Source organism: Pelophylax lessonae (genome assembly GCF_965119305.1).
Source record: "Pelophylax lessonae genome assembly, chromosome: 6".
Taxonomy (NCBI): Eukaryota; Metazoa; Chordata; class Amphibia; order Anura; family Ranidae; genus Pelophylax; species Pelophylax lessonae.
This window is the reverse complement of record NC_138773.1, coordinates 11,443,767-11,507,979: the sequence shown is the minus strand read 5'-3', so window position 1 is coordinate 11,507,979 and position 64,213 is coordinate 11,443,767. Positions and strand designations below refer to the sequence as shown.

Here is a 64,213-nt window from a genome sequence, read left to right as displayed (position 1 = left end):
AAAAAATCGCAAAAAGCGTATTTTGATTGGTTTGCGCAAAAGTTATCGCGTTTACTAACAAAGAGAAAGATTTTTGTCATTTTTGGTGTTTTTTTTTTTAACGCGTAATGGCGGCGATCTGCGATTTTTTTTTCGGTACTGCGACATTGCGGCGGACAGATCGGACCCTTGACTGACATTTTTGACACTTTTGGGGTTACCAGTGACATTACTGCAGTAATCAGTGCTATACATATGCACTGTTACTGCAAAAATGACACTGGCAGGGAAGGGGTTAACTTTATTGGGAAGGGAGGGGTTAAGTGTGTCCTAGGGGCGTGCTTTCTACTGTGTAGGGACATTGCTATTGGTGTAAAAGCAAAGATCAACCGTTCTACATAGTAGAACGGTCAGATCTTTACTTTTACACAGGGAGAACTGACAGGCAGCTTGTTTACACAAGCTGCTCTGTCTTTCTCCCTTCACAGGAGCGATCGTAGTGTGGCCGGCGGACATCGAGTCCGCCGGTCACACGCACTGACTTGCCTGTGAACGAGCCGCGGCGGGCGCGCGCCTCGGCGGGCGCGCGCCCGCTCGCTATAGGCTCGCAAGTCAGTGACAGGCGAGTGACGTACCGATACGTCACTCTGCCTGGCCGGGGCTGACCGCCGCAGTATATAGTCGTGCGGCGGTCGGCAACCGGTTAAGGAGGGAAAATCTTTCGGTCCTTAACCGCCTCCGGACCGCCCGCCGCAGTTATACTGCGGCAGGCAGCCCCTCCTGCGTGAACCAACGTAGGTATATGGCCTGGTCATTAAGGGGGCAAATCCTTCCGGTTCAGAAGTGGTTAAAGTGGTTGAACCCACTCTTATACCTTTTACCTTTCATAAGACTTACCTATAGGTACTGTAAATATCTCCTAAACTTGCACAGTTTAGGAGATATTTACATTTCATGCAGCCGATGATGTCATCTGCGCTCTAAAGAAAAGGCTGCCCATGAGCTCTGGGTCCCTCCAACCCGGGAGCCGGTGCCATGACCGGCAGTTCCCACGGTTCCCGGCCAGTAGCATAGCCGGAGTCCGCAGACCAGGAAGGAAGATGGCTGAAGATGGATGCGGCCTCCAGCGGGGACGACGAGGGCTTCGTTTGGAGGTAAGTGTCACAGAATGTGCTAGTAGCACATTATGCATTTACTTTGCATGGAACGAAAAAATCCCCTTTAAAACGACTTTTACCAATGGAAACTTTTTTTTTTTTTGCTAGTAAATATCTTATTTTCTTGTTTATTCCTCCTCTCCTCACTTCCGGGTCCAATCGGCAATGACGTAATTCGGCGATTCGCAGGGGGTGCTGGGATGTATTCCATGGCATGAAATCTCGCAGTATTACACAGGAGCTGAGCTATACTGTGTGTATTGAGGCTGTGACCTGCCCCGCCTCCTCTCAGTGAGCTGTACTGTATGTATTGTATTCAGGCCGTGCTCTGCCCCGCCTCCTCTCAGTGAGTTGTACTGTATGCATTGTATTCAGGCCGTGCTCTGCCCCGCCTCCTCTCAGTGAGCTCAGTGAGGATATAATGCTTTCAGTCCTCGCTCACTGAGAGGAGGCGGGGCAGAGCACGGCCTGAATACAATGCATACAGTACAACTCACTGAGAGGAGGCGGGGCAGAGCACGGCCTGAATACAATGCATGCAGTACAACTCACTGAGAGGAGGCGGGGCAGAGCACGGCCTGAATACAATGCATACAGTACAACTCACTGAGAGGAGGCGGGGCAGAGCATGGCCTGAATACAATGCATACAGTACAACTCACTGAGAGGAGGCGGGGCAGAGCACGGCCTGAATACAATGCATACAGTACAACTCACTGAGAGGAGGCGGGGCAGAGCACGGCCTGAATACAATGCATGCAGTACAACTCACTGAGAGGAGGCGGGGCAGAGCACGGCCTGAATACAATACATACAGTACAGCTCGCTGAGAGGAGGCGGGGCAGAGCACGGCCTGAATACAATGCATACAGTACAGCTCGCTGAGAGGAGGCGGGGCAGAGCACGGCCTGAATACAATACATACAGTACAGCTCGCTGAGAGGAGGCGGGGCAGAGCACGGCCTGAATACAATGCATACAGTACAACTCACTGAGAGGAGGCGGGGCAGAGCACGGCCTGAATACAATGCATGCAGTACAACTCACTGAGAGGAGGCGGGGCAGAGCACGGCCTGAATACAATGCATGCAGTACAACTCACTGAGAGGAGGCGGGGCAGGTCACGGCCTCAATACACACAGTACAGCTCAGCTCCAGTGTAATAATGCGAGATTTCTGGAATGGAATACATCCCAGCACCCCCTGCGAATCGCCAAATGACGTCTACGCCGATCAGACGCGGAAGTGAGGAGAGGAGGAATAAAAAAGAAAATAAGGTATTTACTAGCAAAAAAAAAAAGTTTCCATTGGTAAAAGTAGTTTTAAAGGGGATTACATACATCTAAAGTTACTAAAATGGGTGGAACTCCACTTTAAACTGGTTTCTTCACCATGACAATGAGGTCACTGTCCTCCAATGGCCTCCACACTCACCACATCTCATCCAATAGAGCACCTTTGGGATGTGGTGGAACGGGAGATTGGTATCATGGATGTGCAGCCGGCAAATCGCCAGCAACTGCGTGATGCCATCATGTCACTATGGAGCAAAATCTCTGAGGAACGTTTCCAACACCTCGTTGTGTCACTGTCTATGCCATCAAGAATGAAGGCCAAAAGAGGCTACCAGCAAGGTGTACCTAATAATGTGGCCGGTGAGTGTATATGAAATTGAAATTTTGGATCCTTTGCAGGATATAAAATAATTTCAGAAAAGTATTTACCATTAAATAATGGTAGTGGGTTTACCCTTCCTGGTAGGGTATACAGAGATTTTGATATTGATAATAATTAGTAGGGATGGGCCGAACGACCCCCTGTTCTGTTTGCACCAGAACTTTCGAACATTGTGAACATTCGGAAACCGAATAACGAACCCCGTTGATGTCTATAGGCAGGGGCTGACTGGCAACTTTCGGCCTGGGGGGAAGTACAATCCAGAGGCCCATGGTGTACTCGGCCCCCCTCCCACTCTCCCTCTTCCCGTCCTCCTCCTGACCCCCATTCCAGGGTGAAGCTCCGCTCCAGGTACTCTCTACCCACCGGCTGAATCGGGGTTCCCAACCTGGCCAGCAGGGGGCGGTTGGGGGGAGCTGGGACAGCTCGGTTGGGGCTGGCCGGGGGAGAGTCTCCAGTGGGGCATGGATCCGGCTTCTGCTCAGACACAGTTTACACCATCCATTCTTGGGGGGGGGGGGGGGGCTGCGCTCTGTCCTTGTCTTCATCCCGCACTCAGTAGGTCAGCGGCAGGGACTTTTTACTTCTCTTCATCAGGAATCCTTTAGGCATGTCTGTGGCAGAAGCGGTGCAGCCTTTTTACAGGGCATCAGAGTGGCCCAGGGGGCAATTGCCCCCCCCCCCCCTGCCCCTTGGCCCAGTCCTCCCCTGCCTATGGGACCCGAACTGTAATAATCAAAAGTGCCCATTTTGAAGACTTATATGCAAGTAATTGGGCATACAATGGTTATGGGGGTCTGGGTACTGCCCTAGGGGGACATGTATCAATGGAAAAAAAGTTTGTAAAAAACGTCATTTTTAACCACTTCCCTCCCCAGCCTATTCGGACTCTTTGCTCCTACATGTAAAAATCTACTTTTTTTTTGCTAGAAAATTACTTAGAACCCCAAACATTACATATATGTGTATATATATATATATATATATATATATATGTTTTTTTTTTTTTTTTTTAGCATAGACCCTATAGAATAAAATGATGTGTGTTGCAATATTATATGTCACACAGTATTTGCGCAGCGGTTTTTCAAATGCAATTTTTTTTGGAAAAAAAATACACATTCATGAAAAAAAAAAAAAAAAACACTAAAGTTAGCCCAATTTTTTTTGTATAATGTGAAAGAAGATCTTACATCGAGTAAATAGATACCGAACACGCTTTAAAATTGAGTCTGCCCGTGGAATGGCAGCAAACCATAGGTGACGCTTTAAACGCCTTTACCAGTTTATAATGGCACAGGAGGTCTGGTGATAGAATTATTGCTCTCACTCTGACGTTCATGACAATACCTCACATATGTGCTGTGATCACCCTTTACATATGCGTGCGGGAGTAACATATGCATTCACATTTGCTCGTAAACATGGTGGGACGGGGGAGCTTTACATTTTTTTTTTTATTTTATTTCTTTATTTTATACGAAAAATATTTTTTTTTTACTTTTTTTTTTTTTACAAACTTTATTGCTATCACAAGGGATGAACAACATTCATTGTGATAGCATGGGCCATGACAGGTCCTCTTTATGGAGAGATTTGGGGTCTATTAGACCCCAAATCTCTCCTCTCGACATTGGTCCGATCGGCTTTGGTTGCTGGTGGCCAGGTAAACTAAGGGGGAGAACCGGAAGTGACAAATATTCATCGCTCCTGGTTTCCAGGGTTATAGAGAGAGGAGAACAACGTTAGTTCCTCTCTTTCTGTCTATGGCAGCCATCGCCGCCGGCCGCATCGCTCTCGACCTTCACGATGGGACCGGAGTGCCCGGGAGAGGTGGCGGTGGGACCCCTTTGCGCCACCCGCAGAAGTGATCGAGTAGCTAATTAGCCGCTCAGATCACTTCTAATTTGCGGAGAATCGCTGGCTGCAAATAACAGTATCGGGATGATGCCTGTAGGTGCACCCACCATCCCCGGTATAACCACTCAAACCCAAGGACGTACGGGCACGTCCTTGGGTGGGAAGTGGTTAAATGAGCAGTGATTTACTGATACTTAAAATGAAAGCATCAAAATGAGAAATAACAATAAAAATGAAAAAAATCCTTATAATATAGTGACCTGAGGGGTCCCCTTAGTCTACCTGTAAAGTGGTGCATCTGTACTGTGTATAGAAGCTGCAGCAGAAATAATTGCATTTATAAAGCCAAAAAAAATGACATTTTCCCTGCAAGCTTTCTTTATTTTAAAAAACAACGGCTTGGGAGCCAGTCTGTATGATAAAGCCACAATGTGGTGTACTAGGAACAAGATTAGAGATTTTTTGGATACATTCTGGTGTCTCTTCTGCAGACTGGATAGAAGTAACAGGTGTAAAATTGGTCACTGTAGACAAGTTGGTAATGTGGCTGAGGAAAGATGACTGCCAATTTGTGTACCAGTGTTCTCCCCTCTCTGTAGTCTCATGTTCCTACCTTCCTCAACCTCAGAACCAACATCTGAATCAAGTAATGGCTGTGCATCATCAAGGAGCAAGTGGCTGACGCTGTGTTCAAATAACTCAGCTGACTCCTCCATGCCTGATGCTGGGGCTATGGCAGAAAAAGCCACTCTGGCAGCTGCAGTGGACTGTGCATTAGTTTCTGCTTGGGTGACGGAATATGAGGAGAATGAGGAAGGTTTAGTAAGCCAGTCCACCAACTCTATACAGTAAGCCAGTCCTACCATCACTAAACAGAGAAAATGATGCCCTGTCTGAGGACTGACTACGTCCACCTTTGCCTGTGGACACATACGCTGCTGGCCCCCCAGACATGATGGGGGGGGGTTCTTATTATCAAAATGTAATAAAGATGTGGAAATATGTAAGTGGATGCACTTTAACCAATGGAAAGTGGTGTTTGGTGCACTTTAACCTGAGTACTCTCCACACAGACACACTCTACCAACACTACAAAATACTGCAGTAACACTGCACTGAGGCACAGAAATATACTTTGTTAAACGTGCACGAACGCACAGAAATATACTGCATTAAACATGCAGTAATTCACAGAAATATACTGCGTTAAACGGGCAATATCGCACAGACATATACTGCGTTAAATGTGCACTGAAAGATACTTCAGTAAATGACACGTAACACACTGAAATATACTGCATTAAACATACGGTAATGCACTGAAATATACTGCGTTAAATGTGCAGTAACGCACGGAAATAAACTGCGTTAAACGTGCAGTAACGCACAGAAATATACTGCCTTAAACGTGCAGTAATGCACAGAAATATACTGCGTTAAACGGGCAATAACGCACAGACATATACTGCATTAAATGTGCCCTAACGCACTGAAATATACTGCGTTAAACATGCAGTAATGTACAAAAATATACTGCAGAAAAAACGGGCAATAATGCACAGACATATACTGTGTAAAATGTGCACTAACGCACTGAAATATACTGCGGTAAATAACACGTAACGCACTGAAATATACTGTGTTAAATGTGCAGTAACACACAGAAATATACTGCGTTAAGCGTGCAGTAATGCACAGAAATATACTGCATTAAACGTGCAGTAACGCAATGAAATATACTGCGTTAAACACGCAGTAATGCACAGAAATATACTGTGTTAAACGTGCAGTAACGCACAGAAATATACTGCGTTAAACGCGCAGTAACGCACGGAAATATGCTGCATTAAATGTGCAGTAACGCATTGAAATATACTGCGGTAAATGACATGTAACACACTGAAATTTACTGCGTTAAACATGCAATAACGCACAGACATATACTGCATTAAATGTGCAGTAACGCACAGACATAAACTGCGTTAAACGTGCAGTAACGCACAGAAATATACTGTGTTAAATGTGAAGTAACGCACTGAAATATACTGCGGTAAATGACACGTAACGCACTGAAATTTACTGCGTTAAACGTGCAATAACGCACAGACATATACTGCTTAAAGTCATAACCCAGCTTCCTTTAGTCTCCTTAGAAAGTACAATCAATGCTGTGCCTTTCTCACCAAAGCTGATACATGTGCAAGCCATGTGAAAGTTCATCTGTACTTGTTCAACCTGTGTCTGATTTCCTGGAGGTATTAAAGTTCCCTCCCACATTCCAAAGACATGCTGGTAGGTTAATTGGATCTTGCACCAAACTGTCCCCAGTATGTGTATGTATGACTATGAGATGGGGGCCTTAGATTGTAAAGCTCCTTTATGGCAGGGAATGATGGGAATGTATACTGTAATACATGTAAATTGACAGCACTTCATAAATTCCTGAAATAAATAAATACAAATCATTACTGAATCCAAGAACATAAAATTGCTTCCTTACTTGACATCCTCTCCATCTATAACCACTGATCTATGCCCCCTAGCCCTCTTTCTTCTAAAGTCTATGATTATCTCTTCAATTTACTCACACTTAAAGTGGTATTAAAGGTAACAAGTAATACCTGCTCTGTGCAATGTTTTTGAACAGAGCAGCCCCGATGCTCCTCTTCTTCTTCCGCCACTCCTGGCCCCTCCCCCTTGACCAGTGCCCCCAATAGCAAGCTGTTTGCTATGGGGGCACTGGTGCATGCTCGCTCCCGAGCCCCGCTCTATGCATCTATAAGACACACAGAGCCGTGGCTTGGCCCCGCCTCCCTCTCTCTCCTCATTGGCTGACTGCCTGCAATTGCCAATGGCTCCTGCTGCTGTCTCAGCCAATGAGGAGAGGCAGTCATGGAATAGCCAAGGCTCTCATGCACATCGCTGGATCCAGAGGGGGCGCAGGTGAGTATTAGGGGGGTTTGTGGGGGGAGCAGCACACAGAATGGTTTTGCACAGTGCACCCCCGATCCTCCTTGTTATGGGGGCACTGGTATGTACTAGTTCCCGAGCCCTGCTCTATGCGTCCATAAGACACATAAAGCCGTGGCTCAGGCCTGCCCCCCCTGCTCTCTCCTTTTTGGCTCGCTGGCTGTGAGCCAATAGCTCCCACTGTTTTCTCAGCCAATTAGGAGAGGCCGTCCCGGGACAGCCGGGGCTCTCGTGCACATCCCTGGATCAAGAGGGGGCTCAGGTGAGTATTGGGGGGCTGTGGTTGGGGGGGGGGGCAGTACACAGAAGGCATAAAATGCATGAAGGTAAAATAACCTTCAGTCTTTACAATCATTTTAACTGCAGATACACCATCTCCACAAACGATCTGTTTCTGCCTGATATGGAGCCTCATTGTTTTAACTATTCCAGCCTACATTAGTAGTGTCATCCGGACATTTAATGACAATTTCTCTCAAGTTGAGCAGACAAATCAAAAGTATACAAGGTAAATAATAGTGGGCTTATCACACATCCCTGTACAGTAACTGTACTTCCCAATAGCACAAGACTGCTCATCAATTTTGTCTACCTGCAGTCTATTTAATAAAATAAAATCCAAAATCCAGTTGCTAATTGAGGACCCAAAGCCCAAGAGACTAAGCTTAGAAACGAGCAGGGATCGGCCGAACACCCCCTTGTTCGGTTCTCAGCAGAACTCCTGAACAGGAGAAATGTTCTAACTCAAACGGCGAACCCCATTGAAGTCTATGGGAGCCAAACAGGAAAAATCAAATGTGCCCATTTTGGAAACTTATATGCCAGTAATTGGCCATAAAAAGGGTATGGGGGTCCGGGTACTGCCTTGGGGGACATGTATCAATATTTTTAAAAGTTTAAAAATAATCTTTTTTCAGGAGCAGTGATTTTAATTATGCTTAAAGTGCAACAATAAAAATGAAAAAATTCCTTTAACCACTTCTGGACCGGAAGGATTTTCCCCCCTTAATGACCAGGCCATATTTTGCGATTCGGCACTGCGTTACTTTAACGGACAATTGCGCGATCGTGCGACGCTGTACCCAAACAAAATTCATGTAATTTTTTTTCCTCTACAAATAGAGCTTTCTTTTAGTGGTATTTGATCACCTGTGCGATTTTTATTTTTTGCGCTATAAACAAATTCTGAAAAAAAAAAAAAATATTTTTCACATTCTGCCATATAACATTCCCAAAAAAACCAAAAAATTTAAAAATCAAAATTTTTTTAACATTTTAAGCCAATTTGTTTTCTGCTACATATTTTTGGTTAAAAAAAAAATTGCAATAAGCGTATTTTGATTGGTTTGCTCAAAAGTTATTGCGTCTACTAACTAGGGGAAAGATTTATGTAGTTTTTATTGTTTGTTTGTTTTTTTTACTAGTAATGGCGGCGATCTGCGATTGTTAGCGGGACTGCGACATTTCGGCAGACAGATTGGACCCCTAACTGACATTTTTGACACTTTTGGGGGGGGGACTAGTGACATTACTACAGTAATCAGTGCTATAAATATGCATTGTTACTGTAATAATGACACTGGCAGGGAAGGGGTTAACACTGTGGGTGATCAAGGGGTTAAATGTGTACCTAGGGGCGTGATTCTAACTGTTAGGGGGCGTGTCTTGTGAAGTAATCACAGAGACATACGATCCTATATAGCAGGATCGCATAGCCTCTGTCATTACTTCAGGGAGAATGACAGACGGCTGTGTTTACATCAGCCGTCTGTCTTTCTCCCTTTCCTGTGGAAGATCGCGAGTGACCGGCGGACATCGGAGCCGTCACACGCGCTGGCTAGGCAGGGAACGAGCGGGGGCGGCACGCACTTGCCCCCTACAAGTTTGTGGGCGAGCGGCGTAGTACTACGTCACTTTGCCTGTAGGGGGCGGACTGCCGCAGTAAATAGTCGTACGATGGTCAGCAAGTGGTTAAACCCCTTTCCATTGTTTGGGGCGTATGGAAAAAACTTTGTCTGGAGAAGAAAAGGTGAGCGCTACCACCAGTCCTGTGTCATGCCAACAGTAAAGCATCCTTGGACCATTCATGTGTGGTGTTGCTTCTCAGCCAAGGGAGTGGCTCACTCACAATTTTGCCTAAGAACACCGCCATGAATAAAGAATGGTACAAAAACTTCCTCTTAGAGCAACTTCTCCCAACCATCCAAGAACAGTTTGGTGAGGAACAATTCCTGGTCCAGCACGATGGAGCTCCTTGCCATAAGGCAAAATTAATACCTAAGTGGCTTGTGGAACAAAACATCAAAAGTTGGGTCCATGGCCAGGAAACTCCCCAGACCTTAATCTCATTAAGAACTTATGGTCAACCCTCAAGAGGCTTGACCACAAAACCCCAAAAATTCTAACAAACTCCAAGCATTTGATAATGCAATAATGGGCGGCCATCAGTCAGGATGTGGCCCAGAAGTTGATTGACGGCATGCCAGGGAGAATTGCAGAGGTCTTGAAAAAGAAGGGTCAACACTGCAAATATTGATTCTTTGCATAAACCTCATGTAATTGTCAATAAAAGCCCTTGACATTTATGAAATGCTTGTAATTATACTTCAGTATCCCATAGTAAAAGATCTAAAAAGTCTGAAGCAGCAGACTTTGTGAAATGTAGTATTTGTGTCATTCTCAAAGCTTTTGGCCATGGCTGTAGGGTAGACATGTGCGGAACGAAAACAAATTGTTTCCTTTTCGGATGGATTCCTTAACCACTTAGGACGAGCCCATTTCTGACACATGTGGTTTACAAGTTAAAATCAGTATTTTTTGCTAGAAAATTACTTAGAACCCCCAAACATTATATATATATATATATATATATATATATATATATATATATATATATATATACACAGTGGGTACGTAAAGTATTCAGACCCCCTTAAATTTTTCACTCTTTGTTATATTGCAGCCATTTGCTAAAATCATTTAAGTTCATTCTTCTTCCTCATGAATGTACACATAGCACCCCATACTGACAGAAAAACACAGAATTGTTGACATTGTTGCAGATTTATTAAAAAAGAAAAACTGAAATATCACATGGTCCTAAGTATTCAGACCCTTTGCTCAGTATTTAGTAGAAGCCCCCTTTTGATCTAATACAGCCAGGAGTCTTTTTGGGAAAGATGCAACAAGTCTTTCACACCTGGATTTGGGGATCCTCTGCCATTCCTCCTTGCAGATCCTCTCCAGTTCTGTCAGGTTGGATGGTAAACGTTGGTGGACAGCCATTTTTAGGTCTCTCCAGAGATGCTCAATTGGGTTAAAGTCAGGGCTCTGGCTGGGCCATTCAAGAACAGTCACGGAGTTGTTGTGAAGCCACTCCTTCGTTATTTTAGCTGTGTGCTTAGGGTCATTGTCTTGTTGGAAGGTAAACCTTCGGCCCAGTCTGAGGTCCAGAGCACTCTGGAGAAGGTTTTTGTCCAGGATATCCCTGTACTTGGCCGCATTCATCTTTCCCTCGATTGCAACCAGTCGTCCTGTCCCTGCAGCTGAAAAACACCCCCACAGCATGATGCTGCCACCACCATGCTTCAATGTTGGGACTGTATTGGACAGGTGATGAGCAGTGCCTGGTTTTCTCCACACATACCGCTTAGAATTAAGGCCAAAAAGTTCTATTTTGGTCTCATCAGACCAGAGAATCTTATTTCTCACCATCTTGGAGTCCTTCAGGTGTTTTTTTTAGCAAACTCCATGCGGGCTTTCGTGTGTCTTACACTGAGGAGAGGCTTCCGTCGGGCCACTCTGCCATAAAGCCCCGACTGGTGGAGGGCTGCAGTGATGGTTGACTTTCTACAACTTTCTCCCATCTCCTGACTGCATCTCTGGAGCTCAGCCACAGTGATCTTTGGGTTCTTCTTTACCTCTCTCACCAAGGCTCTCCTCCCCCGATAGCTCAGTTTGGCCGGACGGCCAGCTCTAGGAAGGGTTCTGGTCGTCCCAAACGTCTTCCATTTGAGGATTATGGAGGCCACTGTGCTCTTAGGAACCTTAAGTGCAGCAGAAATCTTTTTGTAACCTTGGCCAGATCTGTGCCTTGCCACAATTCTGTCTCTGAGCTCTTCAGGCAGTTCCTTTGACCTCATGATTCTCATTTGCTCTGACATGCATTGTGATCTGGAAGGTCTTATATAGACAGGTGTGTGGCTTTCCTAATCAAGTCCAATCAGTATAATCAAACACAGCTGGACTCAAATGAAGGTGTAGAACCATCTCAAGGATGATCAGAAGAAATGGAAAGCACCTGAGTTAAATATATGAGTGTCACAGCAAAGGGTCTGAATACTTAGGACCATGTGATATTTCAGTTTTTCTTTTTTAATAAATCTGCAACAATGTCAACAATTCTGTGTTTTTCTGTCAGTATGGGGTGCTATGTGTACATTCATGAGGAAGGAGAATGAACTTAAATGATTTTAGCAAATGGCTGCAATATAACAAAGAGTGAAAAATTTAAGGGGTTCTGAATACTTTCCGTACCCACTGTATATATATATATATATATATATATATATATATATATATATATTGTGAGGGATTAGCTCGGTGGCGGGTGTGGATGACCCCTTGGGGGGGGGGGGGGTTCGTTACACAGGGAGAGAGCCGAGAAGTGGTTGCAAACAACAGTGTAAGGTTTTATTCTTGCAATTTTCTTCACACAAGTGCAAGCTTCAAAACATCAAAATAAAAATAAAACACAAAATAAATCCTTGCCACTGTGGGCGGCTACCTTCTCACACACAGGAACCTACCTAAGGAGTCTGTCCCCAGACTTGGCTGATCATACAGCAGACCATCAATCGTCCATTTATTTTCTCTTCACACAGAAAACGTCCCTTTGATTTTCTTTTCACATAGAAAACATCCATTTGTTTTTCTCTTCACATAGAAAACAATCCAAGACCTCACCTTGAGAAGTCTTCAGTCTTTTTACCGTCCTCAGCGCACATCGCTTCAGGAGGCATTCCTCTCCTATGCTCACACAGCTTCAGGAGGCAGCAATCAATAGACTTCCTCTGGACAAATTATAGAGGCCTTAATTTCCTCATTCTGAATAGCTGAAGGTTTTTCAACTTCCTTAAACCTTCCTGGCTACCTTTGCAGCCGACACCCTATAGTAATTGGTGAATTGTCTAAACCAAACAGAAGTGTATCTCCCATCTGTGACAACACTCACAGATTTACCTGACTTCCTGTCACAATATATATCTATATATATATATATATATATATATATATATATATATATATATATATATATATATATATATATATATATTTTAGCAAAGACTCTGGAGAATAAAATGGCGATCATTGCAATATTTTTTGTCAAGCGGTATTTGCGTAGCAGTCTTTCAAACGCCATTTTTTTTTGGGGAAAATTACATTTCACTGCATTTCAAAAAAAACTAAACAGTAAAGTTAGCCAATTTTTTTGTATATTGTAATAGATGATGTCACGCCGAGTAAATAGATACCCAACATGTTACGGTTTAAAATTGCACACACCCGCGGAATGACGACAAACTGCGGTCAATAAAAATCTCCATAGGCGACATTTTAAAAAATTTTAACGGCTACCAGTTTAGAGTTATAGAGTAGCTCTTTTTTTTTAATTATTGCTCTCGCTCTGGCGATCGCGGCGATACCTCACATGTGTGGTTTGAACAGCAATTTAATTTAATTTAATTTGTGGGCGCAACTTCCATGTACGTTTTCTTTTGTGCGCAAGCTCACGGCGATGGGGGCGGTTAAAATTTTTTCTATTTATTTTATTTATTTTTTAAAATTTTAGCACAGTTTTAAAAAAAAAAAATCTGATCACTTTTATTGCTGTCACAAGCAATGTATTATTATTATTATACAGGATTTATATAGCGCCAACATTTTGCGCAGCACTTTACAGTGTGGGGGAAGACAATACAGTTACAGTACAATTCAATACAGGAGGAATCAGAGGGCCCTGCTCATTATAGCTTACAATCTAGAAGACATCCCTTGTGATAGTAATAGGCAGTGACAGGTACTCTTTATGGAGGGATCGGGGGTCTAAAAGACACCAAACCCCTCCACTGCACTTCAATGTATTCGACATGCAGAAGACTGCATTTTTGAATACATTCACTTTTTAAATTTGGTGCCTTTAGCAGCCGAGTAACCCGGACGTGACGTCATGGACGCCGCCTCCGGGTTACGTCATCACGCCGGCTGGTTGCTGGGGTCTCCCGATGGGACGGGAGACCCGGGCAGAGCCGCGGAAGGTGGAGGGAGGGGGGGGGGTGTCCCCTACCACTCGCTGGGGTAACGATCGAGCTGCTCCCAAGCCACATCGGTCGTTACCGCCAGAAAGCCGACCGCATCATCGGCTGCATGCAATGTAAATATCTCCTAAACGGTGCAGGTTTAGGAGATATTTACAGTACCTATAAGTAAGCCTTATCATAGGCTTACCTATCGGTACAAAACACTAAGTGGGGGCTTACAACCACTTTAATGCTATTCATGAAAGACCACTAAATTCTTCTATAAGAAATGAGGGTGGCAACTTTATGCGTTGTACATAAATGTAGTTACTATTACTAACATGAAACTTACGTGATCAAAGATACTTCCTTTATACGAAAAACGACTTTCTGCAAGACTGGCCCATTCCTGAGATGGGAGATGGGTTTTCATAAGACCTACACACCAGGACAATGGCTCCAGGAGTTTAGATTCCCCCATAGTATTTCAAGGTGTACAAACCAGTGTGAACTCTCACAAAAATGATTCTCTCTGTGGTATCTCACACCCTACCGAGTGGCACAATATTACCCCTCCCAATCACCTTCATGTTGGTGTAACTGTGGTCAAGTAGGCAACCTCTACCATACTTTATGGACCTGTAAAGCTCTAACATGTTGGGTTAGAGATAAAAAGGCTGACCTTGTCATTCCAGTCTCCTCCCAGGTACATGACACTTAGATTAAAATAAAATAAAATTGAATTCAACCACTTGCCGACCGTGTATTGTATACATATGGCGGCAAGATGGCTCTACTGCACAGGATCACGTACCTAGTACATGATCCTGCACCTGTGAGTAAGGGGCACATGTAAATAGATACAACGGGAGATGACCTGCGGGTACCCCGGACTCAATTTCCACCGGAGACTTTTTGTATATGTAGCACCCTCCTAGTTCGTTGCTAGCTGTAAAAGCATTGTTATGCTCCATCTGCATATCAGAGGAGCCTGATCGGTTAGTGTAGCGGAGTAGCAGTATGATCCACGATATCTCCACTAGTAGTCAGACACAGCATACAATAATCCTGGTAGCGTATAATATTCCCAACCCTCCAATAACCAGACGACACATAGCTTGGAGGTCAAACACTAGAATGCCTTGTTTATTGAAAACACAAGGGATCTACACTCTGCCAAAACCCCTCCCTCTTCGAGACATTCCACACACAAAGCTGAACATCCCATAATACCTTACTCTGCCAGACAGAAACAATAGGACAATAGAAGGCAGGTATTTAACAATAACAAACCCCCACCTCACCCATCTCTTGAGGGACACTGCTCAGACATATGATAGTCCCAAGTGAAAGAGTTCTCACTCTCTCCACACAAACCACACTACAAACACTTGGTTCTTAAAGGTATACACATGCAATAAAGATAATGCATACACGAAGGACAATATACAGTGGCTGTGTTTGCCACAGTTAGTTTTGCCAGTTGCATGTTCCCAGGTGTGATTCACTGGGTCTGAGGGAGTGTCCCCACTGTATCCAATGGGGGAGCCTGTTGGACAGTGGAGGAAACATAGCGAGTGACACGTTTGCTTTTGTGAGCGTCCCAGTGGGAGGGCACTCTCGCAGTGCATCCTGGGATTGCTCATAAGGGCGAGGGGGGCATGTGACAGGGCATCTTTGGCGGGAAGCAGAGTCCCAAGAGGAGACGGACGTCTGTCTCTCCTCCTGTTCTATGAGGAAAGTGGTCATAGGCAGTCGGCCTAGTGAACCAGGTGTGGAGCTGAGCTGCAGAGGATCCTGTATAGCTGACAGTGGAGTTGCTAGCAGAGTCTTCCGGGAAAAACAGTGTCCGTGAGTACCAGGGGACTTGCCAAAGGGTCTGCCCAGTAAGGGAGACCACTCCAATGAAGTCAGAGGATAAAGGGTCAGCTCACACAGTGTGTTACAGTAAAGGGGGTGCCAAGTATAGCCCTGAAGACTAGGGGTAAAGGGGGTGCCGTGTAGGGCCCTGAAGAGAGATTCTCTGAATAGTTCACTTACTACCTACTTCACTACAGTGGCAAGGTGAAGCAAACCTTATGGTAATGGCACGTATTGATGTTCCATCCTGGAGGAGTTGGACTGCCTGTGCAACCTCTATAGGGTCCAGGTATCGCCTCATGCTACCAGTAGTGACACTGACCCTAGCCAAATACAAAACTAGTGACAAACAGTCAGAAAAGATGAGTAGGGAAAAACATTTTATAGTTGACTCCACCTGTAAAACCATTCCTGTTTTGGGGTTATTTCAGTGTTGCCCATCTAGTGCACCTGTTGTTAATTGCATTAACACCAAAGCAGCTGAAACTGATTAACAACCCCCTCCGCTACTTAACTGACCAGATCAATATCCCAGGAGTTTAATTGACTTGATGCTGTACTCTGAATAAAAAGTGTTCCTTTAATTTCTTTGAGCAGTATAATTTGAAGAATTGGTATTTTTCCCAAATTGCTAAGTCACACAGAATGGAGGCTCTTTTTCTCGCTACTAAAATTATTTTTTTCGCTGGTACATGTCCACTATGGCAGTGCCCAGCCCCCCATGCCCTTTGTTTGACAATCTTTTGCCTATTAGCCCAAAAAATGGCCAGAATAAATATCCAAGAATTGCCCACCATTGGCTTCACTAGGATTTTAATTAACCAGTTTCCGACCGCCGCAAGTACATATACTGCGGCGGTCAGCCCCGGGCAGGCAAAGTGACGTACTGGTACGTCACTTGCCTGTCACTAGTTTGTGAGCCAATAGCTGGACCTGGGAAGTCCGTGCGTGTGACCGGTGGACCCGATGTCCGCCGGACACTCGGCGATCGTCGGTGCAGAGGGAGAAAGGCAGGCGGCTAATGTAAACAAGCCGTCTGTCATTCTCCCTGGTGTATGAATGATGATCATACGGTTCTACTATGTAGGACCGTTGATCACCGTTCCTACACCAGTAGCCATGTCCAATCACAGTAAGAAGCACGCCCCTAGGGACACACTTAACCCCTCCTTCCCCAATAAAGTTAACCCCTTCCCTGCCAGTGTCATTTTGCAGTAACAGTGCATATATATAACACTGATTACTGTAGTAATGTCACTGGTACCCCCAAAAGTGTCAAAAATGTCAGTCAAGGGTCCGATCTGTCCGCCGCAATGTCACAGTACCGCAAAAAAAAATTGCAGATCGCCGCCATTACGCGTTAAAAAAAAAACACCAAAAATGACAAAAATCTTTCCCTTTGTTAGTAAACGCGATAACTTTTGCGCAAACCAATCAAAATACGCTTTTTGCATTTTTTTTTTACCAAACATATCTAGCAGAAAACAAATTGGCCTAAAATGTTAAAAAAATTTGATTTTTACATTTTTTTTGGGGGAATTTCATGTAAAAAAATGTGAAAAATATTGTTATTTTTGCAAAATTGATGCTCTTTTTTTTGTTTATAGCGCAAAAAGTAAAAATCGCACAGGTGATCAAATACCACCAAAAGAAAGCTCTGTTTGTGGGAAAAAAGGACGTCAAATTTTTTTTCAGATGCAAGTTTGCAGCTTACAGGAAAGACTTCTCAGACAGGTTCTCTGACTTTTCACTCACAGAAAGCGCCCGGAGAAAGCAATTTAAAAAATTGTCCACCCTGAATTTTTGCATTCTTTCACCAATTATGCAGTTAAAAGCTCATCTGGTCAGTGCTGAGGGCTAATACAGTTCTGGCATTGAGTGGAGAAGACATGGCTGCACAGCAGGAACAGGTGAGCAGTGTGTGAGTGTACAGTGTGTGTGAATTTGCAGTGTGTCATTAGGACAGCAATGTGTCACTGCGTGTGTAATGTGTCACCAATGACTTTATTCAGCACAGAGTTTTTACTTCTTAAAGGGGACCTGTCATTCATCCTAATATTATTATTATTATTATACAGGGTTTATAACAGGTTGCGCAGCACTTAACAAAATGAAGGCAGACGTTACAGTTACAATACAATTTGGTACAAAAGGAATCAGAGGGCCCTGCTCGTTAGAGCTTACAATCTCAAAAGGAGGGTCAATTGATACAAAAGGTAATAGCTGTGGGGGATGAGCTGATGGAGAAAGTCAAACAGTGTATTAGTTAGACGTCGGGTAGGCTTCTTTAAAGAGAAGGGTTTTCAGGGATCGCCTAAAGATGGATAGATTAGGGGACAGTCGGACAGATTGGGGTAGAGCGTTCCAAAGGATGGGAAAAGCTCTGGAGAAATCCTGGAGGCGAGTATGGGAGGAGGCGACAAGGGAGCTAGAGAGCAGGAGGTCTTGGGAGGACCGAAGAGAGCAGCTAGGTTGCTATTTTGAGATCAGGTTAGTGATGTAGCTGGGAGCAGAGTTGTGGATGGCTTTGTAAACTATTGTTAGTACTTTGAATTTTATTTGTTGGGTGAGTGGAAGCCAGTGAAGGGATTGGCAGAGAGGGGTGGAGGACACTGAACGGTTGGTAAGGTGGATAAGTCTTGCAGCAGTGTTCATTATAGACTGAAGGGGGGGTAGTCTATGTAAAGGTAATCCAATGAGGAGGGAATTGCAGTAGTCGAGGTGAGAGATAACAAGGGAGTGAATTAAAAGCTTGGTGGTGTCGTTGGTTAAAAAGGGGCGTATTCTGGAGATGTTGCAGAGCTTAAGGCGGCATGATTTGGACAGGGATTGTTGGATGTGGGCCTGAAAGGACAGTGCAGAGTCCAGGGTTACCCCTAGCACCCTGGCATGTGCAGTGCTTTAAGTGGCCCAAAAGAGGTGCTGGTACTCTATTATAGCCTATACATTTTGTCCCCCCCCCCCACCCCACATCAGGGTCCCCACAGAGCACCCCCCCCTGGCCCGGGCTGGGACTCCGGAGCAGGGGGACTCACTGGTGGTGACTGGTCTGGCTCTGGAGTGGGAAATATTCTGGGGGGGGGGCAATTGAGGGGGCAGATGTCCAAAATGAGCGTACTGGTATGCTAAGGCGCACGGAGAGGTGGCGGTATGCTCAAGAGCCATATTTGGAAGTGGCGGTACTGAGTACCAGTGCATACCGGCCCACTTAAAGCATTGGGCATGTGTGAAAGGACTGATAGTTGTGCCATTGATCCTGACAGAGAATTCAGGGGAAGGGGCACACGTAGGAGGAAATATTATGAGCTCGGGTTTAGATAGATTCAGTTTGAGGAAGTGGTGAGACATCCAGGCTGATAAGTCTGTTAGTAGATCAGTGATGCGGGAGGAGACTGATGGGGTGAGCTGAGGGGTAGAGAGGTAGATTTGGGTGTCATCAGCATAGAAATGGTAGTGGAAACCATGGGAGGCTGTTAGCTGACCCAGGGAGGGAGGTGTAGATTGAGAATAGTAGCGGTTCAAGGACAGAACCTTGGGGGACCCCAACAGTAAGAGGAGTTGCAGGAGAGTAAGTGGAATTGTAAGTGACACTGAAGGTGCGGTGAGATAGGTAAGATTCGAACCAACGGAGAGCGCAGGCACAGAGACCAAGCAAATTGAGTTTTTTGAGAAGGAGGGGGTGATCAACTGTATCAAACGCAGCGGAGAGGTCCAATAGTAAGAGTACAGAGTAGTGACCTTTGGTTTTAGCTGTTAGTAAGTCATTTGTGAGTTTTAGGAAAGAAGTTTCTGTGGAGTGCTCCCGGCGAAATCCAGACTGAAGGGGTTCAAGAAGGTTATTCAATGAGGTGCTTGCTCAGTCGGTTGTAGACTAAACGTTCAAGGAGTTTGGAGGCAAAAGGGAATAAGGAGATGGGTCTTAAGTTATTAAGATTGGTGGGGTCTAGTGAGGCTTTCTTTGGTATGGGAGTGACTAGCGCATGTTTTAGAGAGTTGGGGAAGATGCCAGTGGAGAGGGAGAGGTTGAAGATATGAGTTAGAGTGTAGGATAGAGTCAGAGGGTGACCGTAGTATTTGAGAAGGAACAGGGTCCAGGGGGCAGGAAGTTAAGCGGGCGTTAGAAAAAAGTTTAGTGATTTCCTGTACAGTAGTTGGGTTAAACAAGGGAATTATTGATTGTTCAGGAGGACAAGGTGTGTAAGGCGAGGGAGATATCTGTAGTGTAAAGATCTCGTCACGAATTGTATCAATCTTATTTTTGAAATGATTGGCAATCACTTGGGCAGTGAGTAAGTTAGCGGGTGGAGGTAATGGAGGACGAAGTAGAGCGTTGAAGATAGAAAAGAGCTGACGGGGACTGTGTGAGAAGGTGTTAACGAGAGCGATAAAGTAGGTCTGTTTGGCAGTGTGGAGGCAGGAATTAAATTTTTGGAGGGCAGATATATATTGGTTGAAGTCTTGCTGTGACTTAGTCTTATGCCACAGACACTCAAGAGGGTGGCTATATTTTTGAGGCTTCTGGTATTGTCTGTCTGCCAGGGTTGTAGCAGTCAGAGCCTGATTCTGTGTGTAGTGAGAGGGGCCAAAGCATCCAGGGTTGTTGACAGTGAACTGTTGTAGACAGAAGTGGCCAGGTTGGGGCAGGACAGGGATAAGGTGTTGTAGAGACAATCTGTAGCAGAAAAAAGAAGTGAAGCGTTAAGATGGTAAATGTTTCTACATTCCTAATAACAAGTAGGTCCCACTTTTGTCAGCAAAACAGCCCAGACCCATAGAGGAATGGATGCCACTAGACCCAGGGGCGTAACTACAGAGGTCGAATGAGGTACTGAGAACAGAGGAAGAGGTGTGTGGATGGGGGAATGAGGTGCTGAGCACAGAGGAAGAGGTGTGTGGATGGGGGAATGAGGTGCTGAGCACAGAGGAAGAGGTGTGTGGATGGGGGAATGAGGTGTGTGGATGAGGGGGGGTGAGGTACTGAGAACAGAGGAAGAGGTGTGTGGATGGGGGATGAGGTGTGTGAATGAGGGGGGATGAGGTACTGAGAACAGAGGAAGAGGTGTGTGGATGGGGGGGGGGGTTAGGTGTGTGGATGGGGGGGATGAGGTGTGTGGATGGGGGAATGAGGTGTGTAGATGAGGGGGGATGAGGTGCTGAGCACAGAGGGAGAGGGGTGTGGAGGGAGGGGGGTAGGGTTAACCCCTATAAAACTGAACACATATGAATTACACAGGTTCTGGGGCTGATCTGCATAAAATAGCCCCAGAACATGTGTAATTCATATGTGTTCAGGTTTAAAGGGATAAGGTGGCAGCCCTGGTGGGGGAGATGAGGTGCTGAGAACAGGGGGAGATGGGTGTGGATGGGGGGTAGCTGAGCATAGAGGGAGAGGCGTGTGGATGGGGGGGTTGCTGAGAACAGAGAGAGCGGTGTGTGGATGGAGACGGGGGGGGGGGGGTGAGGGGGCATGATGTGCTGAGAACAGAGAGAGAAGTGTGTTGATGGGGGGATGAGGTGCTAAGGACAAAGGAAGAGGTGTGTGAAATGAGGGGGGTGCTGAGGACAGAGGTATGAGGGGGGGGGGTGCTAAAAAAACAGAGGGAGAGGTGTGTGGATGGCACAGGAGGTGGGCTGTGCACAGAATTGTCCTCCTCCATCATAGGCACACATGCAGGTATTGTCTGTAGCAGTTGCTGGATTTTATCTCCCTCTTCAGTTACTCCTTCTTTCTGTGCCCATTTTCAGGTGGTGTCCCTGCAGGGGAAGGTATGCCTGGTGACCGGAGCCAGCTCTGGGATTGGGGCTGGAACTGCCATTCTTTTTGCTGGTCTGGGGGCCCGACTGGCCCTAAATGGAAGAAACCAGGAGAAGCTGCAGGAGACGGCCCAGCGCTGTAAAGAGATCTCTGGCCTGGAGGTGGCGTGACATGTCATATGTACTTTGCATGTTTACCATGTGTGTGTCCTTTCATTAGTGCTCCTCATCTATTCTCTATGTGTCACATTTATTAGTGTCCCCTCATTTCTTCTGTAAGTGTTACATTTATTACTGTCCCTTTATTTTGTCCTGTGTGTGGGACATTTATTACTATCCCCTTCTGTATATCTCATTCATGTCACCTCATCTCTCATCCCACTATGTCCTTCACCAGCCTTGGTTATCAGACGTTATCTTTTTTCCTCACAGCCCCTCCTGATCCCCGGAGATCTGACAGATGAGAAAGTTGTCCAGCAGATTGTAGAGGAGACCGTCAGTCACTTTGGGCAGCTTGATGTGCTGGTGAACTGTGGGGGGATCCTGGCAATGGGGGCGGTGGAGAACACCACGTTGGAAGACTATGACCGTGTGATGAACACCAACGTTCGGTAAGAGGAAGGACTCATTCAATTTGGTGAAAGGGTGGTATGTGGTTTGGGCCATTGAAAACATTACATATATGTGGACTTAAATATTTACTAATACCCCAGAAAGAGTCAAAAGGGGACCAACCAAGGTCCGCAAAGCCAAAAAAAGAACCCCAGAGAGTTTCAGAGCCAAGACAGGTCTCACAGAGCTTCATAGAGCAGAGGAGAGCCCATGCAGGATTGAAGATCTGAGAAAGGCCACTTGAAGGGCCTACAAAGGGCTCAAAGTGGAGATAAACTCATCTGAGAAGGACCTCCTAGAGGCAAGAGAGTCAAACCTCTCTAGAGTCCTGAGAGCCTAGAGTTCCTGATCTACAAACCAGCTGTGCCCATTATGGGGGGGGGGGGGGGGTTCCCACCATCCTTGTGCTGAGTAGGCAGTTAAGCTCATCAGACTCCCACTATAACCTTAATACTACCCTTGGCATTTCACTAAACAATCAGACACAGAAAGGGACTTTCCAGTATTGTGTTGTGAATTTTAAATTCAGTTGCATTGTTAATCTGGTTGAAAAAAGACACTAGTCCATCCTGTTCAATTAACAGAGAAAAGCTAAAAAAAAAAAAAAAAACCTCCATATACACTATCCTATACCCACAGTTGATCCAGAGGAAAAAAAAGAAAAAAAAAAAAAACAATAGAGCATGACCCAATTTCCTAAATTCCTTCCTGATCCCCAAATAAACAATTGGATATTCCCTGGATCAACTTACTTCTAAATATTAGTATCCAGTTATATTCTGTGCATTAGGAAAGAATCCAGGCCTTTTTTAAAACCATCTTTTGGGAATATATTCCACATATTCACAGCTCTTACTGTGAAGAAGCCTTTCCATATTAAGAGATGAAATCTCTTTTCCTCCAGACGTAAAGATTTCTACCTTATCCTCTGTAATGACCTTAAAGTGAATAAATCTAAAGTTCTTTATATGAACCACTTATATTTTTATACATGTTGATCATATCACTACCCCCTCAATCTCCTCTCTCAAGAGAGAATACATTTAGTTCCTCTAATCTTTCCTCATAGCTGAGCTCCTCCATGCCTCTTATCAGTTTTGTTGCTCTTCTCTGCACTTTCTCCAGTTCCTCAATATCCTTTTTGAGAACTGGTGCCCAAAACTGAACTGCATATTCCAGATGAGGTCTTACTAATGTTTTGTACAGGGGCAAAATTATATCTCTCTCTCTGGAGTCCATGTCTCTGTTATACAAGAAAGGACTTTGCTTGCTTTGGAAACCGCAGCTTGGCATTGCATGCTATTATTAAGCTCATGATCTACCAGACCACCCAGATCCTTCTCCGCCACTGACTTCCCCAGTTGTACTCTCCCTAGTATGTATGATGCATGCATATTTTTAGCCCCCAAGTGCATACATTTATATTTATCAACATTAAACCTCATTTGCCACATAGTTGCCCAATGAAACAGTGCATTGAGGTAAGATTGTAATTTGGAGACATCCTGTAAGGAAGTTATTATACTGCAAAGCTTGGTGTCATCTGTAAAGACTGAAATTGTACTTTTAATCCCAGACCCGATATCATTTACAAAAATTTTAAAAAGTAAGGGTCCCAACACTGAACCTTGGGGTACACCACTGATAACTTTACACCATTCAGAGTAAGAATCATTAACAACTACTCTCTAAATTCTGTCTTTTATCCAGTTTGCAATCCATTTACAAACAGATTTTTCCAGGCCTGTAGGCTTTACCTTACACCTTAGCCATGTGTGGGGAACTGTGTCAAACAGTTTTGCAAAATCCAAGTATCAAACGTCCACAGCCACCCCCCTGTCCAAGGTTTTGCTCACCTCCTCATAAAAAGAAATTAACAGCACTAAGCTGGAAACACCAAGAGGTTGCACATTCATGTACTGAGTTCAATTTCCAAAAGAATCCACACTGGTTCAAGAATTATTTGTAATAAGCAGTTTATGGACAACATATCCAAACAAGTCCTGCCATTTTTTTCCTGTTATTACCTAGTGTCACCACTACATGTCATAATACACAGTCACATCCTAACAGAAGTTGTTGCTTTAACCTTTTCTGTTCCAGAATAGTGTGGTTGTTCTCATTAAATTTACATTTATAGTTTTCTCATTTGTAAGGGCTCTTTCACACGGTCCGCCTCTGTAGGCGGATCCGTGCTGCTCAGCAGGGGATCGTAAACACAGATCCCCACTGAGCAGGAAGGTGACAGCTCCCTCTCCACTCTGTGTACGGAGAGGGAGGTGTCAGAGCCCCATGCATCTCTATGGGGGAATCGGATGAGAGCGGACCGCCTGTCCGCTCTCATCCGATCCCATCCGATCCCTTGGACGGTTGGAAAATAGGGTTTCCATCCGTCCAGATTTCACGGACAGGATCGGACATGTCTCCGCTGACATCCGCTGCCCCATAGGGATGCATGCAGCATCCGATCAGATCCGCCTAAAAAACTGCCAGGCAGATCTGATCGGAGCGCTTGTGTGAAAGGACCCTTAGGGTGTAAATGTTTTAATCTATGGGCATTTATTATTTTCTTAGACCAGCTGTTGGGGTTTATTATGCTCTGATCATTTTTGTATCCTTTTAGATTATACACAACAGGAAGGCTTGGTTCACACTACGTCGCTCCGACTTAGGGGGCGACCTGTGAAGTCGCGTGCAGCGCGACTTCGGCGCGACTTGCACGGACTTCATAAAATGTCTATGCAAGTCGCTCCAGGTCGCCCCGAAGTAGTACAGGACCCTTTTTCTAAGTCACAGCGACTTGTGTCGCTCCTATTAGAATGGCTCCTGTACCAGTCAATGGACCGCGACAGTGCGTGACTTGTCAGGCTGACCAAGTCATCTGACAAGTCGGACTAGCGTGAATGGACAAGAAGTGAGTGCATATTGTAAAATAATCCATGTTATCTCTGCACTTTCCCAGGTCTCCTTTCTATCTGTCCCACCTCGCAGTGCCCCATCTCATCAAGACTAAAGGAAACATCGTCAATGTATCCAGCATCTTAAGCCAGAGATCGGTATGAGTTTTCTCTCTCCTCTATAAGAAATAGATAAGGGCTGCAGAATACTATTTTATTTGTTTTCTGAGTGAGATACAATGCACTAACACACAGTGCACTCATTGTGCTTCTGCATCTTGTATACTTCACATCCTTCTTTCCAGCAATACATACATATCCACAATTTTTTACATTACAAATTTTCCAACTCCATTCATGCTTTACACAACATAGCTAAACTGCATAGCCCCATGGATGATACCTCTTTCTCTATTATGGTTTAAAAGCTTGTTGTTTGATTATGTAGCAGGTTTTCTAGGCATTGAGCCTGATGTGGGTCTGCTATGGTTAACGGTGACACCTTCAGCCCATTTAAGCTGAATACCCAAGTGTGAGATTTGAGACAATGACCATTCCGGCATCTTTGGTTTGTTTTGTTTTTTTTTTATATTGGGGATGGGAGAAGGGAATGAGTGGATACTCCTCTGGCTCAACTAGGTACAACTGGGACACTTTGCAGAAAAATGCCTGTTAGAGCTGTCTTGACGCCAGCTGGATGCCGACCAACGCTTATTGGCGCTTGAAAAATACTATCTTGCTGAACAGTACTAGAACTTGACTTTTAACACTCCGGTTAACTCAAAAGATCCTGGACTGTAGTGAGACTTAACTCTTGACACTCTGGTTTGCTCAAAAGTCCTGTAAACAGCTCCCTTCGGCCCTTCACTGACTGAGGTAGCTCCTTGTAACTGCTTGTGCTGCTGCAACTCTCAACACTGTACACTGCACGCTGTACACTTTAACTCTTCAGGGCCCAACCACTGGCGCCCCCTTTACACTTTAGGGTCCTCTCACCAGGCACCCCCTCTAAACTTCAGGGTCCTCTCACTAGGCACCCCCTCTGAACTTCAGGGTCAACAACGGCACCCCCATTACCTCTAGCTAGCTCCTGGATCCCTTGGACCTTCACCAGAGCGTTCCCATCTCTGCTAGGTGGACCCCCAGGGGCAGTTACAGTACTCACGAACTGGGAATGCTTTCCTGGTACTGGACCCCTTCTACTCCGCTGGTCCCCGGATCCTCTTTGCAGCTCAGCTCAGCTCTCTGTCCCCTCAGGCAAGCCGCCCGGGACCCGATCCTTCTGACAGGAGGAGAGACAGCCGTACTCTCCCTCCTGGGACTCTGCTTCCCGCCAAAGATGCTGCGTCATGCGCTCCCTTCAAACTTATACTCACTCTCAGAATCCTGTGCGGCGGAATCTGCCTTTCTGGGGTAGATACAGGCCTGAATGTGCCACTGATTGGGTTTCCTCCACCACCCAATGAGAACCCTCTCATGGAGCCAGTGGGGAGACTCCCCAGCCTCAGTGGCCACACCTGGGAGACATGACAGACCAGCTGAAAATCATGGCCCTGCTGTTAGGCAGTCAAGGCCCACTATACTTTGCCTAGCACCTACCTTGTAGGGTGCTACAATTAAAAATCTACAGATTAGAGTGAATAATTAACGGTCCTGGGCATTGTCACATGGGGGGTGATGGCGTGCCTGGGATTAGGCAAATAGCCTCTTGCATATTGGGCCTCTTGCAGTAGTCCTTTACCTCCATGGCAGTTTTCTTTTCCCTTTGCCTTCCTAGGCAGTGCTACTTTCCCTGTTTTCTCCCCATCAGTGCTCCTCTCCCTTTGTTTCCCCCGGCAGTGCTCCTTTCCCTGTGTTCTCCCTGGCAGTGCTTCTTTCCATGTGTTCTCCCTGGATGTACTTATTTTCCCTCTGTTCTCCCCAACAGTCCTTTCCTTGTGTTATCCTCTACAGTCCTTCTTTCTCTCCAGCAATACTCCCTTCCCTATGTCCTTCCCAGCGGTGCTTCTTTCCTTGCCTTCTCCCCAGCAGTAATCCTTCTTCTGTGTTCTTTCCTGGCAGTACTCCCTTCCCTGTGTTCTGCTGTTACATACCTAATAGGAGACTGAATTGACAAGGTCAGCCTCTCTGTTATCTCCCGCCCTGGCCCCACTGAGGATGAGACAGAGGGTTGCGAGGGACAGGAAGGACATGTCTGTGTCTGGACAGTGCCTGTTGGGTTTTTATTGCAGAACCTGCAGCTGGAAATGCGACTCCAAGGAGGCTGTGGAACCAGAGGAGCAGCAACAGCAGTAGTGTGCAGAGGACTTGTCCAAACTAAAGGGGCACTCCACTTATGCTGGTGGTTCAGGATAGGCAGCCTGTCAGGACACTGGAGACTGGAACACTCAGCGGTGTACAGAGCTGGTGCAGCAGACAGCCAGGCAAGCACTCAAGTAATACCGGGAGCCTGGATCAGAGGCAGAAGCAGGGTCTCAGGAATAGCCAGGGTCGTCAACAGGCAAGCAGCGGGGTACCAAGTCATGAGCAGAGCCAGAGTCTGGAACGGAGCTGGGTCAAGGGTAAATGACAAGACCAAAGAAGAGTCCAGTATCAGGTCAAGAACACGTCAAGTCAGTAACAGGGAGAACATGCAAGATCAATCAGGACACAGGGAATAACTGAAGATCAGTCAGCATAGGATATGGGAATGAGCTCCTTTAAATAGCCCATCTGGTGCCAACAGGGATTGTGCACGTGCCTTTTAGCCATTCTTCGGGAAATACCATGAGCATGCGCATATCTATGCACCAGACGTCTTACAGAAATTCCCTGACACATGCCCAGCACTATTCCTTTCCCTATGCCCTGCCTAGAAGTACTTCTTCCCTGTTTCCTGGCAGTACTACTTTCCCTGTTTTCTCACTGGCTGTACTCTTTTTCCTGTGTTTCCTGGCAATACTCCTTTTCCTGCTCTCTTCAGCAGTACTCTTTCCCCCATGTTCTCTTTGTCTGTACTCCTTTCCCTGTGTTTCCTGGCAGTACTCCTTTATTCTCTTCAGCATTACTCCTTTCCCTGTATTTCCTGGCAGTACTCCTTTATCTATCTATGTTATACTTGGCTGTACTTCTCTCCCATGTTCTCTGTGCAGTATTGCTTTCCCTTTGTTCTCCCCAGCAAAGTTGAAGTAATCACATCAATCATCTATCTGCATTGGACATTACCATATGATTAGCTATACACATGTACTTGTGACAGTGTTAGGCCCCGCCACTATGTGAATTTTGGTAGAAATGACACGGGATTCTCAGGGGCAGTTTGAAAACCTCCAGCTTGTGGACTGTAAGTGGAGAAAGCTCTGTTTTTAGGTTTTCTACCAATTTGATAATCCCAAATCGGGGCCTGAAGTTTGAAGGTTCTGAAGTTTTTTGGGTGTGAAGGAGCCTTTAATCCTGTGTCTTCGCAAGACACCTGCAGCCTGTTTGAGTGCACAGGTTTGCAGAGTTGTTATAAGCCTGGTCGTTAGGTGTTCCCTTTTTTCCAGGTATGTGGTTTATTGGGAGCTCAGTAAACCAGCATAACCTATCCCTCCAGCTAGTGGCAACAAGAGGTCCTGGACTGGCTGCTTTTTCATTTAATGCTGTGAAATGTTAATAACAGACATCTGTTGTCAAACAAAATAGTTACCCCTTCAGGGGGGGTACAGTGAATTATTTGAAAGTCAAACATTTCTGCAACGGTTTACCTAGAATGGTTTGAAACAGTTTACCTGGAGTGGTTTGGAACAATTTACCTAGAATGGTTTACCTAGAATGGTTTGGAATGGTTTACCTAGAATCATTTAACATCTTTTATCGAGAATGGTTTGGGACAGTTTACCTAGAATGGTTTGGAATAGTTTACCTAGAATGGTTTGAAACAGTTTGCCTAGAATAGTTTGAAACAGTTTACCTGGAGTGGTTTGGAACAATTTACCTAGAATGGTTTGGAATGGTTTACCTAGAATGATTTAACACCTTTTATCTAGAATGGTTTAGGACAGTTTACCTAAAATGGTTTGAAATGGTTTACCTAGAATGGTTTGGAATAGAACTGCTTGCCTAGAATGGTTTGGAATGGTTTATCTAGGATGGTTTGGAACAGTTTCCCTAGAATATTTTGGAATGGTTTGCCTAGAATGGTTTGGAACAGTTTGCCTAGAATATTTTGCAATGGTTTACCTAGAATGGTTTGGAATGGTTTACCTAGAATAATTTAACACATTTTATCTAGAATGGCTTAAGACAGTTTACCTAGAATGGATTGGAATTGAGCCATTTACCTAAAATGGTTTGGAACAGTTTGCCTAGAATGGTTTTGGACAGTTTATCTAGAATGTTTTGGGACAGTTTACCTAGAATGGTTTGGGACAGTTTACCTAGAATGGTTTGGGACAGTTTACCTAGAAGGGTTTGTAATGGTTTATCTAGAATGGTTTGGGACAGTTTGCCTAGAATGGTTTGGAATTTAACCTTTTACCTAGAATGGTTTGGAATGGTTTACTTAGAATGGTTGGAATGGTTTACCTAGAATTTTTTTGGAACAGTTTACCTAGAATGGTTTGGAACAGTTTACCTGGAATGGTTTGGAACAAAACCATTTGCAAAGAATGGTTTATAATGGTTTATCTATGGTTGGTTTGGAACAATTTGCCTAGAATATTTTGGAATGGCTTACCTAGAATGGTTTGGAACAGTTTACCTAGAATGGTTTGGAACAGTTTTCTTAGAATGGTTTGGAATGGTTTACCTAGAATGGTTTAGCCATTTCTGGCTCTGTGACAACAGAAAGATGTAGAACAGGTTATGGAACCTAAGATTGCCATAGATAAACCGCTCACCCCTCAATGATAACAAAAAGTCTCAAACAATCGAATCCTTCCTAAGGGCCAATATTCCACTCTCATCATTATCCAAACTCAGCCTTGTCACTGCTTTGTGTTCCAACCACAGAAGTTCTTCACCATGTGACTGTCTTTCCCTGACTGGGATTTTGTATTTGTTATTATGATATAGGAATGAAAGGTAACATTGTTGCAGGTGTTGCCCTAAAAGTTATGCAAGGATGCCTGTGCAAAATCTGTGCCATAAGGAACATCCTCAGCCCTCAAGAGAAAAAGGTTTGGCTAAATAAGTCTTGTTAGCAAATAGTGGAAATCATTGTGTCTAAATATTGGCACTCAATGAACCTAGTAATTAAAAAGTAACAATGATATATTTGGTGATGTCTGAATCAACATTACCGTTGGTTTATTTTGGATTCTTCTGATTATCTGCATGTCAGTTTGTCTGATCTACGGAGAATGACATAGTTTCGCCATCAGGGCATTTATGACTCATTTGCTGACTGGACAAATCTGCAGGACCAAGATATCTGAGATTTGGGTACTTACTGTTTTGTGGAGGAACACACAAGTCCTCCTTATGGGGTTCAGCATACATTAAATACATAAAGAATGTCAGAAAGGAGATATGACAAAACCATTTATTGTCCAAACTGTCAGCCTATTCGTATGCAAATTTTATAAGAAATAATGTGTTATTGCTATTACACACTGGGCACCAACGGGAGCTGAACTCCAAAATGTAAATTTCAAATTACTTTGAATTGAAGGACAACCTATGTGCCAGCCATTCCAAATCTCTATATTTGTTTTTTAGGTCCCAGGCTTCGTGGCCTACTGCATGTCCAAGTCGGCGGTAGATCATATGACCAGATGTGCCGCTTTAGGTGAGTAGGAGACAATCTACATTTAAACCCTGAGTAATTACTTCTCAGTAGTGATGAGCCGAACACCCCCCTGTTCGGTTCGCACCAGGACACCGCAAACAGGGGAAAAATGTGTAAGAACATGCGAACTCCATTGAAGCCTATGGGACTCGTACATGAAAAATCAAAGATCCTCATTTTAAAGGCTTAAATGAAAGTTGTTGCCCAACAAAAGTGTATGGGGTCCGGGTACTGACCTGGGGAACATGTACCAATGCAAATTTTATTTTTTTTAATTATCGTTTCTACAGAAGCAGTGATATTAATAATGCTTAAAGTGAAACCATAAAAATTCCTTTAATTATCATGCCTTGGCCCCCCTTTTACTGTGCATGTAAAGTGGCACATTTGTACCATGTATGGAGCCTGCTGCAGCAATACTGACATTTCTAAGGCCCCTTTCACACATACGGTCCGTTCAGTTCATCAGTTCAGTCATGTCAAAATGTATCAATTTTTCATCCGTTTTTTATCAGTTGTTATCCATTTTTCATCCGTTTTTCATCAGTTGTTATCTGTTTTTCATCCGTTGTCATCCGTTTTTCATCCGTTTTTCATCCGTTGTCATCCGTTTTTCATCCGTTTTTCATCCGTTGTCATCCGTTTTTCATCCGTTTTTCATCTGTTGTCTTCCTTTTTTTTCATCCGTTGTCATCCGTTTTTCGTCCGATCCGTTTTTTTTACGGATGAAAAATAGGGCATTCATTCGTTAAAAAAGAACGGACATTGAAGGAAGCGGATGAAAACGGATGTTAATGGATGATCATCCGTTTTTACAAAGAGATGCATTGATGTCTGTTTTTCTTCCGTCAACGGGTGGATGAAAAACGGACAAACGGACAGTATGTGTGAAAGAGGCCTAAAGGAAAAAAATGTCATTTAAACTTGCTCGCGGCTGTAATGTATTAACACCCCCCTGTTCGCTTTGCACCAGAACATCTCGAACAGGGGAAATGTTTCTAGCGAATCCAGGAATAAAATTCTGCCCCAACCCCCCCACCCCCCAAAAAAAAAATAATGCCCATCAAAAGGCTCCTTCAGCTATTATTTTATATCATTTTAAATGTAATTTTAAACACTGTGTTTAGAATGCAGGGACCAGGAGTGCATTGCACTTAGAATGCAGGGATCAGGCATGTGTTGCACTCAGAATGCAGGGTGCAGGAGTGCGTTGTGTTGTGGAAATTTGTTTTAGGTCTAGTGTGGGCATTTTTCAGGATGTGTTTTATTTAGATTGTGATTATGGCTCCTGTTGTCGGTTTGCTTGCAATATGCTCATCAGAGTGTGTACGGGCAAACAAGCATTGAGGAAAGACTACTAGTAGTGAAAACCTTCCCTCAGATGTGCAGACACGTTCGCTTTACATAGACATCTCCGCCGGCGGATACTCCATTCGCTATGTGCGGTTCTGTTTGCCAGTACAGATCTATGTGTATTGTGGTGTGGAGTCAATATCATTTTGATATCTATCTGCCTTCATGAAGGGATACACGCTCATGTCTTTCTACTGTGCCTGATCACCATAGTGGAAACCGCATGGCTCTTTCCCTGCAGATAGCCTCATGTCTATAGGAACAGTAGTATAATCCTATTAGGTGTTGTTCTCTGAAGCTTTGCTAAATGGGATTTACGCCAGTAGTAGTGGCGGGAATACATGCACGAGTTTAAGCAGAGCAGCGTTCACGGTTCTACACGCCGGTTTCATTGTGTGGTAGTGGCAAGAAGCCATGCACACTCTCCTGCTCATTCACAAACGTGTACTCCCCCTTTCTATTGTATAGTTGAATGTACACAGGTTGTGTCATTGGCTGATTCTACGTGAGTAACTTGTGTCATGTGACTGTACATTTGGAACTGATTGGCTGATGTGGTATTGCCATCACTTCCTGCTGTTGTCCCTTTTGTTGTCGTACAAATAAACGGAGCTCCCTGTCTTGAATAGGACATTCTTGTGAGCATCCAAGGTGATAGCAGCCTTTGTCTGTATTACTGGGTACTGCTGAGTGCTCCATTACCTTATTCAAAAGAGCTGAGAACTGTGCTTTTAAGAGCAACATAATTGATTGCGCTTAGTGTATATTAACCCCTTGCCGATTGCCCCATGCAGATTTACTGTGGCAGGGCGGCTCGGCTGTACATAATCATGTAGATCTAAGTGATTATGTGCACGTGGTTTCGGCGACACAGTGGGAGGCAGACCATGGGAGGAGTGGGCTCGATTTCCACCGGCCTCCCGCGATCTTCGGCAAAACTGACAGGAGACCTGCCTGGTATGTAAACAATGCAAGGCGGCTCTCCTGTCAGAGAGACAGGGAAAGATCGTGTGATTCAGCTAAGCTGACCGATCTCTCTGTGCCTCTGTTCAATCCATACCCAAAACAGTTAGTAAGCACATCTAGGGAACATATTTAACCCCTTGATCACCCCCAGTGTTAACCCCTTCCCTGCCAGTGTCATTTATACAGTAACAGTGCATATTATTTAGCATTGATCACTTTATTAGTGTCACTGGTCCCCAAAAAGTGTCACTGGGTTGCCGACCCTCATGTCTTTGGCGTTAATGTGCTGCCCCTCTCAAAGTGCCACCTGGGTCCAATGGACCCAGCAGGACCCATGGTGGGGCTGGCCCTTCTTGCAGTCTCTGCTCTAATTCATCCCAAAGGTGTTCTGTTGGGTTGAGGCCAGGACTCTGTGCAGACCAGTCATGTTCCTCCACCCCAAACTCACTTATCCATGTCTTTATAAACCTTGCTTTGTGCATTGGTCCAAATCATTGGTGGAGGGGGGGGGGGGGGGGTTATGGGACATAATGCCAAACATAGCTTACATTTGTTAAATAAAAGTCTTCCATTAAAATCACATTCACTGTGTTTTTGTTTTTCTCCAGAGTTGGGCAGTAAGCAGGTCCGAGTAAATGCCGTTTGGTGAGTATAATTGCCAAAACCTGACTATATATACTGTATATATACACAATAAATATAAACACTCACCAGCCACTTTATTAGGTACACCTGTTCAATTGTTTGCTAACACAAATTACATATCAGCCAATCACATGACAGCAGCTTAATGCATAATTTAGACTTGGTGAAGACAACTTGTTAAAGTTCAAGCCAGACTCTCTCGGGTTTACAGAGAATGGTGGAAAGAAGTGAAAATATGCAGTTGTGTGAAGGAAAATGCCTTGTTGATGTCAGAGGTCAAAGGAGAATGGTTAGCCTGGTCCCAAATGACAGAAAGGCAACAGTAACTCAAATAACCACTTGTTGCAACCAAGGTATGCAGAATATCATCTCTAAATGCACAACACATCCCACCTTGAAGCAGATGGGCTACAGCAGCAGTAGACCACACCGGGTGCCACTCCTGTCAGTTAAGAACAGGAAACCGAGGCTACAATTCGCACAGGCTTGCCAAAATTGGACAATAGAACATTAGGAAAAAACCTTGCCTGGTCTGATGAATCTCGATGCGACATTTGGATGGTAGGGTCAACATTTGGTGTAAACAACATGAAAGCATGGATCCATCCTGCTTTGTATTAACGGGTCAGGCTGGTGGTGGTGGTGTAATGGTGTGGGGGATAATTGTCTGACATACTCTGGGTCAGTGCTGTATCTTGGCCTAGGCCAACAAAGCCCAGGCCTAGGGAGGCACTTTGCAGGGGGGCAGCAAAAAAGCTGCACCCGGCACGAAAAAAACATCCTTCTCCCGGGTCCTGCACGAAAAGGGTCTACACTTTTAGTATAGTGCCAGTCTTATGGGGTGAATTGGGCCAGAGGGCAGAGTCCAGGAGGCAAATCAGTCTGGCACCCCCATAAAGCGGTCAGTGATGAGGCTGCACTGATGGGTAGTAATGAGGTGGCACTGATAAAGCTGCACAGATGGGCACTGATGAGGCTGAATGTATGGGAACCGATGAGGCTATGCTTACGGGCACTGATAGACTTGTGGTTTGTGGTTCACAGATGACAGGGCGGGTCATAAACAGTAAAGGGCGTGGCCTTAACAGGAAGGGGTGGGTCATATGTAAATTAGGGGGTGCACAAGTTTAGTCAGGCCTAGGGCAGCACAGAACCTAAATACACCACTGCTCTGGGCCCCTTAGTACCAACTGGAAATTGTTTAAACACCACAGCCTACCTGAGTATTGTTGCTGACCATGTCCATCCCTTTATGACTACAGTGTCCCCATCTTCTGATGGCTCCTTCCAGCAGGATAATGCACCATGTCACAAAGCTCCAATCATCTCACCACTGGTTTCTTCACCATGACAATGAGGTCACTGTACTCCAATGGCCTCCACACTCACCAGATCTCATCCAATAGAGCACCTTTGGGATGTGGTGGAACGGGAGATTGACATCCTGGATGGGCAGCCGACAAATCTGCAGCAACTGTGTGATGCCATCATGTCACTATGGAGCAAAATCTCTGAGGAACGTTTCCAACACCTCGTGGAATCTATGCCACGAGCTCAATGTACTGAAAAACAACAACAAAAGAAGGGCGCACCGACCTCGTGCATTACCACTTACAAAATTTATTAAAATCCAAAGAAGCATACATTGTACTCACAAAGGCATGATAATAGCACACATGTTAGGAAAAGGGAACCAATCGCCTCCAGAACTGCCAGGATTCTCCTATGGTGCTGGATGACGTGATGGCGTTCACATGTTCCAGGTTGACGCGTTTCGAGAGAGAACCCTCTTCTTCATAGCCAAAAGTACTACTGACCCACCATAAATTCACAAGGTGTTATATATAACCAGTCTGCACCGCCCTCATTACTCAGCTCCGCCCCACAAGGGGCAAAGGTCAAGGGTGTAGATAGCAGAGATGGAGTTTGTTTACTGATGGTCTATAACAGTGTTTCTCAACCTTTTTTCACTTGTGGCACCCTTAACAATTCTGCACAATCTCGAGGCACCACAATCTAAAATGTAAAAATAACCCTAAGCTAATGGTTTTTCATAACACAGCAACATCCATACACATGGGCCATCCAACATTAGAACTGATTTATTCCTCCACTATTGCAAACTGGTACAGACTAGTATTCTAGGGTTTCTCTTCTCCCTCACTTTCTCTTCTTCTATTTGCTAATGTGACCCTAGTGCTGATGGAGAAGGGATGATGAGGAGTAAATAAGGATGCTGTGCAAGCACCCATCATTCTTCTTATCAACCAGTGATGTCACTGGTTGTCAGGGTGCCAGTGGCTTGACCCACACAGTGCCCAGGGTTGTCAGGGTACCAGTGGATTGACCCGCATAGTGCCCAGGATTGTCAGGGTGCCAGTGGCTTGACCCACACAGTGCCCAGGGTTGTCAGGGTACCAGTGGATTGACCCGCATAGTGCCCAGGGTTGTCAGGGTACCAGTGGATTGACCCGCATAGTGCCCAGGGTTGTCAGGGTACCAGTGGATTGACCCGCATAGTGCCCAGGGTTGTCAGGGTACCAGTGGCTTGACCCGCACAGTGCCCAGGGTTGTCAGGGTACCAGTGGCTTGACCCGCACAGTGCCCAGGGTTGTCAGGGTACCAGTGGCTTGACCCGCACAGTGCCCAGGGTTGTCAGGGTACCAGTGGATTGACCCGCATAGTGCCCAGGGTTATCAGGGTACCAGTGGATTGACCCGCATAGTCCCCAGGGTTGTCAGGGTACCAGTGGCTTGACCCGCACAGTGCCCAGGGTTGTCAGGGTACCAGTGGCTTGACCCACACAGTGCCCAGGGTTGTCAGGGTACCAGTTGATTGACCCGCATAGTGCCCAGGGTTATCAGGGTACCAGTGGATTGACCCGCATAGTGCCCAGGGTTGTCAGGGTACCAGTGGCTTGACCCGCACAGTGCCCAGGGTTGTCAGGGTACCAGTGGCTTGACCCACACAGTGCCCAGGGTTGTCAGGGTACCAGTGGCTTGACCCGCACAGTGCCCAGGGTTGTCAGGGTACCAGTGGCTTGACCCGCACAGTGCCCAGGGTTGTCAGGGTACCAGTGGCTTGACCCACACAGTGCCCAGGGTTGTCAGGGTACCAGTGGCTTGACCCGCACAGTGCCCAGGGTTGTCAGGGTACCAGTGGCTTGACCCACACAGTGCCCAGGGTTGTCAGGGTACCAGTGGATTGACCCGCATAGTGCCCAGGGTTGTCAGGGTACCAGTGGCTTGACCCGCACAGTGCCCAGGGTTGTCAGGGTACCAGTGGCTTGACCCACACAGTGCCCAGGGTTGTCAGGGTACCAGTGGATTGACCCGCATAGTGCCCAGGGTTGTCAGGGTACCAGTGGCTTGACCCACACAGTGCCCAGGGTTGTCAGGGTACCAGTGGCTTGACCCGCACAGTGCCCAGGGTTGTCAGGGTACCAGTGGCTTGACCCGCACAGGGCCCAGGGTTGTCAGGGTACCAGTAGCTTGACCAGCACAGTGCCCAGAGTTGTAATTCTACAAAGTATAAACCTGTGGCAATTTGTTGCCATTTTGCTAAGGCACCCCTGGAGAACCCAAGAGGCACACTAGGGTGCTACGGCACCCTGGTTGAAAAAGGCTGGTCTATAACATCCACAAAAGTGAGACCCCGCACAGTGCAAACTGCTACCCCTGTGTATACAAACCAGCCATACACCTACACCCAATGCAAATATTGATGGTAATAATAATAATAACGTAAAATGATGCTAACAACTAAAAGCAAGAATAAGAAGATAAATGTTATGAATCGTTAACAGAGCCAACAAATATAGTGACTAGGGTTATGCTAGGCCTCACTTTGGCTTTAAACCAGCAAACAAAGGAGAGAATACAGAACAGCAATACATGTATCTCTATATACATAGAAAGATATATACATACGTACAGTATCTCACAAAAGTGAGTACACCCCTCACATTTCTGTAAATATTTTATTCTATCTTTTCATGTGACAACACTGAAGAAATGACACTTTGCTACAATGTAAAGTAGTGAGTGTACAGCTTGTATAACAGTGTAAATTTGCTGTCCCCTCAAAATAACTCAGCACACAGCCATTAATGTCTAAACCGCTGGCAACAAAAGTGAGTACACCCCTAAGTGACAATGTCCACATTGGGCCCAATTAGCCATTTTCCCTCCCCGGTGTCATGTGACTCGTTAGTGTTACAAGGTCTCAGGTGTGAATTGGGGGTAGGTGTGTTAAATTTGGTGTTATCGCTCTCACTCTCTCATACTGGTCACTGTCAGCACCTCATGGCAAAGAACTCTCTGAGGATCTGAAAAAAATAATTGTTGCTTTTCATAAAGATGGCCTAGGCTATAAAAAGATTGCCAAGACCCTGAAACTCAGCTGCAGCACGGTGGCCAAAACCATACAGCAATTTACCAGGACAGGTTCCACTCAGAACAGGCCTCACCATGGTCGACTAAAGAAGTTGAGTGCACATGCTCAGCGTCATATCCAGAGGTTGTCTTTGGGAAACAGACATATGAGTGCTGCCAGCATTGCTGCAGAGGTTGAAGGGGTGGGGGGTCAGCCTGTCAGTGCTCAGACCATACGCAGCACACTGCATCAAATTGGTTTGCATGGCTGTCACCCCAGAAGGAAGCCTCTTCTAAAGATGATGCACAAGAAAGCCCTCAAACAGTTTGCTGAAGATAAGCAGACTAAGGACATGGATTACTGGAACCATCTCCTGTGCTCTGATGAGACCAAGATAAACTTATTTGGCTCAGATGGTGCTAAGCGTGTGTGGCGGCAACCAGGTGAGGAGTACAAAGACAAGTGTGTCTTGCCTACAGTCAAACATGGTGGTGGGAGTGTCATGGTCTGGGGCTGCATGAGTGCTGCCGGCACTGGGGAGCTACAGTTCATTGAGGGAACCATGAATGCCAACATGTACTGTGACATACTGAAGCAGAGCATGATCCCCTCCCTTCAGAGACTGGGCTGCAGGGCAGTATTCCAACATAATAACCCCAAACACCTCCAAGATGACCACTGCCTTGCTAAAGAAGCTGAGGGTAAAGGTGATGGACTGGCCAAGCATGTCTCCAGACCTAAACCCTATTGAGCATCTGTGGGGCATCCTCAAACAGAAGGTGGAGGAGCGCAAGATCTCTAACATCCACCACCTCTGTGATGTCCTCGTGTAAGAGGACTCCAGTGCCAACCTGTGAAGCTCTGGTGAACTCCATGCCCAAGAGGGTTAAGGCAGTGCTGGAAAATAATGGTGGCCACACAAATATTGACACTTTGGGCCCAATTTGGACATTGTCACTTAGGGGTGTACTCACTTTTGTTGCCAGCGGTTTAGACATTAATGGCTGTGTGTTGAGTTATTTTGAGGGGACAGCAAATTTACACTGTTATACAAGCTGTACACTCACTACTTTACATTGTAGCAAAGTGTCATTTCTTCAGTGTTGTCACATGAAAAGATAGAATAAAATATTTACAAAAAAGTGAGGGGTTTACTCACTTATGTGAGATACTACCTTGTGTGTGTATATATATATATATATATATATATATATATATATATATATATATATTTAAAGATATATAAATAGAGAGAGAGAGAGCGTAAGTGAGAGAGACACAGTATTAAAATTATGAATTTAAGAATATATTACTGCATGCATTTTCAGTAATTGTGTTGGGTAAAATTATACATTAGAATGCATTATATAGCATATAAATGTGTTTTGTTGTTTTATTTTTTTTTGTATTTCATTTTTAATTTTTTCACAGAAAAATTGCATCAGATCAGAATGAAAGTGTCCAATAGAGGATGCATACATTAGAAAATATGCTTATTAGATGTATACTGACATGATAAAATCAGTTAAATCAGTTTTTAAATATTGAGCAAGATTTGTGGTGATTGTTGGGGTCAGTTGGCTAAAACTTTGCCAAAGATGCTATATATCGTAAGGAAGGAAGGAAGGTGACATTACAGGGTAATCATTCTTCTCTTGCATGCTCCAGCTGACAATGTCTCTGCTTCTCTTCCAGTCCGGGGGTGATTGTAACTGAAATTCACAAGCGTGGCGGAATGAGTGAAGAGCAGTACCAGGGGGTATGTAGTTGGAGAAGCTTGCCCTGTGTATGACTATTGAGACACCCAACATCCATTTTTCGAACCTGACTATGGGGAGCACACCAGAAGCGTAACTAGAACCTTCAGGGCCCCGGTGCAAGAAACCATGAAACACCCCCTGGACCCATGGCCGGGGCCCTTCCCTTCAAGCCTGGGGCTCTTCCCACTGATCCTGGGGCCCTTTACTCTCGTTGTGGGGCCCTTTATTACCGTCCCGCAGCGGGACCCTTTCACAAGTTCTGCAGTGGGCCCCCGTCTTGCCATCTTGGGGCCTGCCCACAGTGGTGGAATGCCAGGGCCCGGTCGCAAGTGTGACCTTTGCGATCCTGGAAGTTCACCCACTGGTGTCAGTAGTTTTTATTTTTTTGGTATTTTAATTGTATTATTTTTTAATCATTTTATTTAATTTTTTTACAATGTCACTGACTATGACTCTGTCCATTCAGAAAAGGAAGGAGCTGGTAAATTACATATTTACTAACCCCCTTCCTGGTTCTCTATTGTGACACATCCCCTGCAGCAGGTGGCAGGAGAGGGAAGGGAGCACAGTGTGGGGGGGGGGGGGGACCAGGGGAGCACACAGGGGCCCAGAGACAGCAGAACACAAGTGAACTGGGTAGGAGGAGTGGCGGGGGCAGCATACAGAGGAACCAATCTTCTCCATTTTCCTCCTGCAGCTACAGAAGGAAAAAGGAGGACAGTGATTCCTCTACATGCTGCCCCCGCCGCCCCCTCCTATCCAGGTGTACAGGGGAGCCACACAGGCCCCCTGGAGCATGGGGCCCGGCTGCACTTGCAACCCCTGCAACCCTGCAATCCCTGTTACGCCCCTGGAGCACACTATCACTACCTGCACCATGTCTGGATATTTATATTTCTATTTTTATTTCTAGCGTTCCCCCAAATGTCTCAACAAAAGTCCTCAGCAAAATGTAACTGGGGCATTCTAGATGTACCCCTGGAGCCTTCATCATCATCCCTGAACTGCAGGCAAACTGCTAAATACACAGATGAAATACATATATGGGGCCGACTTACAGGTCTCATCGATCCCCCAGACTTTAAGCCCCGGTTCACACTACTGCAAGTGCGGGGTTCGCATGTCATGTCGGAGCGCACTGCTCCGACATGACATGCGATCAGCTGTGCGGTGCGAGTTTAGCCATACAGTTTGTATGGCTAAATTCGCATCGCACCCGCAGCAAACACGCACAGGAGGCATTTTTGCTGCCGCATCAGGATCGGATCGCACAGCGGTTCACACTTGTACGATCCGATCCTGTGCGAACTGCACGATCGCACTGCGATATGCGATCAAACTGGGGGTGTCGTTAAGATTACATTGACACCCCCAGCGGATCGCATATGGCAGTGTGAACTGCCGGGGGAGCGTGTGCGATGCGGGAACAGGCTGCGAATTCGCAGCCTTCCCGCATCGCATCAGTGTGAACCGAGCCTAACTTAAAAGAGGGGTGAGAAGTGGCAAACCGATGAGCTCATCTCTGCCCCTTCTCTCCTCGTGTCTTAGCATTCATCTCTCCATTTCTTCTCTCCTTGTGTCTTAGCACTGATCTCTCAGCTCCTTCTTTATCATGTTTTAGCAATAATCTTAGTTCCTGCTGTCCTTGTGTCTGAGGACTGATCTCTCAGCTACTTCTCTCCTCATGTCTTGGCACTGATCTCTTAGTTCTTCTCTCCTCATGTCTTGGCACTGATCTCTTAGTTCTTCTCTCCTCATGTCTTGGCACTGATGTCTTCGTTCTTCTCTCCTCATGTCTTGGCACTGATCTCTTTGTTCTTCTCTCCTCATGTCTTGGCACTGATCTCTTAGTTCTTCTCTCCTCATGCCTTGGCACTGATCTCTTAGTTCTTCTCTCCTCATGTCTTGGCACTGATCTCTTAGTTCTTCTCTCCTCATGTCTTGGCACTGATCTCTTCGTTCGTCTCTCCTCATGTCTTGGCACTGATCTCTTAGTTCTTCTCTCCTCATGTCTTGGCACTGATCTCTCTTCCTCTTCTCTCCTCATATCTTAGGACTGATCTCTCAGTTCTTCTTTCCTCATGTTTTGGCACTGATCTCTTAGTTCTTCTCTCCTCATGCCTTGGCACTGATCTCTTAGTTCTTCTCTCCTCATGTCTTGGCACTGATCTCTTAGTTCTTCTCTCCTCATTGTCTTGGCACTGATCTCTTAGTTCTACTCTCCTCATGTCTTGGCACTGATCTCTTCGTTCTTCTCTCCTCATGCCTTGGCACTGATCTCTTAGTTCTTCTCTCCTCATGTCTTGGCACTGATCTCTTCTTCTTCGTTCTTCTCTCCTCATGTCTTGGCACTTATCTTTGTTCTTCTCTCCTCATGTCTTGGCACTGATCTCTTAGTTCTTCTCTCCTCATGTCTTGGCACTGATCTCTTCGTTCGTCTCTCCTCATGTCTTGGCACTGATCTCTTAGTTCTTCTCTCCTCATGTCTTGGCACTGATCTCTCTTCCTCTTCTCTCCTCATGTCTTAGGACTGATCTCTCAGTTCTTCTTTCCTCATGTTTTGGCACTGATCTCTTAGTTCTTCTCTCCTCATGTCTTGACACTGATCTCTTAGTTCTTCTCTCTTCATGTCTTGGCACTGATCTCTTCGTTCTTCTCTCCTCATGTCTTGGCACTGATCTCTCTTCCTCCTCTCTCCTCATGTCTTAGGACTGATCTCTCAGTTCTTCTTTCCTCATGTTTTGGCACTGATCTCTTAGTTCTTCTCTCCTCATGTCTTGACACTGATCTCTTAGTTCTTCTCTCTTCATGTCTTGGCACTGATCTCTTCGTTCTTCTCTCCTCATGTCTTGGCACTGATCTCTCTTCCTCCTCTCTCCTCATGTCTTAGGACTGATCTCTCAGTTCTGCTTTCCTCATGTCTTGGCATTGATCTCTTAGTTCTTCTCTCCTCATGTCTTGGCACTGATCTCTTAGTTCTTCTCTCCTCATGTCTTGGCACTGATCTCTCCGTTCTTCTCTCCTCATGTCTTGGCACTGATCTCTTAGTTCTTCTCTCTTCATGTCTTGACACTGATCTCGTAGTTCTTCTCTCCTCATGTCTTGGCATTGATCTCTTAGTTCTTCTCTCCTCATGTCTTGGCACTGATCTCTTAGTTCTTCTCTCCTCATGTCTTGGCACTGATCTCTTAGTTCTTCTCTCCTCATGTCTTGGCACTGATCTCTTAGTTCTTCTCTCCTCATGTCTTGGCACTGATCTCTTAGTTCTTCTCTCCTCATGTCTTGGCACTGATCTCTTAGTTCTTCTCTCCTCATGTCTTGGCACTGATCTCTTAGTTCTTCTCTCCTCATGTCTTGGCACTGATCTCTTAGTTCTTCTCTCCTCATGTCTTGGCACTGATCTCTTAGTTCTTCTCTCCTCATGTCTTGGCACTGATCTCTTCGTTCTTCTCTCCTCATGCCTTGGCACTGATCTCTTAGTTCTTCACTCCTCATGTCTTGGCACTGATCTCTTAGTTCTTCTCTCCTCATGTCTTGGCACTGATCTCTTCGTTCTTCTCTCTTCATGTCTTGGCACTTATCTTTGTTCTTCTCTCCTCATGTCTTGGCACTGATCTCTTTGTTCTTCTCTCCTCATGTCTTGGCACTGATCTCTTCGTTCGTCTCTCCTCATGTCTTGGCACTGATCTCTCTTCCTCCTCTCTCCTCATGTCTTAGGACTGATCTCTCAGTTCTTCTTTCCTCATGTTTTGGCACTGATCTCTTAGTTCTTCTCTCCTCATGTCTTGACACTGATCTCTTAGTTCTTCTCTCTTCATGTCTTGGCACTGATCTCTTCGTTCTTCTCTCCTCATGTCTTGGCACTGATCTCTCTTCCTCCTCTCTCCTCATGTCTTAGGACTGATCTCTCAGTTCTGCTTTCCTCATGTCTTGGCATTGATCTCTTAGTTCTTCTCTCCTCATGTCTTGGCACTGATCTCTTAGTTCTTCTCTCCTCATGTCTTGGCACTGATCTCTCCGTTCTTCTCTCCTCATGTCTTGGCACTGATCTCTTAGTTCTTCTCTCTTCATGTCTTGACACTGATCTCGTAGTTCTTCTCTCCTCATGTCTTGGCATTGATCTCTTAGTTCTTCTCTCCTCATGTCTTGGCACTGATCTCTTAGTTCTTCTCTCCTCATGTCTTGGCACTGATCTCTTAGTTCTTCTCTCCTCATGTCTTGGCACTGATCTCTTAGTTCTTCTCTCCTCATGTCTTGGCACTGATCTCTTAGTTCTTCTCTCCTCATGTCTTGGCACTGATCTCTTAGTTCTTCTCTCCTCATGTCTTGGCACTGATCTCTTAGTTCTTCTCTCCTCATGTCTTGGCACTGATCTCTTAGTTCTTCTCTCCTCATGTCTTGGCACTGATCTCTTCGTTCTTCTCTCCTCATGCCTTGGCACTGATCTCTTAGTTCTTCACTCCTCATGTCTTGGCACTGATCTCTTAGTTCTTCTCTCCTCATGTCTTGGCACTGATCTCTTCGTTCTTCTCTCTTCATGTCTTGGCACTTATCTTTGTTCTTCTCTCCTCATGTCTTGGCACTGATCTCTTTGTTCTTCTCTCCTCATGTCTTGGCACTGATCTCTTCGTTCGTCTCTCCTCATGTCTTGGCACTGATCTCTCTTCCTCCTCTCTCCTCATGTCTTAGGACTGATCTCTCAGTTCTTCTTTCCTCATGTTTTGGCACTGATCTCTTAGTTCTTCTCTCCTCATGTCTTGACACTGATCTCTTAGTTCTTCTCTCTTCATGTCTTGGCACTGATCTCTTCGTTCTTCTCTCCTCATGTCTTGGCACTGATCTCTCTTCCTCCTCTCTCCTCATGTCTTAGGACTGATCTCTCAGTTCTGCTTTCCTCATGTCTTGGCATTGATCTCTTAGTTCTTCTCTCCTCATGTCTTGGCACTGATCTCTTAGTTCTTCTCTCCTCATGTCTTGGCACTGATCTCTCCGTTCTTCTCTCCTCATGTCTTGGCACTGATCTCTTAGTTCTTCTCTCTTCATGTCTTGACACTGATCTCGTAGTTCTTCTCTCCTCATGTCTTGGCATTGATCTCTTAGTTCTTCTCTCCTCATGTCTTGGCACTGATCTCTTAGTTCTTCTCTCCTCATGTCTTGGCACTGATCTCTTAGTTCTTCTCTCCTCATGTCTTGGCACTGATCTCTTAGTTCTTCTCTCCTCATGTCTTGGCACTGATCTCTTAGTTCTTCTCTCCTCATGTCTTGGCACTGATCTCTTAGTTCTTCTCTCCTCATGTCTTGGCACTGATCTCTTAGTTCTTCTCTCCTCATGTCTTGGCACTGATCTCTTAGTTCTTCTCTCCTCATGTCTTGGCACTGATCTCTTAGTTCTTCTCTCCTCATGTCTTGGCACTGATCTCTTCGTTCTTCTCTCCTCATGCCTTGGCACTGATCTCTTAGTTCTTCACTCCTCATGTCTTGGCACTGATCTCTTAGTTCTTCTCTCCTCATGTCTTGGCACTGATCTCTTCGTTCTTCTCTCTTCATGTCTTGGCACTTATCTTTGTTCTTCTCTCCTCATGTCTTGGCACTGATCTCTTTGTTCTTCTCTCCTCATGTCTTGGCACTGATCTCTTCGTTCGTCTCTCCTCATGTCTTGGCACTGATCTCTCTTCCTCCTCTCTCCTCATGTCTTAGGACTGATCTCTCAGTTCTTCTTTCCTCTTGTTTTGGCACTGATCTCTTAGTTCTTCTCTCCTCATGTCTTGGCACTGATCTCTTAGTTCTTCTCTCCTCATGTCTTGGCACTGATCTCTTAGTTCTTCTCTCCTCATGTCTTGGCACTGATGTCTTCGTTTTTCTCTCCTCATGTCTTGGCACTGATCTCTTTGTTCTTCTCTCCTCATGTCTTGGCACTGATCTCTTAGTTCTTCTCTCCTCATGCCTTGGTACTGATCTCTTAGTTCTTCTCTCCTCATGTCTTGGCACTGATCTCTTAGTTCTTCTCTCCTCATGTCTTGGCACTGATCTCTTAGTTCTACTCTCCTCATGTCTTGGCACTGATCTCTTCGTTCTTCTCTCCTCATGCCTTGGCACTGATCTCTTAGTTCTTCTCTCCTCATGTCTTGGCACTGATCTCTTCTTCTTCGTTCTTCTCTCCTCATGTCTTGGCACTTATCTTTGTTCTTCTCTCCTCATGTCTTGGCACTGATCTCTTAGTTCTTCTCTCCTCATGTCTTGGCACTGATCTCTTCGTTCGTCTCTCCTCATGTCTTGGCACTGATCTCTTAGTTCTTCTCTCCTCATGTCTTGGCACTGATCTCTCTTCCTCTTCTCTCCTCATGTCTTAGGACTGATCTCTCAGTTCTTCTTTCCTCATGTTTTGGCACTGATCTCTTAGTTCTTCTCTCCTCATGCCTTGGCACTGATCTCTTAGTTCTTCTCTCCTCATGTCTTGGCACTGATCTCTTAGTTCTTCTCTCCTCATTGTCTTGGCACTGATCTTTTAGTTCTTCTCTCCTCATGTCTTGGCACTGATCTCTTCGTTCTTCTCTCCTCATGCCTTGGCACTGATCTCTTAGTTCTTCTCTCCTCATGTCTTGGCACTGATCTCTTCGTTCTTCTCTCTTCATGTCTTGGCACTTATCTTTGTTCTTCTCTCCTCATGTCTTGGCACTGATCTCTTTGTTCTTCTCTCCTCATGTCTTGGCACTGATCTCTTCGTTCGTCTCTCCTCATGTCTTGGCACTGATCTCTCTTCCTCCTCTCTCCTCATGTCTTAGGACTGATCTCTCAGTTCTTCTTTCCTCTTGTTTTGGCACTGATCTCTTAGTTCTTCTCTCCTCATGTCTTGGCACTGATCTCTTAGTTCTTCTCTCCTCATGTCTTGGCACTGATCTCTTAGTTCTTCTCTCCTCATGTCTTGGCACTGATGTCTTCGTTTTTCTCTCCTCATGTCTTGGCACTGATCTCTTTGTTCTTCTCTCCTCATGTCTTGGCACTGATCTCTTAGTTCTTCTCTCCTCATGCCTTGGTACTGATCTCTTAGTTCTTCTCTCCTCATGTCTTGGCACTGATCTCTTAGTTCTTCTCTCCTCATGTCTTGGCACTGATCTCTTAGTTCTACTCTCCTCATGTCTTGGCACTGATCTCTTCGTTCTTCTCTCCTCATGCCTTGGCACTGATCTCTTAGTTCTTCTCTCCTCATGTCTTGGCACTGATCTCTTCTTCTTCGTTCTTCTCTCCTCATGTCTTGGCACTTATCTTTGTTCTTCTCTCCTCATGTCTTGGCACTGATCTCTTAGTTCTTCTCTCCTCATGTCTTGGCACTGATCTCTTCGTTCGTCTCTCCTCATGTCTTGGCACTGATCTCTTAGTTCTTCTCTCCTCATGTCTTGGCACTGATCTCTCTTCCTCTTCTCTCCTCATGTCTTAGGACTGATCTCTCAGTTCTTCTTTCCTCATGTTTTGGCACTGATCTCTTAGTTCTTCTCTCTTCATGTCTTGGCACTGATCTCTTCGTTCTTCTCTCCTCATGTCTTGGCACTGATCTCTCTTCCTCCTCTCTCCTCATGTCTTAGGACTGATCTCTCAGTTCTTCTTTCCTCATGTTTTGGCACTGATCTCTTAGTTCTTCTCTCCTCATGTCTTGACACTGATCTCTTAGTTCTTCTCTCTTCATGTCTTGGCACTGATCTCTTCGTTCTTCTCTCCTCATGTCTTGGCACTGATCTCTCTTCCTCCTCTCTCCTCATGTCTTAGGACTGATCTCTCAGTTCTTCTTTCCTCATGTTTTGGCACTGATCTCTTAGTTCTTCTCTCCTCATGTCTTGGCACTGATCTCTTAGTTCTTCTCTCTTCATGTCTTGACACTGATCTCGTAGTTCTTCTCTCCTCATGTCTTGGCATTGATCTCTTAGTTCTTCTCTCCTCATGTCTTGGCACTGATCTCTTAGTTCTTCTCTCCTCATGTCTTGGCACTGATCTCTTAGTTCTTCTCTCCTCATGTCTTGGCACTGATCTCTTAGTTCTTCTCTCCTCATGTCTTGGCACTGATCTCTTAGTTCTTCTCTCCTCATGTCTTGGCACTGATCTCTTAGTTCTTCTCTCCTCATGTCTTGGCACTGATCTCTTAGTTCTTCTCTCCTCATGTCTTGGCACTGATCTCTTAGTTCTTCTCTCCTCATGTCTTGGCACTGATCTCTTAGTTCTTCTCTCCTCATGTCTTGGCACTGATCTCTTTGTTCTTCTCTCCTCATGCCTTGGCACTGATCTCTTAGTTCTTCACTCCTCATGTCTTGGCACTGATCTCTTAGTTCTTCTCTCCTCATGTCTTGGCACTGATCTCTTCGTTCTTCTCTCTTCATGTCTTGGCACTTATCTTTGTTCTTCTCTCCTCATGTCTTGGCACTGATCTCTTTGTTCTTCTCTCCTCATGTCTTGGCACTGATCTCTTCGTTCTTCTCTCCTCATGTCTTGGCACTGATCTCTTAGTTCTTCTCTCCTCATGTCTTGGCACTGATCTCTTAGTTCTACTCTCCTCATGTCTTGGCACTGATCTCTTCGTTCTTCTCTCCTCATGCCTTGGCACTGATCTCTTAGTTCTTCTCTCCTCATGTCTTGGCACTGATCTCTTCTTCTTCGTTCTTCTCTCCTCATGTCTTGGCACTTATCTTTGTTCTTCTCTCCTCATGTCTTGGCACTGATCTCTTAGTTCTTCTCTCCTCATGTCTTGGCACTGATCTCTTCGTTCGTCTCTCCTCATGTCTTGGCACTGATCTCTTAGTTCTTCTCTCCTCATGTCTTGGCACTGATCTCTCTTCCTCTTCTCTCCTCATGTCTTAGGACTGATCTCTCAGTTCTTCTTTCCTCATGTTTTGGCACTGATCTCTTAGTTCTTCTCTCTTCATGTCTTGGCACTGATCTCTTCGTTCTTCTCTCCTCATGTCTTGGCACTGATCTCTCTTCCTCCTCTCTCCTCATGTCTTAGGACTGATCTCTCAGTTCTTCTTTCCTCATGTTTTGGCACTGATCTCTTAGTTCTTCTCTCCTCATGTCTTGACACTGATCTCTTAGTTCTTCTCTCTTCATGTCTTGGCACTGATCTCTTCGTTCTTCTCTCCTCATGTCTTGGCACTGATCTCTCTTCCTCCTCTCTCCTCATGTCTTAGGACTGATCTCTCAGTTCTTCTTTCCTCATGTTTTGGCACTGATCTCTTAGTTCTTCTCTCCTCATGTCTTGGCACTGATCTCTTAGTTCTTCTCTCTTCATGTCTTGACACTGATCTCGTAGTTCTTCTCTCCTCATGTCTTGGCATTGATCTCTTAGTTCTTCTCTCCTCATGTCTTGGCACTGATCTCTTAGTTCTTCTCTCCTCATGTCTTGGCACTGATCTCTTAGTTCTTCTCTCCTCATGTCTTGGCACTGATCTCTTAGTTCTTCTCTCCTCATGTCTTGGCACTGATCTCTTAGTTCTTCTCTCCTCATGTCTTGGCACTGATCTCTTAGTTCTTCTCTCCTCATGTCTTGGCACTGATCTCTTAGTTCTTCTCTCCTCATGTCTTGGCACTGATCTCTTAGTTCTTCTCTCCTCATGTCTTGGCACTGATCTCTTAGTTCTTCTCTCCTCATGTCTTGGCACTGATCTCTTTGTTCTTCTCTCCTCATGCCTTGGCACTGATCTCTTAGTTCTTCACTCCTCATGTCTTGGCACTGATCTCTTAGTTCTTCTCTCCTCATGTCTTGGCACTGATCTCTTCGTTCTTCTCTCTTCATGTCTTGGCACTTATCTTTGTTCTTCTCTCCTCATGTCTTGGCACTGATCTCTTTGTTCTTCTCTCCTCATGTCTTGGCACTGATCTCTTCGTTCGTCTCTCCTCATGTCTTGGCACTGATCTCTCTTCCTCCTCTCTCCTCATGTCTTAGGACTGATCTCTCAGTTCTTCTTTCCTCTTGTTTTGGCACTGATCTCTTAGTTCTTCTCTCCTCATGTCTTGGCACTGATCTCTTAGTTCTTCTCTCTTCATGTCTTGGCACTGATCTCTTAGTTCTTCTCTCCTCATGTCTTGGCACTGATCTCTTAGTTCTTCTCTCTTCATGTCTTGGCACTGATCTCTTAGTTCTTCTCTCCTCATGTCTTGGCACTGATCTCTTAGTTCTTCTCTCTTCATGTCTTGGCACTGATCTCTTAGTTCTTCTCTCCTCATGTCTTGGCACTGATCTCTCAGTTCTTCTTTCCTCATGTTTTGGCACTGATCTCTTAGTTCTTCTCTCTTCATGTCTTGGCACTGATCTCTTAGTTCTTCTCTCCTCATGTCTTGGCACTGATCTCTTCGTTCTTCTCTCCTCATGTCTTGGCACTGATCTCTCTTCCTCCTCTCTCCTCATGTCTTAGGACTGATCTCTCAGTTCTTCTTTCCTCATGTTTTGGCACTGATCTCTTAGTTCTTCTCTCCTCATGTCTTGGCACTGATCTCTTAGTTCTTCTCTCCTCATGTCTTGGCACTGATCTCTTAGTTCTTCTCTCCTCATGTCTTGGCACTGATCTCTTAGTTCTTCTCTCCTCATGTCTTGGCACTGATCTCTTAGTTCTTCTCTCCTCATGTCTTGGCACTGATCTCTTAGTTCTTCTCTCCTCATGTCTTGGCACTGATCTCTTAGTTCTTCTCTCCTCATGTCTTGGCACTGATCTCTTAGTTCTTCTCTCCTCATGTCTTGGCATTGATCTCTTAGCTCTTCTCTCCTCATGTCTTGGCATTGATCTCTTAGTTCTTCTCTCCTCATGTCTTGGCACTGATCTCTTAGTTCTTCTCTCCTCATGTCTTGGCACTGATCTCTTAGTTCCTGCTGTCCTTGTGTCTTAGCATTCATCTCTCCATTTCTTCTCTCCTTGTGTCTTAGCACTGATCTCTCAGCTCCTTCTTTATCATGTTTTAGCAATAATCTTAGTTCCTGCTGTCCTTGTGTCTTAGGACTGATCTCTCCGTTCTTCTCTCCTCATGTCTTGGCACTGATCTCTTAGTTCTTCTCTCCTCATGTCTTGGAACTGATCTCTCACCTCCTTCTCTCTTCCAGTTCATGAAGCACACAAAGAACATGAATACAGTGGGTCGTCCTGGCAGAGTGGAGGAAGTTGCCCGGACCATTGCTTTCCTGGCATCGGATGCAGCGTCTTTTATCACTGGAGTAGCATTGCTCGTGGATGGGGGCCAACATGTCATGAGTCCATGATAACTCAACAGATAAAAGAGAAGATCATAATATCATACAGCTGCCTGAGTTTTTTTGTGTAATTAATAAATCATTAAATTTTTCTTTTTACAATATATGGCTGCCACATATTAGTCTGTATTTTTCACATTTTCTCTAATTTTACCTTCATTTTCTCCTGTGATGAGGAACCAATTCAACGTTCATGCATAGTGTTCTATATTTTACATATGTGTAAAAAATATGTGCCCAACAACTTCCTGATTCCAGAACTGTGCAGTTCTCTTCTGATGAGCATTGATTTTGGAGAAGAGGGAGGCTGGCCGCACTGGGTGACTAGGGTGTGCCCAGGCATACCTGGCACACCCTGTGCGCATGCCTATGCTCTAAGTCAAGGTTGATAATAAATTGACACATTTCTAACATGGTAGGCATTGTGTGTGTGCGTGCGTGCGTGTTGGGTTGGATTGGGTTAGGTAGGGGTTGTAGGACAGGGATGTCCACTTTGACCTTTGATTTTTTTCTATGTTTAGAAAACTATATACTGGTATCAAGTAGATTAGTAAATGTTTTGTTATGCAAATTATTTTCCTTCATATGTCTCTGAAACAACATTGTATCTGCCTAAGGCTATGTTTCCACTAGTGACACTCCGAAGTTGCACGATTTAGAGTGCAACTTTGCAGTGCGACTTTGATGCAACTTTGAGTGCAATTTTGTTCTGACTTTACACTGTCTGACTCAACGTCACATCAAAGAAGTGCAGGCACCTTTTCAAGGTCGCTGCAAGTTTGAGTTGCATAGATTGGAATGGGTGCCATTAAAATCAATGGGCTGTGACTTGTCATGCGATTTTTTGTGTCCAAAGTCCCATGACAAGTCGCACTAGTGGAAACAGAATCTAAGATCATAGAATTAATTGCAAAGTTTGAAGCCTTTGCAGGATGAATACATTCAGAAAAGTCAAGAGAAAAAAGAAAAGTGTTTATGGGTAAATAAGGGCAGTAGGTATACCCCTGCTGATAGGGAATGTATACGGAGATTTTTTAATATTTAGGATCATATTTTGCTAATAATTGGGACAACATTTATGCTCTTAATTTCTCATGTTAAAGATTCTATACTTTAACTATTTAAAAAAATCGGAGTAAGTGGATGAGTAAGTCTGATAAAATCTAACACCCCTACCTTTATGGTTCATACAGATGATATACCATTATTAACCACCTCTTCCAAAATTCAAAAAAGTGTACTGCACTATGGATAAAATAAAATAAAGTACTATACCTAAATGCAGCTGTTCAAAAATGGTGATAACCAAATTTCAACTTACCGGACTAAAATGACCCCTAAGCCATATAGCCTAAAAGGTCAATAAAGGCTTGTGTCCCAGTAAGGAACTTGATGGAAATATCCTTGGGGGTATGGTATCTGTGAATCTCTGTATTTCTCTGTATTTCTCAGTAATCCAAAGTAAATAAATGGAGAAAAGAGACCCCACAATAGTGTAACTCTGATATAACTTTTTAATAATATAAAGTAAAGGTTACACTCACATTTCTTGATGCAAGTTTAGGCAAATAAAATTGTTCGGTGAGTCTGGAGATCTTCCTGGGCGTGGAGAATGCTCGGGATGGTTCCTGGTCCCGGCGTGCAGTCCACCGTACCGGGAGTGACGTGCCGATGTCCGTAAACCGGAAATTGCGTCGACGCATTTCGTCCTCCCCTTTGGGCGTTATCAAAGACGTATTTCTGGTCTGCGGCAATGGGCATTCTATATATACTGCCCCATCTCATTAGCAGGAATCAGCTTCCTGTTCCTGTTGGGTGTACCCGGCCTCAATTACACCCAACAGGAGTGATATTTATTCTATTTGTTTTCCATTAAATATTTATTATTGTATACCTTTTTGCGCTAGTTTTAACCACCTCTTGTCCGTCCAAAACACATGTACGGCCGTACAGGAGCAGCACTGATGTGGATGGATGTACCAGTACATCATCCCGTGTTACCCGCTCCTGCAGGCTCTAAGGAACATGCAGCAACACAATCTGTGATTGGCCCTGTATCATGTGATCACTGTGGCAATCACAGTTAGCAATAGTAAACACCTCTCCTAGAGAAGTACAGTGGGGTTGATTTACTAAAGGAAAATCTACTGTGCACTGCAAGTGCACTTGGAAGCGCAGTTGCTGTAGATCTGGGAGGGACATGCAAGGAAAATAAAAAAACAGCATTTTTGCTTGTATATGATTGGATGATAGAAATCAGCAAAGCTTCCCCCATTTTAGATCTTCCCCCTCAAATCTACAGCGACTGCACTTCCAAGTGCACTTGTAGCGCACAGTGGATTTGCCTTTAGTAAATCAACCCCTGTGTCACTATGATGACACTGCACTGCCCTGGTGACCATATGAAATGTGTGTGAGTGTGTGTGTGTGTATATATATATATTATAAATTTAAAAATATTTAAACATATGTATTTCCTTACATACTGTCACCAGAGCAAGTGCAGTGTCACTATAGTGACAATGTATTGCTGTGGCGGTGATTTTTTACATTGGCTGACTGCTCTGATGTCAGTTCTACCAGCCATTTTCTCTGATCACTAGCAATGAACGAACATTGGCAGGGGCGGTTCGTGAACATCAGCCGCAAATTTTCTCAAACGTCCGCGAACCGCAAGTTTGCGGCGGGCCCCATTGACTTTAATGGGAGGCGAACTTTAAAAACCTTTAGGTCATATTTGCAGCCACAAAAGACGTACTAGCTGTGCACAAATAGTCCCAGCACATGGACAATGTCATAACAGAAGTATTGCAATTGGAAAAGTTGCCCTACATTTTTTTTTTTTTTTTTTTACAGCAAAAAAATTATTTATTTATTTTTTTTCATAAATCAGCCAGAACTGACAGCAGCCAGTAAAAACATGTCAAATACATATAGGGTTCATTCACACATCTGTAAAATGGGTCTGGGTCTGAAATCTGAAAAAGCTAGGCATTCACAGGATAAAGAAGTAAGTGTCAGGCCAGTACAGACCCCAAAAATTAGCCCACATGGGTTTACCTGACAGCTAAGAACGTTGTATTCTGTGGCTGGAGGTACATTAGGCATTGATAGGATACAGAAGTAAGTGTCGGCCATTCCAGACCCCAAAAATTAGCCCACATGGGTTTAACTGACAGCTAAGAATATTGTATTCTGTGGCTGGAAGTACATTAGGCATTCACAGGATACAGAAGTAAGTGTCGGCCAGTATAGGCCCCAAAAATTAGCCCACATGGGTTTACCTGACAGCTAAGAACATAGTATTCTGTGGCTGAAGGTTCATTAGGCATTCACAGGATACAGAAGTGTCGGCCAGTATAGGCACCAAAAATTAGCCCACATGGGTTTACCTGACAGCTAAGAACGTAGTATTTGGTGACTGGAGGTACATTAGGCATTCACAGGATACAAAAGTAAGTGTCGCACAGTATAGACCGCAAAAATTAGCCCACATGGGTTTACCTGACAGCTAAGAACGTAGTATTCTGTGGCTGAAGGTTCATTAGGCATTCACAGGCCATGAAAGGCCCCAAAAATTTGGCATTCAATGGACATGAAATGCCTTTTATGCGGCTGTATTTAGCGAAGACAAGGACCAGGAATTGTTGTGGGTGGATGGCGGTCTGGCGGATATTTGTGGCCTGTCATGACGAATTTCAATGAAACATGGTCTACTGGTCATATGTGTTGAATTCCTCATAGATCCATGCCTCATTCATTTTTATAAATGTGAGGTAGTCTACACTGTCATAAGCTAGGCGAGTGCGCTTATCGGTCACGATCCCCCCTGCTGCGCTGAACGTCCTTTTTTGGACAGGACACTGGACGGGGGGCAAGCCAACAGTTCCATTGCAAATTGTGCAAGCTCTGGCCAGAGATCAAGCCTGCCCACCCAGTATTCCAGGGGTTCATCACTCCTCAGAGTGTCCACATCGGCAGTTAACCCGATGTAGTCGGACACCTGACGGTCTAGGCGTTCCCTGATGCTGGATCCGGAGTACAGCTGTCGATGGGTCGGCTGAAAGAAGGATCTCATATCTGAAGTGACCAAGACATCTTCAAACTGCCCTCTTCTTGCAGGTGCTGTTGGATTGGTACCCGCAACTGACTCTCTGTGACTGGAAATTCCTCTGACAGCGCACGGAAAAGCAGAACGCAGCATTTCTCGCAGCAAGGACTGGAAGTGCTGCATTCTGACTGCCCTCTGTACTACTGGTAACATTTCTGCCATTTTCTGTTTGTACTGGGGGTCAAAGTACGTTGCCACCGAGTACTGGTCCTTGCCCTTTATGCTTTTTATACGGGGGTCCCCCTTAAAAGACTGGAGCATGAAGGCCCCCATTCACACTAAACTGGAAGCCATGTAGTGGCCTGGCTCCTGCTCATCATCCAGGATAATCTCGTCTTTGTTCTCCTCCCCCCATCCACGGATAACACCAGGGATCCCAGAAAGGTTTAAAGCATGCTCTTCTTGCTCCTCCTCATCCGCCCCGGCACCATCCTCCTCTGACTCCTCTTCAGACTCCTGTTGTTGACTTGTCTCAGATGGAGTAGCACCCCCTGGGAATTCATCCAATATTATGACTTCCTCATCTTCCTGCTCCTGCTCCTCGACGGCTTGATCAATGACACGACGCAATGCACACTCCAGAAAGAAGGCGTGAGGTACGATATCAACGATGGCTCCCTGGCCGTGACTGACCAGTTTGGTGATCTCATCGAATGGCCGCAGAAGTTTGCATGCGTCACGCATGAGCAGCCACTGGCGAGGTGAAAAAAACACAAGCTCCCCAGAACCTGTTCTGCCACAGAGTTCATACAGGTAGTCGTTAACTGCACGTTTCTGCTGGAGCAGCCTATCAAGCATATACAACGTTGAGTTCCATTGCATTGGGCAGTCACAAATAAGATGCCTGACGGGCAGGTTGTGACGCCGCTGAATGTCAGCAAGGCGAGCCATGGCTGTGTAAGATCTTCTGAAATGGTCCAAGATTTTCCTGGCCTGCCGCAAGACGTCCTGGACCCCAGGGTATTTGTCAACGAATCGCTGCACGACCAAGTTCAGGATGTGTGCCATGCATGGCACGTGTGTTATTTTGCCCTTTTTCAGCGCGCTTAACAGATTGGCACCGTTGTCGCACACCACTTTACCATCTGTCAAATTGAGCGGTGTCAGCCACTGATCTGCCTGTGAATGCAAAGCTGAAAGGAGTGCAGGACCAGTGTGGCTCTTGGCTTCCAGGCACAACAGACGCAGCACAGCGTGGCAACGTCTCACCTGGCATGTGGAATAGGTTCTGGGGATCTTGGGCGGCACAGCGGAAGAGACGGTAGCAGCGGAAAAGGAGGAGTCAGCCGAGGAGGAGAGGGAGGATGGAGGAGGAGGAGAAAAAGAGGCAGGCCTGCATGCAATCCGTGGCGCTAAAACCAAATCTACACGGGTGCCACGGGTTACATGCTTGGCGACCGTCAGAAGGTTCACCCAGTGGGCAGTAAAAGTGATATACCTTCCCTTCCCGTGTTTGCTAGAGCATGTGTCTGTGGTCAGATGTATCTTGGCACCAACACTGTGTGCCAGAGATATATTCACTTGCTGCTGAACATGGCCATATAGCTCTGGAATGCCCTTCTGTGAGAAATATTTCCTGCTTGGGACCTTCCATTGTGGTGTTCCAATGGCCACAAATTTCTGTTCTGGCAGTGGTAATTTTTATAATAGTAACGAGTAACTATGCAGCACAAAAAAAAAATATCGGAGTAGAAGTATTGAAATCATCGAAAAAATGTAGTGAAGTAAAAGTGGAAGTAGGAGAAAAAAGTTCTACTCCAGGAAAGTACAGATACCACCTTTCCGTACTTAAGTACAGTAGTGAAGTAGTTCTACTTAGTTACTATACATCTCTGATCAGCTATGCTGTATTTACATCTGCCTGTTATGGCATGTTCCTCTCTGACCATTTGTGAGAGATCGGAGAGGTCGTGTGTATCAGGTCTTTGTTTGGAAACGTATGATATTGTGCCTTTCGAGTATAATGTCTTCTCTTGATGAGTCTATGTTGTACGGCTATTTAATGTGCCTTGACCATTGCATTCTTGTTATGGATATCTTAAACTCTGTTTTGTTTAAGTATTGTCTATGCTGTTAAATACCTAATAAAAATTTATTGAAATTAAAAATGACAACAGGTAACATACACGTGAAAAAGACAACATGAACATACCATTAAAAAAAGAAGATCTCTCTAATTCTCATAAAGCCTGGAAAGCCAATGGGCTGGGCTAGGTCCTGGCATATGTGCTGGAGGTAAGCACATATGAAAGTCAGAAAATAATTTTTGGTGGAAGAGTTTTATGAGAATTTTCATCATCACCCTGCATGAATTTGAGCACTTTCACTGTGTGCACACTATTTTTTTCACTATTGTATTTATTCACTTTAATTAACCACTTAAGCCCCGGCAGATTTTACCCCCTTCCTGACCAGGCCCTATTTTGCGATACGGCACAGCTTGACTTTAACGGACAATTGCGCGGTCGTGCGAAGCTGTACCTAAACGAAATTGACGTCCTTTTTTTCCCACAAATAGATCTTTCTTTTGGTGGTATTTGATCACCTGTGCAATTTTTTGATCATGTGCTATAAACAAAAAAAGAGCGACAATTTAGCAAAAATAACAATATTTTTCACAATTTTTTTATATGAAATTCCCCAAAAAAATGTAAAAATCAAAATTTTTTAACATTTTAGGCCAATTTGTTTTCTGCTACATATGTTTGGTAAAAAAAAAATCGCAAAAAGCGTATTTTGATTGGTTTGCGCAAAAGTTATTGCGTTTACTAACTAAGGGAAAGATTTCTGTCATTTTTATTGTTTTTTTTTTTTTTAACGAGTAATGGCGGCGATCTGCGATTTTTTTTTTTGCGGGACTGCGACATTGCGGCGGACAGATCGGACCCTTGACTGACGTTTTTGACACTTTTGGGGGGACCAGTGTCATTTTGACAGTAATCAGTGCTATACATATGCACTGTTACTGTAAAAATGATACTGGCAGGGAAGGGGTTAATTTTATTGGAGATGCAGGGGTTAAATGTGTCCCTAGGGGCGTGATTCTAACTGTTATGGGATGTGGCTGTTTGTGTAACTACAGAGATATACGATCCTACATAGCAGGATCGTATGCTCTCTGCAGTTACACCAGGGAGAATGACAGGCGGCTTTGTTCACATCAGCCGCCTTCCTTTCTCCCTCTCCAGCGGGAGATCGCGAGTGGCCGGCGGACATCGGGTCCGCCGGTCACATGCGCGGGGATCACAGTGAACAAGCGAAGGGCAGGAGCGCGCCTCCGGCGGCACGCACTTGCCCCCTATTGGCTCGTAGGTGAGTGACGTACCCATACGTCACTTTGCCTGCATGGGGCTGCCCGCCACAGTATATGTACTTGCGGCGGTCGGCAAGTGGTTAAGTCAGCTTTATTAAGACAATATTGCACTATTATTGTTTTTCTTTTTTTCTTCTATATATCTGGAATCATGGATATGGGATTCATCGAGTAACAGTGGATGAAGATTGTCTAATATTTATCAGACTTTTATCAAACTTTTAGAGTGACACATTTTTTATACACACAACTTTCTGAATATTTTTATTGATGGAATCCTATCATTCATGGTTTTATATGAACTGATATTTATTTTAATTCTGGATTGAACTGATTGGTTTTTCTTGCTATTTTGCATTAGGTTGAGATAGGATTGAATCACTGATTAAATTTTCACTGAAGAAATAATTAATTTAGAGATCGATTGATTTTATATATATTTATATTCACCAATTGCACAGCATTTCCACATATACATTTCTTTATATACCCAGAGCTTTTTTTCTCAGAAAATAGGTGCAGGAACTCAACCACAATCCCCCCAAAACCCCCTACCCCCCGACACATACACCCTCCAAACTGCATAAAATAGTGAGTTATGTCAAATCTCAATAACAGTGGGGGAGTTAAATACCAGGAGTGCAGTATGTACAGAGTGCAGAGTTTGGTGGGGTTACACACAGAGTGCAGATTTCAGGGCTGCTCTATGTGCAGAGTTTGGGAGTGTGCTGCCCACAGAGTGCAGAATTCAGGGGTGCACTACACATAGAGTACCGAGCTCAGCCTTCTTCCACAGCTGTTTACCTCTGCATCAACCATCCCCCATCCACATGTCACTTTTACCCCTCTTCTTCTCAATACTTCTCTGCACACTGTGGGTGGCTCCAACTCTCTTGCTTGCAGACAGTGGCGCACCTAGATCATGTGGCACCCGGGGCGGATCCTATATCTGGCAACCCCCCCAACTTTAAAATGTAAAAACACCCACAAAAATTTGTAATGTTTTCAAGAATATTTATTGCACACATTTCACATCCCCCATCACAGTGCCCCTTGCAGTCTGCCCTCCGTCTCTCTAATCACAGTTCCCCCTTTTGCACTCTCTGCCTCCCCTGCACAGTCCTACCTTCAGCATAAAAAGATAGCTAATATTATTAGCAATGTGTTTAAGTTTGAGTAAGAGATTGGAGACTTGCTAAAGGAGATGGTCAGAGACTGCGGACATGATACCGGAGATGGTCAGAGACTGAGGACATGATACAGGAGATGGTCAGAGACTGCAGACATGGTACAGGAGATGGTCAGAGACTACAGACATGGTACAGGAGATGGTCAGAGACTGCAGATATGATACAGGAGATGGTCAGAGACTGAGGACATGATACAGGAGACGGTCAGAGACTGCAGACATGATACAGGAGATGGTCAGAGACTACAGACATGATACAGGAGATGGTCAGAGACTACAGACATGGTACAGGAGATGATCAGAGACTGCAGACATGATACAAGAGATAGTCAGAGACTATGGACTTGATACAGGAGATGGTCAGAGACTACAGACATGATACAGGAGATGGTCAGAGACATAGGCGTGCGCACGGGGTGTGCCGGGTGTGCCTGGGCACACCCTAATCACCCTGTGTCTGTTAGTGTAGGGCCGGCTGTCTCCGGAGATCTCCATCTTTGGCACTGAGGGTAGTGAGATACTTGGTGGAGAGGCGGCTGTGCTGTTGGCTCCAGCAGACAGTGAGGCTTGCCAGAGCCGCTCAGTGTGTGTGACACTGTCAGGTAATGTTACTGCTTGCAGGGGGAAGACAAGCTGTCAAAACTCGGCAGTGATGTCGGGGATGGGCAGGACCGAACAGCTATCAAACACCAGCCAATGGGATGGGGTCTGGGCGGCTGCTTCATTTATGTGGCCCCGCCCCTTTCTTAAGCAGCCCAATCATTGGCTGGTGTTTGACAGCTGCTCGATCCCGCCCACCCCCGACATCACCGCTAAGTTTTGACAGCTGGTCTTTCTCCCTGCAAGCAGCTACATGACAGTGTCATACACACAGTGGGGTACCAATAGGGGGGCGCACTGGGGGGTATCAGCCAGCGTCCTCTGAGAGATCCTGTATGGCAGTGTGAAGGCAGCTCCTTCAATCCGTGCTGCAGGCGGGGGTGGAGACGCGGCGGGATGAAGGGGGCGGAGCCGCGGCGGGAAGAAAGGGGCGGAGCCTCAGCGGGAAGAAGGGGCGGAGCCTCGGCGGGAAGAAGGTGAGTGCCCATTGCCCAAGTGTGTGTGTTCTCTGTGCTGGATAGGAGGAGGATGGGGAAGCTGCATATAGAGGAATTCATCCTTCCCTATTCTTCCTGCAGCTGCTGAATAACTGATTGTCCTCCTCTCCCTCCTGCAGGAAGAATGGTGAAAGACCAATTCCTCTATATGCAGCTGCCCCATGCCCCTCCTATACAACTTCCTTTGCTGGCCCCCCAGTGCTCTCTTAACCTCCCCCCCTCAGTGCTCTTAACCCCCGTGCACTAGACCCCCCCCTGTTCTTTAGCCCCCCCCCCATGCTCTTCAGCTCCCCACAGTGCTTTTTATCTCCCTCCCCCTATGCTCCCTGTCCCCCCCAGTGCTCTCCACCCCCCTGGTTTTCCCTGCCTGCCCCCCAAGTGCTCCCTGTCCCCCCCAGTGCTCTCCACCCCCCTGGTTTTCCCTGCTCGCCCCCCCCCCAGTGCTCTCCACCCCCTGCACCTTCCAACCCCCCTACAATGCTTTGCAAACCCCCTCTTAATTCTCTCCTGTCCCCCCCCCCCCACCGTGCCCTTCACCTCCTCCAGTGCTCTCTACTTCCCCTGTGCTCTCCGGCCCCCCTAGTGCTCTTCTATCTTCTATCATGTCCTCAGTCTCTGAGTATCTTCTGTATCATGTCTGCAGTCTCTGACCATCTCCTGTATCATGTCTGCAGTCTCTGACCATCTCCTGTATCACGTCTGCAGTCTCTGACCATCTCCTGTATCACGTCTGCAGTCTCTGACCATCTATTGTATCATGTCTGCAGTCTCTGACCATCTCCTGTATCATGTCTGCAGTCTCTGACCATCTCTTGTATCATGTCTGCAGTCTCTGACCATCTCCTTTATTATGTCTGCAGTCTCTGACCATCTCCTGTATCATGTCTGCAGTCTCTGACCATCTCTTGTATCATGTCTGCAGTTTCTGACCATCTCCTGTATCACGTCTGCAGTCTCTGACCATCTCCTGTACACATCTGGAGTCTCTGACCATCTCCTGTATCATGTCTGCAGTCTCTGACCATCTCCTGTATCATGTCTGCAGTCTCTGACCATCTCTTTTATCATGTCTGCAGTCTCTGACCGTCTCATGCCAAAGTTCGCCTATATACACATATATATATACACGCATGTGTGTTTGAGCCTTGGGGTGCACACCCTAATGCAATAGGCTGCGCACGCCTATGGTCAGAGACTAAGGACATGATACAGGAGATGATCAGAGACTAAGGACATGATACAGTAGATGGTCAGACACTGCAGACATGATACAAGAGATGGTCAGAGACTACGGACTTGATACAGGAGATGGTCAGAGACTACAGACATGATACAGGAGATGGTCAGAGACTGCAGACATGGTACAGTAGATGGTCAGAGACTGCAGACATTATACAGGAGATGGTCAGAGACTGCAGACATTATACAAGAGATAGTCAGAGACTACAGATTTGATACAGGAGATGGTCAGAGACTGCGGACATGATACAAGAGATGGTCAGAGACTGCGGACAGGATACAAGAGATGGTCAGAGACTGCAGACATGATACAGGAGATGGTCAGAGACTGCGGACATGATACAAGAGATGATCAGAGACTGCAGACATGATACAGGAGATGGTCAGAGACAGCAGACATGATACAAGAGATGGTCAGAGACTGCAGACATAGTACCGGAGATGGTAAGAGACTGCAGACATTATACAGGAGATGGTCAGAGACTGCAGACATTACACAAGAGATAGTCAGACACTACGGACTTGATACAGGAGATGGTCAGAGACTGAGGACATGATACAAGAGATGGTCAGAGACTATGGACATGGTACAAGAGATGGTCAGAGACTGCGGACATGATACAAGAGATGGTCAGAGACTGCGGACATGATACAAGAGATAGTCAGAGACTATGGACTTGATACAGGAGATGGTCAGAGACTACAGACATGATACAGGAGATGGTCAGAGACTAAGGACATGATACAAGAGATGGTCAAAGACTGAGGACATGATACAAGAGATGCTCAGAGACTGAGGACATGATACAAGAGATGCTCAGAGACTGAGGACATGATACAAGAAATGCTCAGAGACTAAGGACATGATACAAGAGATGGTCAAAGACTGAGGACATGATGCAAGAGATGCTCAGAGACTGAGGACATGATACAAGAGATGCTCAGAGACTGAGGACATGATACAGTAGATGGTCAGACACTGCAGACATGATACAAGAGATGGTCAGAGACTACAGACTTGATACAGGAGATGGTCAGAGACTACAGACATGATACAGGAGATGGTCAGAGACTGCAGACATGGTACAGGAGATGGTCAGAGACTGCAGACATTATACAAGAGATAGTCAGAGACTACGGACTTGATAGAGGAGATGCTCAGAGACTGAGGACATGATACAAGAGATGCTCAGAGACTGCGGACATGATACAAGAGATGCTCAGAGACTGAGGACATGATACAGTAGATGGTCAGACACTGCAGACATGATACAAGAGATGGTCAGAGACTACCAACTTGATACAGGAGATGGTCAGAGACTGCAGACATGATACAGGAGATGGTCAGAGACTACAGACATGATACAGGAGATGGTCAGGGACTGCAGACATGGTACAGGAGATGGTCAGAGACTTCAGACATTATACAGGAGATGGTCAGAGACTACAGACATTTTACAAGAGATAGTCAGAGACTACGGACTTGATACAGGAGATGGTCAGAGACTGAGGACATGATTCAAGAGATGGTCAGAGACTATGGACATGATACAAGAGATGGTCAGAGACTGCGAATATGATACAAGAGATTGTCAGAGACTATGTACTTGATACAGGAGATGGTCAGAGACTACAGACATGATACAGGAGATGGTCAGAGACTAAGGACATGATACAAGAGATGGTCAAAGACTGAGGACATGATACAAGAGATGCTCAGAGACTAAGGACATGATACAAGATATGGTCAAAGACTGAGGACATGATGCAAGAGATGCTCAGAGACTGAGGACATGATGCAAGAGATGCTCAGAGACTGAGGACATGATACAGTAGATGGTCAGACACTGCAGACATGATACAAGAGATGGTCAGAGACTACGGACTTGATACAGGAAATGGTCAGAGACTACAGATATGATACAGGAGATGGTCAGAGACTGCAGACATGGTACAGGAGATGGTCAGAGACTGCAGACATTATACAAGAGATGGTCAGAGACTGCAGACATTATACAAGAGATAGTCAGAGACTACGGACTTGATACAGGAGATGGTCAGAGACTGAGGAGATGATACAAGAGATGGTCAGAGACTATGGACATGGTACAAGAGATGGTCAGAGACTGCG

The 64,213-nt window shown here is 45.3% G+C and overlaps 1 protein-coding gene across 1 annotated transcript; it reads left to right on the top strand.

Moving 5' to 3' along the window:
• Positions 1-17,657: 17,657 nt before the first annotated feature.
• LOC309558208 (3-oxoacyl-[acyl-carrier-protein] reductase FabG-like) lies at positions 17,658-51,145 on the top strand. Its single transcript, XM_082261227.1, has 8 exons — positions 17,658-17,712; positions 21,548-21,718; positions 21,989-22,167; positions 25,131-25,224; positions 30,745-30,814; positions 33,742-33,778; positions 39,848-39,911; positions 50,987-51,145. Exons 1-8 carry the CDS (start codon positions 17,692-17,694, stop codon positions 51,140-51,142), a joined length of 792 nt encoding a protein of 263 aa, XP_082117353.1. The 5' UTR covers positions 17,658-17,691; the 3' UTR covers positions 51,143-51,145.
• Positions 51,146-64,213: the final 13,068 nt, after the last annotated feature.

What these genes read in the sequence shown, in the direction of transcription:
- LOC309558208 (XM_082261227.1), top strand. Translation starts at nt 17,692, where the DNA reads ATGGCTGCACAGCAGGAACAG. An exon ending in AAGAGATCTCTGGCCTGGAG is followed by an intron (nt 21,719 to 21,988) that starts GTGGCGTGACAT and finishes TTTTCCTCACAG; the next exon opens with CCCCTCCTGATCCCCGGAGA. An exon ending in GTGAAGAGCAGTACCAGGGG is followed by an intron (nt 39,912 to 50,986) that starts GTATGTAGTTGG and finishes TCTCTCTTCCAG; the next exon opens with TTCATGAAGCACACAAAGAA.